This window comes from Manis javanica, chromosome X (assembly GCF_040802235.1).
Source record: "Manis javanica isolate MJ-LG chromosome X, MJ_LKY, whole genome shotgun sequence".
NCBI classification, from domain to species: Eukaryota; Metazoa; Chordata; class Mammalia; order Pholidota; family Manidae; genus Manis; species Manis javanica.
In genome coordinates, this window is record NC_133174.1 from 42,359,670 (window position 1) to 42,431,758 (window position 72,089).

Here is a 72,089-nt window from a genome sequence, read left to right on the forward strand (position 1 = left end):
TGCAGATTACTAGGGCCTGTTATTTAGCAGTTCTGCACTTCCACTCCCTCCCCACTCTGACTCCTTTCCTCCCACCAGTGAGCTGGGGTGGGGGGAGCACTCAGGTCCCGCTGGGCCATGGCTTGTATGTTGCCCCCTTCATGAGATGCCAATTTCTCGCAGATGTAGATGTAGCCCAGCTGTTGTACTGTATCCACTGGTATCTCTTTTAGGAATAGTTGTATTTGTTGTATTTTCAAAAATATATATGGTTTTGGGAGGAGATTTCCACTGCCCTACTCATGCCGCCATCTTGGCTCCTCTCGTTATTGGTATTTTGATGGGGATTGTGTTGAATCTGTAGTTTTTCCCACATCAAAATTAGTTGCATTGTGGCAGCTGTTTCTTTCTCCACACCTTATTACAAACACTGATGACTCTATTAGATTAGGAAAAAACAGAAGAAAAGAAATCCTTAAGGTTGATAAGACTTGCCCACTTGAAGCCCAGTTCAATCTTGAATCTTGGGTGCTTCTTGTGAGATTTCAGGTGCCCCTGCAAATTTTCCTATCTCATAAACAGTGCCTACAATTGAGGAGTTTTTAATAAATTAGATCTTTGTCCAGAATTCAGTGGGAGAGTATAGGTATATATTTCTTTCTGTATTCATCCCACAAGTCCAGTGTGGCCTTGGGAAGTAATAATGTGCTGGGAACCCACTACTCCTGCTTTATTAGTTTGAAATTTGTAAGGGTGGAATGGTCATACATTTTTGAATATTTTTGGTTCAGAACAAAAACAACTTCTCCCATTTCCCCCGGATGCAGTCTTATCTGTAAAGTACAATAACAGGCAGGCAAAATGTACTGCTCATCATAGTGCCTCGGGACACATCCTTTGTTTCTGAAGGGTAGAGACATTGGTCTCTTCCCAGAGATGATAGGTGAGTTCATGTGGGTTTTTTGGTTTTGGGTCCTACCTTTGATCTAATCAGGAACCAACCAGATTGGGCTATTTTATTCAATGTATCCTCTTTGGATAATCAGTTAAAATTTTTTCAAACTCAGCACTTTAAAAAAAATTATTTATTTATTTATTTTTATTTTTTATCTTTTATAAACTCAGCACTTTTTAAGGTGAGGTTTATTAAAATATAATTCATATACAGTAAGCTTCACCATTTTTAAGAGTACAGTTGCATGAATTTTGACAAATGTATACAGTTGTATAACCACCACCACAATCAAGATACAGCAAATTTCTATATCAAAAAATGTTCCCTTTTTACCCCTTGGTAGTCAAACCTTCCTCTTGCCCCCAACTGCTGGCAACCATCTGTTTTTATTCACATGGTTTGCCTTTTCCCAATTACAAATAGAATTATACAGTATGTAGCCTCCTTTTCTGGTTTCTTTTACTGAGCATAATGCATTTGAGATTCATCCATGTTATTGCATGTATCAATAGGTCATTCCCTTTTATTGCTGGCAATTATTGTCCTTTTATTATATGGACATACCAAAGTCTGTTTATCCATTCACCCTTGAAGGACATTTAGGTTATTTCCAGTTTGGAGCTTTTACAAACATTCATGTATGGGTTTTTGTGAACATAAATTTCCATTTCCTTTGGGTAAATACCTAGGAGTGGGATGGCAGGGTCATATGGTAAGTGTGTAATTGACTTTATAAGAAACTTAACAGCCTCTTATTCTCTGTAGGGTAGAGCCTTTTTCTTCTCACATGTCTGAATGCAGAATGGGAAAGCACCTTCCCCCATGCCTGAATGCAGCATCGGGAAGCACCAGCGTGAGAACAACTGGTGCAGTCCTTGGATGTTATCTTCCCACAAAAGCATATCTTGTCCTCGAAAACGAGCCAGGACGCTTCACGCTGAAAACAGGGAGACCTTGGAGGTGTGTGAAAACACCGCCCCTGCTAACTGGGCAGATTCTAAGAAAATCAACAAGATGTTCTAGCCTGTCCTCCCTGAGAAGGAAAAGATGAGTATAGCACTTGGCTGAGGTCCAAGAAAGGCAGTATAAAAATAAAGGAGCTGCACCACATCGGGGCTGCTGCAGCCATTGTCTGTCTGCCTTTGTTGTGTTGTCTGTTTTTTGTTCACTCCCATTTCACCGAAGAGAGCATATTGCAACATTCTTCCCCAGTCTCTCTGCCCATTCCTTTCTGAAAAGGCAATTACTGTTGGTTTGTTGCAGGGATTCACCATCCCCAAACCTTTAGTTCACCACAAAACACTTGTTTTCTTGATGGTTTCTAGAAAGTAACAGCATCAATCACTTTATTTTTACTTTCTAGTTCTTTTGGTTGTAGTAATTGGAAAGTCATGTAGTCTTTCATATCTCACATGATGGGGTCAAGTGCAGAATTTTTAAGTTTTTTTTTTTTTTTTTTGAGTGGCTGTTGCTGTTCCTGGGGTTGGGAAATTCAGGCATTCCATCCTAATTGAATGGGGTGGCTCTTCAGCTTCTAGCCCTTTGATGACCAGCAAAAAGTCTTCCTAGTGATTCCCATGAGGACCTCTCTCTCTTTCTCAATTTACCATTGCTTTCTAATTGATCCAATCCCCAAACGCTCCCTGTATGTTCTCTGACTTCATTCTACATATCCCTATATCAACTGTCTGAGCAAAGACCTCAACACTCCCTCTTGTCTCCAGTGTTATGTTGCCCTGTACTTTAATGCATCTCTATTACCCACTTGGAAAACCTTTCAGTCCTTAGAAAACCCTCCCTGGCCTTAAAAAAAAATCTTCTTGGGCTCATTGGACTTTGCAGTTTTCAATGATAAATGTCTGCTCCACTTCAGGGTGAGTGGATGGCTGAGCAGATAGAATGTTTGGGGTTGCCTCATACTATTCTGATCTTCCTCACCCTTGTAAATCATCTTCCTTGTTTGATAGACCTTGACAGCCTCATGTGCAAACTTGCTCTCTTAGTGAAGTCCAATTGGTGGTGGGTGTACCATAATGAAAAGGGTTTGTCTCTTGCCTTGGCACTCCTCAAATACTTCAACACTTTGAGGCAGATTCTTTCCATTTACTTGTTAGGGTGGAGTCCTAGTGAATCGCTGAGATTATCTTTCCAGTTCCCCACAATTTTCTCTCCATTTGTTAGAGCTGTGGTCCTTTGACCTTTAGAAATGGGAACTGACTGGCCTGCTAGTTTCATCGCTCCCCTCAAAATAGGTCAATATTCTACCACACTTTATTCGGTTTGTTCATGCTTCTTCTTCCTATCTTATGGAAAGGGAAAGCTGTCACAAATTCTGGCAATGTAATCCCTTTCTTTTATTTTTAACCTTCTGGTTTCCTGCTGCTCCATTAAGGATAATATAGTCTTCACCCAAGAGAATGTAGTCCCAGAATCTTCTGTCCATCCCTCCCAAGTCTTTGTTAATCTGACTCTTAAGTAAAATGAGCTTTTCCTAGGAATAAATCTTAAGAAGCCCCATCCTAGTTGATCACTCCACTCTTAGTAAACTGCTTTTCAAAATTCTCCCAGGATGGTGGATTCTCTTCCATGTCATATTTCTTGGCAGCAAACTTTGCTGGCATGCTTATGGTTTCCTAGACATGTACTGCCAATGTGAAGATGTTAGAGGTCTTTCCAATTCTGTGGGAGGTCATCCTGATCTATTTACCAAGTTGAAGCTTGCTTCTTATGATCTTATGTTGCTGTCATTCCATTGAATAATAATACTTTTTTAAAGGATGATTTATAACTGGGTAAATGAAATTCTTTAAAAAAAATCAAAGTCACAGAGGCCTATGTGATGATAGACAGAGAAGTGCCTGAATCTATTTATTTCAACTCCAGGTCCTCAGATATTGGTTAAGTACCTTGCCTAAGTTCATCTATAGTGTGACCTAAAGAAACCAATTCCCCACTTGATCACACCCAGCAGAATGGCTTGTGGTGACTGAGCAGGATATGGGTCAAGCAGGATCATTATCCCAGTTGGTCAACACATGGTGGCCAAGAAATAGAAGAGTGCAAGCTAGGATAGCAGACATGGGGGTTATATTAAACTTGTATAAATCACCTTGTGTGAATGGAAGAGCATATTCATATGACAAGATCACTAGTCACTGGTTAGGCTGGGGTGGAAGGTATTTAACTCTGATCTGGTCTTAAAACACAAGAGAGCCAACTCAGTCTCCTATGTTTCCTTATTGTTGAGACATGTTTAATGAGAGCCCACAGGGTCCTGGGGGCTCTCCCTTCTGCTGTAGTTCTTGATGAAGACCTGGACTTCCTGTATTCCACCAGTGTTGCCCATATGAACAGCAAAGGACATGTTGTCATATAGACCCTTATGAGGTCAGTCTTATTACAGCATCTGGAGACATTTGGGGACCTCTGATTTCAGGAAAATATAATAACTCTGACATTCTAGTTGAAAACAATATGGTAGGAAATTATTGCTGAATACTCAGTTTCCTCCTGTTTTTATCTAAAATTCCTTTTTAAGAGGTTATATCAGTTTTCCTTTGTGTAACTTTCACCCAGTTCCCAATACTTATATCTTGTTTAATAGAAAATTGCCATTGCAAAAATGTGTGTGCATAGTTCTATGTCATTTCATCACATGTAGATTTGTGTAACCACCACACAATCAAGATACAGAACTGTTCCATCTCTGTGAAGATCTTCCTGCTACCCCTTATAGTCACATCTAATTCCCTCCTACTCATCATCCCTAACCTCTGGCAACCACAAATCTGTTCTCCACTTCTTAATTTTGTCACTTCAAGAATGTAATATAAATGGAGCCATTCAGTTTGTGAATTTTTGAGACTGGCTTTTTTTTTTCACTTACCATAATGCACTCAAGATGCATCCAAATTACTGTGTGTATCATTTGTCCTTTTTATTGCTGAACAGTGTTCCATGGTATGCATATGCCACAGTTTGCTTAACCATTCACCTATTAAATGACATTTTGGTTGTTTCCAAATTTAGCTATTACAAATAAAGCTGTTATGAACATTCAAGTACACATTTTTTTTGTGGAAATAAGTTCGCATTTCGCTGGGATAAATACCTAGGTGTCAGATTACTGGGTCATATGGTAGTTTAGTTGCATAAGAAATTACCAAATTATTTTTCAGAACAACTATACATTCCCACTAGCAACGTATGAGTGATCTAGTATCTCTGCATCTTTACCTTAAAATCAGGCAGTGTGACTCCTTGAACTTTATTCCTTTATTTCACTTGTTGTTTTAGTTATTCTAATACCTTTGCTTTTAAAAAAATTTCATTTTTTCCATTTTAAAATTGAAGTATAGCTTACATATTATATTGGTATCAGGTATACAACATAATGATATAACAACTATATGCATTATTAAGTGCTTACCAGAATAAGTATAGTTACCTTCTATTATGATACAAAGATTTTGTGATATAATTGACTGTATTCACTTTGCTGTACTTTTCATCCTCTGCGTTTTTTTGGTATCGTTAATGTACAATTACATAAGGAACATTATGTTTACTAGACTCCCCTTTTCACCAAGTCCCCACCCACATACCTCATTAGTCACTGTCCATCAGCATAGTAAGATGCTGTAAAATCATTACTTGTATTCTCTGTGTTGCACAGCCCTCCCAGTGCCCCCCCAATATTATACATGCTAATCATAAGGCCCCCTTTCTTCTTCCCCCCCTTCTCCCTCCTTTCCCACCCATCCTCCCCAGTCCCTTGCCCTTTGGTAACTGTTAGTCCAATTTTGGGTTCTGTGATTCTGCTGCTATTTCACTCCTTCAGTTTTCCCTTGTTCTTATACTGCACATATGAGTGAAATCATTTTGTACTTGTCTTTCTACACCTGGCTTATTTTACTGAGCATAATACGCTCTAGCCCCATTCATGTTGTTGCAAATGGTAGGATTTGTTTTCTTCTTATGGCTGAATAATATTCCATTGTGTATATGTACCACATCTTCTTTATCCATTCATCTACTGATGGACACTTAGGTTGCTTCCACTTCTTGGCTATTGTAAATAGTGCTGTGATAAACATAGAGGTGAATCTGCCTTTTTCAAACTGGGCTGCTGCATTCTTAGGGTAACTTCCTAGAAGTGGGATTCCTGGGTCAAATGGTATTTCTATCTTGAGCTTTTTGAGGAACCTCCATGCTGCTTTCCACAATGGTTGAACAAATTTACATTCCCACCAGCAGTGTAGGAGGGTTCCCCTTTCTCTACAACCTCACCAACATTTGTTGTTGTTTGTCTTTTGGATGGTGGCAATCCTTCCTGGTGTGAGGTGATATCTCATTGTGGTTTTAATTTGCATTTCTCTGATCACTAGCGATGTGGGGCATTTTTTCATGCGTCTGTTGGCCATCTGAATTTCTTCTTTGGAGAAGTAAGTGTCTATTCAGTTCCTTTGCCCTGCCCATTTTTAATTGGATTATTTGCTTTTTGTTTGTTGAAGTGTGTGAGCTCTTTATATATTTTGGATGTCAACCCTTTATTGGATGTGCCATTTATGAATATACTCTCCCATACTGTAGGATACCTTTTGTTCTATTGGTGGTGTCCTTTGCTGTACAGAAGCTTTTCAGCTTGATATAGTCCCACTTGTTCATTTTTGCTTTCGTTTCCCTTGCATGGGAGGATTGGTTCATGAGGAAGTTGCTCGTGTTTATGTCTAAGACATTTTTGCCTATGTTTTTCTCTAAGAGTTTTATGGTTTCATGACTTACATTCAGGTCTTTGATCCATTTCGAATTTACTTTTGTGTATGGGGTTAGACAGTGATCCAGTTTCATTCTCTTACATGTAGCTCTCCAGTTTTGCCAGCACCATCTGTTGAAGAGACTGTCATTTCCCCATTGTATGTCCATGGACCCTTTATCGAATATTAATTGACCATATATGTTTGGGTTAATGTCTGGAGTCTCTACTCTGGTCCACTGGTCGGTGGCTCTGTTCCTGTGCCAATACCAAACTGTGTTGATTACTGTGGCTTTGTAGAAGAGCTTGAAGTTGGGGAGTGAGATCCCCCAATTTATTCTTCCTTCTCAGGATTGCTGTGGCTAATTAGGGTCTTTGGTGATTCCATATGAATTTTTGAAATATTTGTTCCAGTTCATTGAAGAATGCTCTTGGTAATTTGATAGGGATTGCCTCAAATCTGTATATTGCTTTGGGCAGGATGGCGATTTTGATGATATTAATTATTCCTAGCCAGGACCATGGGATGAGTTTCCATTTGTTAGTGTCCCTTTTAATTTCTCTTAAGAGTGTCTCATAGTTTTCAGGGTATAGGTCTTTCATTTCCTTGGCTAGGTTTTTCCTAAGTATTTTATTCTTTTTGATGCAATTGTGAATGGAATTGTTTTGCTGATTTCTCTTTCTATTAGTTCATTGTTAGTTTATAGGAAAGCCACAGATTTCTGTGTGTTAATTTTGTATCCTGCAACTTTGCTGTATTCTGATATCAGTTCTAGTAGTTTTGGAGTGGAGTCTTTAGTGTTTTTTATGTTCAATATCACATCATCTGCAAATAGTGGCAGTTTAACTTCTTCTTTACCAATTTGGATTCCTTGTATTTCTTTGTTTTGTGTAATTGCCATGGCTGGGACCCCCAGTACTATGTTGAATAACAGTGGGGAGAGTGGGCATCCCTGTTTTTATCCCGATCTCAGAGGAAAAGCTTTCAGCTTCTCATTGTCCTGTATGATATTGGCTGTGTGTTTATCAAATATGGCCTTTATTATGTTGAGGTACTTGCCCTCCATACACATTTTGTTGAGAGTTTTTTTTATCATGAATGGATGTTGAATTTTGTCAAATGCTTTTTCAGCATCTATTGAGATGATCATGTGGTTTTTGTCCTTCTTTATGTTTATGTGGTGGATGATGTTGATGGATTTTCGAATGTTGTACCATCCTTGCATCCCTGGGATGAATCTCACTTGGTCATGGTGTACGATCTTTTTGATGTATTTTTGAATTCAGTTTGCTAATATTTTGATGAGTTTTTTGCATCTACGTTCATCAGGGATATTGGTCTGTAATTTTCTTTTTTGGTGGGATCTTGGCCTGGTTTTTGTCTTAGGGTGATGTTGGCTTCATAGAATAAGTTTGGAGTATTCCCACCTCTTCTATTTTTTTTGAAAACTTTAAGGAGAATGGGTAATATATCTTCTCTGTATGTCTGATAATATTTCGAGGTAAATCCATCTGGCCCAGGAGTTTGATCTTGGGTAGGTTTTTGATTACTGGTTCAATTTCTTTGCTGGTAATTGGTTTGTTAAGATATTGTGTTTATTACTTCATCAGTCTTGGAAGGTTGTATTTTTCTAGGAAGGTGTTCATTTCTTCTAGGTTTTCCAGCTTGTTAGCATATAGGTTTTCATAGTAGTTGCTAATGTTTCTTTGTATTTCTGTGGGGTCCATCATGATGTTTCCTTTCTTGTTTCTGATTCTGTTGATGTGTGTTGATTCTCTTTTCCTCTTAATAAGTCTGGCTAGAGGCTTATCTATTTGCTTTATTTTCTCAAAGAACCAGCTCTTGGTTTCATTGATTTTTTCAATTGTTTTATTCTTCTCAATTTTATTTATTTCTTCTCTGATCTTTATTATGTCCCTCTTTCTGCTGACTTTAGGCCTCATTTGTTTTTCTTTTTCCAAATTCGATAATTGTGATGTTAGACTATTCATTTGGGTTTGTTCTTCCACCTTTAAATATGCCTGGATTACTATATACTATTCTATTAAGACTGCTTTCCTGCGTCCCACAGAAGTTGGGACTTTGTGTGGTTGTAGTCATTTGTTTCCATATATTGCTTGATCTCTATTTTGATTTGGTTGTTGATCCATTGACTGTTTAGGAGCTTGTTGTTAAGCTTCCATGTGTTTTTGGGCCTTTTTGCTTTCTTTGTACAATTTAGTTCTTGTTTTATACCTTTGTGGTCTGAAAAGGTGGTTGGTAGAATTTCAATCTTTTTTAATTTACTAAGCTTTTTTTGTGGCCTAGTATGTGGTCTACTTTGGTGAATGATCCATGTGCACTTGAGAAGAATGTGTATACTGATGCTTTTGGATGTAGAGTTCTATAGATGTCTATTAGGTTCATGTGTTCTAGTGTGTTGATCAGTGCCTCTGTGTCCTTACTTATCTTCTGTCTGGTGGGTCTGTCCTTTGGAGTGAATGTTTTGTTGAAGTCTCCTAAAATGAATGTATTGCATTCTATTTCCTCCTTTAGTTCTGTTAGTATTTGTTTCACATATGCTGGTGCTCCTGTTTTGGGTGCATATATATTTATAATGGTTATATTCTCTTGTTGGACTGATCCCTTTATCATTATATAATGTCCTTCTTTATCTCTTGATACTTTCTTTGTTTTTAAGTCTATTTTGTGTGATACAATTTCTGTAACACCTACTTTTTTCTCCGTATTGTTTGCATGAAATATCTTTTTCGATCCCTTGACTTTTAGTCTGTGCATGTCTTTGGGTTTGAGGTGAGTCTCTTGTAAGCAGCATATAGATGGGTCTCGCTTTTTTTTTTTTTTGAGAGGGCATGTCTCATATTTATTGATCAAATGGTTGTTAACAACAATAAAATTCTGTATAGGGGAGTCAATGCTCAATGCACAATCATTAATCCATCTCAAGCCTAGTTCTCGTTAGTCTCCAATCTTCTGGAGCATAACGAACAAGTTCTTACATAGTGAACGAATTCTTACATAGTGAATAAGTTCTTACATGGTGAACAGTACAAGGGCATTCATCACAGAAACTTTCGGTTCTGATCACGCATGAAGAACTATAAACAATCAGGTCAAATATGAATATTCGTTTGATTTTTATACTTGATTTATATGTGGATCCTACATTTCTCCCTTTATTATTATTATTGTTATTTTTATTTTTAATAAACTGCTGAAGTGGTAGGTAGATGCAAGATAAAGGTAGAAAACATAGTTTAGTGTTGAAAGAGAGCAATTGTAGATGATCAGATGTGTGCCTGTAGACTATGTGCTGATCCGAGCTAGACAAGGGCAATAAAACATCCACGGATGCAGAAGCTTTCTCTCAACACGGGGGTGGGGGGGCGGTGAGGTTCTGAGCTTCACCACTGTTGTTCCCCAATTTCTCACCTGATGGCCCCCCTGCGACTGTGCCTGTCTTAGGTTGTTCCTCCCTTGAGGAATCTTACCCGTCTCTGGCTAACCAGTCATCTTCCGGGGCCATACAGGGAAATGTAAAGTTGGTGAGTGAGAGAGAAGCCATATTGTTTGAAAAGGTTAGCTTTTTACTTCTTTGCAGATTTATGCCCTGTGGCTTCTATGCCCAGCACTTGTCTCGAGGTATCTTTACCACCTGGAGGAATTATGATACTCGGTAAATTCGATATGAGGCACGAATTCTATTTAAGGGTTGTAATTAGGAAGGAAGAAGAAAAGCTATAGAGGTACCATATGGAAGAAAACATGGGAGGATTGATTATTTCTTTGACATATCTTCTTGTAAAGTACCTTAAGTATGTATAGGTATTAAACTACTAACTTGCGCACACATATTAACATAATAGGAATATGGTGACATAAACAAAGCAAATCTATAATTACCAGCCATCTCCAGTGAAGCCAAGAAAACCATTTAGGCACCCTAGGCATTTGTGAAAATTAGCCTATGATATGATGGATATTGTCCAACTGTACTTGAACAGTCTGAGAGAGATCAGACAAATTAAGGCAACCCATTTCTGGGATCTGTTCACATCCCATATGTTCTTTTAACCATAGATCGTCTATAGTCGTAAGATTTTGGAGCGCTACAACTTGCACCCCTCCCAACTCCTGGTTGAGTTCGAAGAGTACAGATCCGGTCAAATTCGTTGTCTCACTGTATGCACATGCCAGCCTAGACATCTCCCTCCTCATTCCAATGGCAAGTCCAGGAAATGGTGGGGTGGACGCAGCCACAATCGCAGCATCTCCCGGATCCCTGTGAAGGCTTTTTGATGATCATCCCCTGGCACGAGTCCTGCAGATAGTGCTGATGCCGGAAGCTCCTCCTCATATCATATCTTAGTTAATTTTCTGGGTAGCCAAGCTAGGCCTTGATCTTCTGCATAGAAACAAACAGACCCTTTGCCTACACTTTGACATGCCCTCTATACCACTGTGTAGAAGTCATTGGAGGTCAGCACACAGGAACTGATTTTTTAAAAAATTTTTCTTAAGAGAAAGGAATAATTTCAGAAAAGAGTACCTCCCTAGCTGATCATCTGACAACCTTTAAGTGATCAACATTAAGGATATTTAAAGCATGCGCTAATCTTTGATTTACCAATTGTTTTATCCTATCAAGTAGTAATCCCTCTTTTCTTTCTTTCTTTTCCTTTTTTTTTAATCTTTAATTTACACTTACATGAAGAATACTATGTTTACTATACTCTCCCCTATATCAGGTCCACCCTAAAAACCACCTAACGGTCACTGTCCATCAGCATACCAAAATGTAGAATCACTACTTGTCCTCTCTCTGTTGTAGAGCCCTCCCTCCCCTTTCTCCCTCCCCCCTATGCATGCTAATCTTAATACTCCCATTCTTATTCCCCCCCTTACCCCCCCTGCCTCCCCATCCTCCCCCGTTCCTTTCCTTTTGGTACCTGTTAGTCCTTTTTTGGGTTCTGTAATTCCGCTGCTGTTTTGTTCCTTCAGTTTTTCCTTTGTTCTTATAATCCTCAGATGAGTGAAATCATTTGGTATTTCTCTTTCTCCACTTGGCTTATTTCACTGAGCATAATACTCTCCAGCTCCATCCATGTTGCTGCAAATGGTAGGATTTTCCCTCTTCTTATAGCTGAGTAGTATTCCATTGTGTATATGTACCACATCTTCTTTATCCATTCATCTACTGATGGACATTTAGGTTGCTTCCAATTTTTGGCTGTTGTAAATAGTGCTGTGATAAACATAGGGGTGCATCTGTCTTTCTCAAACTTGATTGCTGTGTTCTTAGGGTAAATTCCTAGGAGTGGAATTCCTGGGTCTAATGGTAAGTCTGTTTTGAGCATTTTGATGAACCCCCATACTGCTTTCCACAATGGTTGAACTAATTTACATTCCCACCAGCAATGTAGGAGGGTTCCCCTTTCTCCACAGCCTCGCCAACATTTGTTGTTGTTTGTCTTTTGGATGGCAGCTATCCTTACTGGTGTGAGGTGATACCTCATTGTAGTTTTAATTTGCATTTCTCTGATAATTAGTGATGTGTAGCATCTTTTCATGTGTCTGTTGGCCATCTGTATTTCTTTTTTAGAGAACTGTTCAGTTCCTCTGCCCATTTTTTAATTGGGTTATTTGCTTTTTGTTTGTTGAGGCATGTGAGCTCTTTATATATTCTGGACGTCAAGCCTTTATCGGATCTGTCATTTTCAAATATATTCTCCTATACTGTAGGGTTCCTTTTTGTTTTATTGACGGTGCCTTTCGCTGTACAGAAGCTTTTCAGCTTTATGTAGTCCCACTTGCTCATTTTTGCTGTTGTTTTCCTTGCCTGGGGAGATATGTTCAGAAGAGGTCACTCATGTTTATGTCTAAGAGAATTTTGCCTATGCTTTTTCTAAGAGTTTTATGGTTTCATGACTTACATACAGGTCTTTGATCCATTTCAAATTTACTTTTGTGTATGGGGTTAGACAGAGGTCCAGTTTCACTCTCTTACATGTAGGTGTCCAGTTTTACCAGCACCATCTATTGAAGAGACTGTCGTTTCCCCATTGTATGTCCATGGCTCCTTTATCAAATATTAATTGACCATATATGTTTGGGTTAATGTCTGGAGTCTCTAATCTATTCCACTGGTCTGTGGCTCTGTTCTTGTGCCAGTACCAAATTGTCTTGATTACTATGGCTTTGTAGTAGAGCTTGAAGTTGGGGAGTGAGATCCCCCCTACTTTATTCTTCTTTCTCAGGATTGCTTTGGCTTTTCGGGGTCTTTGGTTTTTCCATATGAATTTTTGAATTATTTGTTCCAATTCATTGAAGAATGTTGCTGGTAATTTGATAGGGATTGCATCAAATCTGTATATTGCTTTAGGCAGGATGGCCATTTTGATATTAATTCTTCCTAGCCATGAGCAGGGGATGAGTTTCCATTTGTTAGTGTCCCCTTTAATTTCTCTTAAGAGTGACTTGTAGTTTTCAGAGTATAAGTCTTTCACTTCTTTGGTTAGGTTTATTCCTAGGTATTTTATTATTTTTGATGCAATTGTGAATGGAATTGTTTTCCTGATTTCTCTTTCTATTGGTTCATTGTTAATGTATAGGAAAGCTACAGATTTCTGTGTGTTAATTTTGTATCCTGCAACTTTGCTGTATTCCGAAATCAGTTCTAGTAGTTTTGGAGTGGAGTCTTTAGGGTTTTTTATGTACAGTATCATATCATCTGCAAATAGTGACAGTTTACCTTTTTCTTTACCAATCTGCATTCCTTGTATTTCTTTGTTTTGTCTGATTGCCATGGCTAGGACCTCCAGTACTATGTTAAATAACAGTGGGGAGAGTGGGCATCCCTGTCTTGTTCCGATCTCAGAGGAAATGCTTTCAGCTTCTCACTGTTCAGTATAATGCTGGCTGTGGGTTTATCATATATGGCCTTTATTATGTTGAGGTACTTGCCCTCTATTCCCATTTTGCTGAGAGTTTGTATCATGAATGGATGTTGAATTTTGTCAAATGCTTTTTCAGCATCTATGGAGATGATCATGTGGTTTTTGTCTTTCTTTTTGTTGATGTGGTGGATGATGTTGATGGATTTTCGAATGTTGTACTATCCTTGCATCCCTGGGATGAATCCCACTTGATCATGGTGTATGATCCTTTTGATATACTGTTGAATTCTGTTTGCTAATATTTTATTGAGTGTTTTTGCATCTACATTCATTAGGGATATTGGTCTGTAATTTTCTTTTTTGGTGGGGTCTTTGCCTGGTTTTGGTATTAGGGTGATGTTGGCTTCATAGAATGAGTTTGAGAGTATTCCCTCCTCTTCTATTTTTTGAAACACTTTAAGGAGAATGGGTATTATGTCTTCTCTGTGTGTCTGATAAAATTCCGAGGCAAATCCGTCCAGCCCCGGGGTTTTGTTCTTGGGTAGGTTTTTGAATACCGTTTCAATTTCTTTGCTCGTAATTGGTTTGTTTAACTTTTGTGTTTCTTTCTTGGTCAGTCTTGGGAGGTTGTATTTTTCTAGGAAGTTGTCCATTTCTGCTAGTTTTTCCAGCTTGTTGGCATATAGGTTTTCATAGTAGTCTTTAATAATTCTTTGTATTTCTGTGGGGTCTGTCGTGATTTTTCCATTCTCATTTCTGATTATGTTGATTAGTGTTGATTCTCTTTTTCTCTTAAGAAGTTTGGCTAGAGGTTTATCTATTTTGTTTATTTTCTCAAAGAAACAGCTCTTGGTTTCATTGATTTTTGCTATTGTTTTATTCTTCTCAATTTTGTTTATTTCTTCTCTGATCTTTATTATGTCCCTCCTTCTGCTGACTTTAGGCTTTATATGTTCTTCTTTTTCCAGTTTCAATAGTTGTGATGTTAGACTATTCATTTGGGGTTGTTCTTCCTTCTTCAGGTGTTCCTGGATCGCTATATACTTTCCTCTTAAGACTGCTTTCGCTGCATCCCACAGAAGTTGGGGCTTTGTGTTGTTGTTGTCATTTGTTTCTATATATTCCTTGATCTCTATTTTGCTTTGTTCATTGATCCATTGATTATTTAGAAGCATGTTGTTAAGCCTCCATGTGTTTGTGAGTCTTTTTGTTTTCTTTGTAGAATTTATTTCTACTTTCATACCTTTGTGGTCTGAAAAATTGGTTGGTAGAATTTCAATATTTTGGAGTTTACTGAGGCTCTTTTTGTGAGCTAGTATGTGGTCTATTCTGGAGAATGTTCCATGTGCACTTGAGAAGAATGTATATCCTGTTGCTTTTGGATGTAGAGTTCTATAGATGTCTGTTAGGTCCATCTGTTCTAGTGTGTTGTTCAATGCCTGTGTGTCCTTACTTATTTTCTGCCCAGTGGATCTATCCTTTGGGGTGAGTGGTGTGTTGAAGTCTCCTAAGATGAATGCATTGCAGTCTATTTCCCTCTTTAGTTCTGTTAGTGTTTGTTTCACAAATGCTGGTGCTCCTGTGTTGGGTGCATATATATTTATAATGGTTATATCCTCTTGTTGGACTGAGCCCTTTATCATTATGTAGTGTCCTTCTTTATCTCTTGTTACTTTCTTTGTTTTGAAGTCTATTTTGTCTGATATTAGTACTGCAACCCCTGCTTTCTTCTCACTGTTGTTTGCCTGAAATATGTTTTTCCATCCTTTGACTTTTAGTCTGTGCTTGTCTTTGGGTTTGAGGTGAGTTTCTTGTAAGCAGCATATAGATGGGTCTTGCTTTTTTAACCATTCTATTGCTGTGTGTCTTTTGATTGCTTCATTCAGTCCATTTACATTTAGGGTGATTATTGAGAGACATGTACTTATTGCCATTCCAGGCTTTAGATTTGTGGTTACCAAAGGTTCAAGATTAATTTCCTTACTATCAAAGAGTCTAAGTTAACTCACTTAGTGTGCTCTTATAAACATAATCTAAAGGTTTTTTTCTGTTTCTCCTCCTTTTCTTCCTCTTCCATTCTTTATATATTAGGTATCATATTCTGTACTTTTTGTCTATCTCTTGATTGAATTTGGGGATAGTTAATTTAATTTTGCATTTGGTTAGTAATTAGCTGTTCTACTTTGTTTACTGTGGTTTTATTACCTCTGGTGACAGCTATTCAACCTTAGGAACACTTCCATCTATAGCAGTCCCTCCAAAATAGACTGTAGAGATGGTTTGTGGGAGGTAAATTCTCTCAGCTTTTGCTTATCTGGAATTATTTAATCCCTTCTTCAAATTTAAATGATAATCTTGCCAGATAAAGTAATCTTGGTTCCAGGCCCTTCTGCTTCATGGCATCAAATACATCATGCAACTCTCTTCTGTCCTGTAAGGTTTCTGCTGAGAAGTCTGATGTTAGCCTGATGGGCTTTCCTTTGTATGTGACCTTATTTCTGTCTGTGGCTGCTTTTCACAGTCTGTCCTTATCCTTGATCTTTTCCATTTTAATTACTGTGTGTCTTGCTGTTGTCTTCCTTGGGTCCCTTGTGTTGGGAGATCTGTGGATCTCCATGGCCTGAGAAACTATCTCCTTCCCCTGATTGAGGAAGTTTTCAGCAACTAGCTTCTCAAAGACACTTTCTATCCCTTTCTCTCTCTTCTTCTTCTGCTGGTATCCCTATAATGCAAATATTGTTACATTTGGATTGGTCACACAGTTCTCTCAATATTCTTACATTCTTAGCAATCCTTTTTTCTTTCTGTGTGTCAGCTTCTTGTATTCCTCTTCTCTAGTTTCTATTTCATTTATCATCTCATTCACCTTATCCAACCTGCTTTTAATACCCTCCATCTTGCTCTTCAATGACTGGATCTCTGACCTGAATTCATTCCTGAGTTCATGAATGTCTTTCCATACTTCCATTAGCATGTTGATGATTTTTATTTTGAACTCCCTTTCAGGAAGAGTCATGAGGTCCATATCATTTAAATCTTTCTTGGGAGGTGTATTAATAATTTTACTCTGGACAAGGTTCTTTTCGTGTTTCATGTTTGTATATGGTGCCCTCTAGTATCCAGAAGCTCTATTCTGGAGCTGCTCAGCCCCTGAAGCAATCTCGGGGGTCATAGGGGAGTGATATTGGTGCCTGGGGGGAGGAAAGAGCTGTTCCCTGGTTCCTGGCTCCTGTGCCTGTCTCCACTGCTTGAACAAGTGGGCTGAACATACATATATAAGCTTTAGACCCAGACCAGCTGCATATGGATACCTGCTTTTCACAAGCGGCTGGAATCCCAGGAACTCCGTCTGTCCCAACTTTACAACCCCTAATCAGAAGAGTATGATGAAAGCACAATGAAATGTAGGTTTGTGCTCCCAGCGCCAATCTCCGGAGCTAGGTATCCAGCAGTCCCAAGCCTTCCACTCCCTGCCTTCTCAGTTTTGCTTCCTCCCGCCAGTGAGCTGGGATGGGGGAAGGGCTCGGGTCCTGCCAAGCCACAGCTCTGGTACGTTACCCTGTTCGGTTAGGTCTGCTCTTTTCTCCAGGTGTATGCAGTCTGGCACCATCCTCTTTCCTGTTGCTCTCTCAGGATTAGTTGCACCAACTATATTTTCTAATTGTATCTAGTTTTAGGAGAAAGCTTCTGTCTCCCCTCTCATGCCACCATGTTTAATCCTCTCATCATTGATTTTTTTCTATTGCTTTGTTCTTCTCAATTTTATTTGTTTCTTCTCTCATCTTTAGTATGTCCCTCCTTCTGCTGACTTTAGGCCTCATTTGTTCTTCTTTTTCCAACTTCGATAATTTTCACTTTAGACTACTCATTTGGGATTGTTCTTCCTTCTTTAAATATGCCTGGATTGCTATATACTTTCCTCTTTCAACTGCTTTCACTGTATCCCACAGAAGTTGGGGGTTTGTGTTGTTGTCAATTGTTTCCATATATTGCTTGATCTCTTTTTAATTTGGTCATTGATCCATTGATTATTTAGGAGCATCTTGTTAAGCCTCCATGTGTTTGTGAGTCTTTTTGTTTTTGTTGTACAATTTATTTCTAGTTTTACTCCTTTGTGGTCTGAGAAGTTGGTTGGTAGAATTTCAATCTTTTTGAATTTACTGAGGCTCTTTTTGTGGCCTAGCAGGTCCTCTATTCTGGAGATGGTTCCATGTGCACTTGAGAAGAATGTGTATCCCGTTGCTTTTGGATGTAGAGTTCTGTAGATGTTTATTAGGTCCATCTGTTCTAGTGTGTTGTTCAGCGCCTCTGTGTCCTTACTAATTTTCTGTCTGATGAATCAATTCTTTGGAGTGAGTGGTGTGTTGAATTCTCCTAAAATGAATGCATTGCATTCTATTTCCTCCTTTAATTCTGTTAGCATTTGTTTCACATTTGTTAGTGCTCCTGTATTGTGTGCATATATACTCATAATGGTTATAGCCTCTTGTTGGATTGACCCCTTCATCATTATATAATATCGTTCTTTATCTCTTGTGACTTTCTTTGTTTTGAAGCCTATTTTGTCTGTTACTAGCACTGCAACACCTGATTTTTTCTCCCTGTTGTTCCCATGAAATATCTTTTTCCATCCCTTGACTTTTAATCTGTGCATGTCCTTGGGTTTGAGGTGCATATCTTGTAAGCAGCATATAGATGGGTATTGTTTTTTTATCCATTCTAATACTCTGTGTCTTTTGATGAGTGGATTCAGTCGGTTTACATTTAGCATGATTGTATGCCCAATTTTTAATTGGATTATTTGCTTTTTGTTTGTTCAGGTGTGTGAGCTCTTTATATATTTTGGATGTCAACCGTTTATCGGATCTGTCATTTATGAGGATATTCTCCCATACTGTAGGATACATTTTTGTTCTATTGATGGTGTCCTTTGCTGTACAGAAGCTTCTCAGCTTGATATAGTCCCACTTGTTCATTTTTGCTTTTGTTTCCCTTGCCCAGGGAGATACATTCATGAAGAAGTCACTCATGTTTATGTCCAAGAGGTTCTTGCCTATGTTTTTTTCTAAGAGCTTTATGGTTTCATGACTTACATTCAGATCTTTGATCCATTTCAAATTTACTTTTGTGTATGGGGTTAGTCAATGATCCAGTTTCATTCTGTTATATGTAGCTTTCCAGTTTTGCCAGCACCAACTGTTGATGAGTCTGTCATTTCCCCATTGTGTGTCCATGGCTCCTTTATCATATATTAATTGACCATATATGTTTGGGTTAATGTCTGGAGACTCTATTCTGTTCCACTGGTCTGTGACTCTGTTCTTGTGCCAGTACCAAATTGTCTTGATTACTGTGGGTTTGTAGTAGAGCTTGAAGTTGTGGAGCAAGATCCCCGCCACTTTATTCTTCCTTCTCAGGATTGTTTTCACTATTTGGGGTCTTTAGTAGTTCCATATGAATATTAGAACTATTTGCTCCTGTTCATTGAAGAAGGCTGGTGGTAATTTGATAGGTATTGCATTGTATCTGTAGATTGCTTTGGGCAAGATGGCCATTTTGACAATATTAATTCTTCCTAGCCAAGAGCATGGGATGAGTTTCCATTTGTTAGTGTCCTCTTTAATTTCTCTTAAGAGTCTCTTTTAGTTTGCAGGGTATAGGTCTTTCACTTCCTCGGTTAGGTTTTCTCCTAGGTATTTTATTCTTTTTGATGCAATTGTGAATGGAATTGTTTTCCTGATTTCTCTTTCTATTAGTTCATTAATAGTGTATAGGAAAGCTTCATATTTCTGTGTATTAATTTTGTACCCTGCAACTTTGCTGAATTCTGATATTAGTTCTAGGAGTTTTGGAGTGGGGTCTGTAGGGCTTTGGATGTACAATGCTGTGTCATCTGCAAATAGTGACTGTTTGACTTCTTCTATACTGATTTGCATTCCTTGTATTTCTTTGTTTTGTGTAATTGCTGTGGCTAGGAACTTCAGTTCTATGTTGAATAACAGTTGGGAGAGTGGGCATCCCTGTCTTGTTCCTTATCTTAGAGGAAGAGCTTTCAGCTTCTTGCTGTTCAGTATGATGTTGGCTGTGGGCTTTTCATATATGGCCTTTATTATGTTGAGGTCCTTGCCCTCTATGTCCATTTTGTTGAGAGTTTTTATCATGAATGCATGTTGAGTTTTGTGAAATGCTTCTTCAACGCCTATGGAGATGATCACGTGATTTTTGTCCTTCTTATTGTTTATGTGGGGTATGATGTTGATAGATTTTCGAATGTTGTACCAACCTTGCATCCCTGAGATAAATCCCACTTGGTCATGGTGTATGATCCTTGTGATGAATTTTTTGAATTCGCTTTGCTAATATTTTGTTGAATCTTTTTGCATCTATGTTCATCAGGGATATTGGTCTGTAATTTTCTTTTTTTGGTGGAGACTGTGCCTGGTTTTGGTATTAGGGTGATGCTGGCTTTATAGAATGAGTCTGCCAGTATTCCCAGCTCTTTTATTTTTTGTAAAAGTTTAAGGAGAATGGGTGTTGTGTCTTCTCTGTATGTTTGATAAAACTCCACAGTAAATCCATCTTGCCTGGGGGTTTTGCTCTTGGGTATATTTTTATTGCTGCTTCCATTTCGTTGCTGGTAATTGGTCTGTTTAGATTTTCTGTTTCTTCCTTGGTCAGTCTTGGAAGGTTGTATTTTTCTAGGAAGTTGTCCATTTCTTCTAGGTTTTCTAGCATGTTAGCATATAGTTTTTTGTAGTATTGTCTAATAATTCTTTGTATTTCTGTGGGATTCGTCGTGATTTTTCCTTTCTCATTTCTGATTCTGTTGATGTGTGTAGATTCTGATTTTCTCTTAATAAGTTTGGCTAGGGGCTTATCTATTTTGTTCATTTTTTCTAAGAACCAGCTCTTGGTTTCGTTGATTTTTTCAATTGTTTTATTCTTTTCAATTTTATTTATTTCTTCTCTGATTTTTATTATGTCACTCCTTCTGCTGACTTTGGGCCTCATTTGTTCTTCTTTTTCCAAATTCAATAATTTTGAATTTAGACAATTCATTTGTGATTGTTCTTCCTTCTTTAAATGTGTCTGGATTGCTATATACTTTACTCTTAAAACTGCTTTTGCTGGGTCCCACAGTAGTTGGCACTTTGTGTTGTTGTTGTCATTTGTTTCCATATATTACTTGATCTCTATTTTGATTTGGTCATTGAGCCATTGATTAATTAGCAGCATGTTGTTAAGCCTCCATTTGTTTGTGAGCCTTTTTGTTTTCTTTGTACAATTTATTTCTAGTTTTATTCCTTTGTGGTCTGAGAAGGTGGTTGGTAGAATCTCAATCTTTTTTAATTTACTGAGGCTCTTGTTGTGGCCTAGTATGTGGTCTACTTTGGAGAATGTTCTATGTGCACTTCAGAAGAATGTGTATCCTTTTGCTTTTGGGTGTAGAGTTCTATAGATGTGTATTAGGTCCATCTGTTCTAGTGTGTTGTTCAGTGCCTCTGTGTCCTTACTTATTTTCTGTCTGGTGGATCTGTCTGTTGGAGTGAGTGGTGTGTTGAAGTTTCCTAATAAAAATGCATTGCATTCTATTTCTTCTTTAATTCTATTAGTATTTATTTCACATATATTGGTGCTCCTGTATTGTGTGCATATATATTTGTAATGGTTAGATACTCTTGCTGGACTGACCCCTTTATCATTATGTAATGTCCTTCTTTATCTCTTCTTACTTTCTTTGTTTTGAAGTCTATTTTGTCTGATAGTAGTACTGCAACACCTCCTTTATCTCTGTGTTGTTTGTATGAAATATCTTTTTCTATCCCTTGAGTTTTAGTCTGTGCATGTCTTTGTGTTTGTGGTGAGTCTCTTGTCAGCATCTTATAGATGGTCTTGTTTTTTTATCCATTCTATTACTTTGTGTCTTTTGATTGGTGTATTCAGTCCATTTGCCTTTATGGTGATTATTGAAAGGTATGTGCTTATTGCCCTTGCAGGCTTTAGGTTAGTGGTTACCAAAGGATCAAGGTTAGCTTCTTTACTATCTTACTGTCTAACTTAACTCACTTATTGAGCTTTTATAAACACAGTCTCATGATTCTTTAATTCTCTCCATTCTTATTCCTCCTCCTCCATTCTTTATATGTTAGGTGTTTTATTTTGTGCTCATTTGTGTTTCCTTTGACTGCTTTTCCGGGTAGGTCATTTTATTTTTTGGCTTTAGTTAGTATTTCATTGTTCTGCATTCTTTGCTGTGATTTTAATTTTTCTGGTGACATCTATTTGGGTTTGGGAGTGCTTCCATCTAGAGCAGTCCTTCTAAGATACCCTGTAGAGGTGATTTGTGTGAGGCAAATTCCCTCAACTTTTGGTTCTCTGGGAATTGTTTAATCCCTCCTTCATATTTAAATGATAATCATACTGGGTGAAGTATTCTTAGTTCAAGGCTGGTCTGTTTCATTGCACTAAATATACCATGCCATTCTCTTCTGGCCTGTAAGGTTGCTGTTGAGAAGTCTGATGATAGCCTTATGGATTTTCCTTTGTAGGTGACCTTTTTCTCCTCTCTGGCTGCCTTTAATACTCTCTCCTTGTCCTTGATCTTTGCCTATTATGTGTCTTGATTTTGTGCTCCTTGGGTTCCTTGTGTTAGGAGTTCTGTGTGCTTCCATGGGTTGAGCAACTATTTCCTCCCCCAGTTTGGGGAAATTTTTAGCAATTCTTTCTTAAAAGACACTTTCTATCCATTTTTCTCTCTCTTCTTCTTCTGGTACCCCTATAATGTGAATATTGTTCCGTTTGGATTTGTCACACAGTTGTCTTAATATTCTTTCATTCCTGGAGTTCCTTTTATCTCTCTCTGCATCAGCTTCTCTGTATTCCTGTTCTCTGATTTCTATTCCATTAATGGCCTCTTGCACCTCATACATTATGCTTTTAAGTCCTTCCAGAGATTGTTTTATTTCTGTATTCTCACTCCTTTGTTCTTGCATATTTCTCTGTAATTCCATCAGCTTCATTGTGACCTTTATTTTGAGTTCTTTTTCAGGACGATTGGTTAAGTCTATCTCCCCAAGTTCTCTCTCAGGGGAGGATGTCTGTGTGATTCTGTTCTGTATCATATTCTTCTGTTTTTTCAATGCGATAGAGGTAGTTGTGGGAAGTTGGCATGTGTCTCAGCTGGGAGAACAGAGTCCCTTCCCTCTTGCTCCTCACCTTCCTCTCCTGGGAGAATGGTGACTCCTCGCATCTTGTGCTGGGCAGCTGTGCACAGAAGGGGTCTCTGATTCTTGCCCAGGCCCCAGTGGCGGAAGGTCTGCATGGCTGTTTTGCACGTGGCTGGTCTCAGGTTACTGCTCTGTTATGGCGGGGCCCCGCCGGAGGGGGAATGGGTGGGAGGCTGTTTATTGCCATGAGGGGTCTCAGAGTTGCACTGCTGCCCAGGACATTAGGTCACCCCAATTTCCCCGGGATTCCCAGCTGCTGGGCTGAGTGTGCCAGGATGCTTCCATACAGCTGTATGTCTTCTGTCTCTTTAATACTTTCAAAAGCACTCACTTTCTTTTGTCCCAGGGGTGCCAGCTGTGGGAAACTGCTCACAGATTTTACTGTTCTGTTTCCCTAGTATCCAGCACATCATGCACTATTTGTCTATGCTCCCAGTGCAGATGACTAGGGCTGGGTATTTAGCAGTCCTGGGCTCTACCCCCTCCCTGCTCTGACTCCTCTCCTCTCACCAGGGAGCTGGGGTGAGGGGTGTGCTTCATTCCCACCGGGTCATGGCTTGTATCTTACCCCATTCATGAGGCGCTGGGTTCTTGCAGGTGTAGATGTAGTTTGGCTGTTGTCCTGAATCTTTTTGTCTTTTAAGAATATTTGTATTTGTTGTATTTTCAAAAATATATATGGTTTTGGGAGGAGATTTCCGCTGCCCCACTCACGCCGCCATCTTGGCTCTGCCCCTCCTCTGCCTTTTTATGTAAGTTTTAGAATAACAAAAGTTTGGATAAAATAACATTGACTGTAAAAAATCTTGCTGGGATTTTTATAGAATTGCATTAAAATTGTACATACATGTTGGGGGAAATTGACATATTTATATGTTGAGTCTTCCAACTCATGAACACAGTATGTTTTTCCATTTTTTGTATCTTATTTGATTTGTTTTGCTAGATATATGCCTTGGCTCTTCATTTTTAAAAGCAATTATAAATGGTACTGTGTTTAAATTTTGGTTTACATATGTTTGTTGGTAATAGAAACATGATTGACATTTTTGTATTGATCTTGTATCCTTCAAATTTACTGAATTCAGTCAAATAATATGTGATACGTAAGCCATGTATATACAATGGGGAAAAGAAAGTCTTCAATAACTAATGTTGGGAAAACTAGACAGCTACATACAAGAGAATGAAACTGGATTACTGTCTACCTCTATATATAAAAGTAAACTTGAAATGGATTAAAGACCTAAATGTAAGACATGAAACCATAAAATTCTTAGAAGAAAACATAGTCAAAAATCTCTTGAATATAAGCATGAGCAATTTTTTTTCTGGACACATCTCCTCAGGCCAGGGAAACAAAATAAAAGATGAAGAAGTGGGACTACATTAATCTAAAAAAGCTTCTGTTCAGTAAAGGACACCATTAACAGAACAAAAAGGCAACCTACAGAATGGGAGAATATATTCATAAATAATTTATCTGATAAGGGGTTAACATCTAAAATCTATTAAAAAACTCATATGACTCAACACCAAAAAAAAAATAACCTAATTAACAAATGGGTGGAGAATCTAAACAGACATTTCTCCAAAGAAGAAATACAGATGGCCAACAGACACATGGAAATATGCTCCACATTGCTAATGATCAGGGATAGGCAAATCCAAGTTACAATGAAAAATCGTGTCACACCAGTTCGAATGGCCACTATCGAAAAGACATGCAATAACAAATGTTGGTGAGGATGTAGAGAAACAGGAACACTCCTACACTGTTGGTAGGAATGTAAATTGGTGCATCCATTATGAAAAGAGGTATGGAGGTTCCTCAAAATATTAGAAATACCATTTGACTTAGTAATTCCACTTGTAGGAATTTATCTGAAGAAAACAAAATCCCTGATTTGAAAAGATATATGCATCCCTACGTTTATTGCCACATTATTTACAATAAGCAAGATATGGAAGCAAGCAGTGCCCATCAATAAATGAATACATAAAGAATAAGTGGTTCATATACATAATAGAGTATTATTCAGCTATAAAAAAGAAAGAAATCCATTTGTGACAACATAGATGAACCTAGAGGGCCTTATGCTAAGTGAAATAAGCCAGGCAGAGAAAGACAAATACTGTATGATTTCACTTATTTGTGGAATATAAGAGCAAAACAAAACCTAATGAATAAAATAGCAGTAGACCCATAGACACTGAAAAGAATGGTGGTTACTGTGGGGGAGGGGTTAGGTTGGGTGGATCGGGAGTGTGAGGAGGATAAAAGGGCACAGAATTCTCAATCATAATATAAGTTGTTCATGGGGGTAGTAGGAGAGCATGGAGAATATAGCTAATGATTCTGTAACATCTTTCTGTGTTGACAGATAGTAACTGCAGTAGTTGAGGTGAGAATTTAATAATATGTGTGACTGCTGAACCTCTGTGTTGTATACTCGAAAATAACATAAGATTGTATATCAACTATATACTTCATTTAAAAAAAAGAACCGTGGTTTTCAGGTGTTTGAGGGTAGGTAGAGGGAGAGAAGAAGAATAAGCAGAGTATAGTGGATTTTTAGGACAGTGAAACTACTATGTATGATATAAATGTCTACCTGTCAAAACTCATGGAATGTACAATATTATATATTAGTCAAAACCTGTAGGCTGTACAACATGAAATGTGAACCCTAATGTAAACTGTGGACTTTATTTAATAATAACATATCAATGTTGGCTCATCAGTTGTAACAAATGTAGCACATTAATGCAAGATTATTGCAAGATGTTAATTATAGGAGAAACCATACGTGGGGAAGTGGGGGATATATGGGAACTCTGTATATTCTGCTCAATTCTTCTATAAACCTAAAACTGCTCTAAAAAGTTGTCTATTATTTTTATAGAAAAAATAAAAATAATGTGAACATTTAAAAAACTTGCTGAACTCACTTATTAGTTCTAGGAACTTGTTTTAATAGACTCCTTGGGATTTTCTATATAGATAATCATGTCATCTGAAAATAGAGACAGTTTTATTTATTCTTTCTGATTTCTATTCATTTTATTTTGTTTCTTACTTTATTGCTAGAACTTCTAGTACTATGTTGAATGGCAGTGATGAGAAAGAACATCCCTGCCTTGTTCCCAATCTTAGGGGGAAAACATTCAGTCTTTCACCATTAATTATGTTACCTATAGGTTTTTTTGTAGATGTTCTTAACAAAGTTTAGGAAGTTTTGTGTTCCTCATTTTCTAAGAATTTTTTTTATGAATGGGTGTTGAATTTTGTCAAATACTTTTCCTTGTCAATTTATATGACATGTGATTTTTATTCTTGTGTTTGTTGATGTGGTAGTTTTTACATTGTTTGATTTTCAAATTTTGAAGCAGCCTTGCATTCCTGAATTACACTCTACTTTTCATTTTATATATTGCTGAATTTTGTTTGCTAATATGTTGTTAAGGAGTTTTGTGTCTCTATTCATGAAGTATATTGGCTTATCATTTTCTTTTTGGACTGTCTTTGGTTGGTTTTGATAACAGAGTAACAGTCCTCATAGGTTTGTCAATTTTATTGATCTTTTCAAATAACCAGCTTTTTGTTTCATTGATTTCTTTATCCTATTGTTTTCCCATTTTCAATTTTATTGATCTCTGCTCTTTATTATTTTCTTCCTTTGCTTGCTAGTCTTTAGTTTCTTGGTAAAGGAGCTTAGATTATTGATTTGAGATTTTTTTTTCTACTGTAAGCATTTAGTGCTATAAATTTCTTTCTCAACGGGACTTTATCCATGTCCTACAAATTTTGATATTTTTTTTATTTAGTTAAATGTATTTGTAAAAAATTCTTCTTGAACTTCCTGTTTGACCCTTGGGTTACTTAGAAGTGTGTTCTTAAGTTTCCAAGTGTTTGGAAATTTTCCTACTCTCTTTCTGTTACTTATTTCAGTTTGATTTCATTGTGATTAAAGAACACAGTTTGTAAGATTTTAGTTATTTTAAATTTTTTGAGGTTTTTTTTAATGGCTCAGTATATGGTCTATCTTGGTAACTGTTCTGTGGATGCTTGCAAAGAATGTATATTCTGCTGTTGTTGCTTGGAGTGTTGTATAAATGTCAATTAGATTATGTTGTTTGATAGTGTTTTAGAGTTCTTCCTATATCCCTTTGTTGATTTTTCTGTGTAGTTGTTCTATCAGTTGTTGAGAGTGGTACACTGAAGTCCTCAATTCTAATTATGGGTTTGTCTATTCTTTCAGTTCTCTTAATTTTTGCTTCATGAACTTTGCAGCTCTGCTGTTTGGTTTATATACATGATTGCTGTGTTTTTTTCTAGTACATTCACACTTTCATTACTATGTAATATCCCTGCTATAATTTTTATTAATAGATTTAATTTTTTGGAACAGTTGTAGATTTACAAAAAATTGAGCAGATAATGTAGAGAATTCCCACATATCCCTGCATACAGTTTCCCATTATTAACATATTACATTAATATGGTACATTTGTTATAATTAATGTACCCTATTGATACACTGTTATTAACTAAAGCCCATACATTATTCAATTTCTTTAGCTTTTACCTAATGTCCTTTTCCTGTCCCAGGATTTGATCCAGGATAATATTTTTGGTCATTGTGTCTCCCTAAGCTCCTCTTGGTTGTGACAGATTCTCAAACTTTCCTTGTTTTTGGTAATTTTGACAGTTTTGCGAGTACCAGACAGGTCTATTTTAGGATGTTCCTCTATTGGAATTTGGCTGATGTTTTTCTCATGGTTAGACTGAGATTATGGGCTTTAGGGAGGAAGACCACAGAAGTCAAGTGTCATTCTCACCACATCACATCAAGATTACAACTATTAACTCATGATGCTGACTTTGATCTCCTGGCTGAAATAGTGTTTGTTAGGTTTCACCACTGTTCTATAGTTTTATTCTTTCCATACTATACTTTCAAAGGAAGTTACTATGTGTAACCCACAGTTGACAGGAGATAGCTCAACCTCTTTGAGAGCAGCTTACCTACATAAATTATTTGTAATTCTTTTGCAATGGAGATTTGTTTCTTTCCCCACTTACTAATTCATTCAAGCATTTACTTATATCAGTATGAATTCATGGATATTTGGTCCTGGTAATTTTCTTTGCTATGAAGTCTATTTAGTCTGATATTTTAGTATAGCCACTCCTGTTTTATTTTTATTAATATTGTGTGGCATGTTATGACATCCTTTTACTTTCAAACTACTTATGTTGCTATATTTGAAGTGAGTTTCTTGTAGACAGCATATAGTAGGGTCATGTTTTTATCCACTCTACCATTCTATTAATTAATGATATTTGAACCTTTTTGATCATTACATTATACTTTAATGTAGCAATTGATGTTAGGGCTTAAGCCTAACATTTATTTTTTGTTTTGTTTGATCTGTTTCTTGTTTTTCTGTATTATTTTTTCCTGCTTTCCTGTGGGTTACTTGAATGTTTTTTAAGAACTGAATTTTTATTTACCTAGAGTGTTTTGAAGTGTACCTCTTTTAAAATTTTGTATTACATTTTATGTATATGGCCAATGACTATATATATATATACATATATATATATATGTATATGTATATATATATATATATATATATATATATATATATATATATAGAGAGAGAGAGAGAGGATGAATGAGAGAGATTTTCACCCAGGGTATTACAGTATATACACATACATACCAAATGATTTCACTCATCTGTGGAGTATAAGAACAAAGGAAAAACTGAAGGAACAAAACAGCAGCGGAATTACAGAACCCAAAATGGACTAACAGGTACCAAAGGGAAAGGGACTGGGAAGGATGGGTGGGTAGGGAGGGATAAGGGGGGAGAAGAAAGGGGGTATTAAGATTAGCATGCATGGGGGGGAGGGAGAAAGGGGAGGGAGGGCTGTACAACACAGGGAGGACAAGTAGTGATTCTACAACATTTTGCTATGCTGATGGACAGTGACTGTAAAGGGGTTTATAGGGGGGACCTGGTATAGGGGAGAGCCTAGTAAACATAATATTCTTCATGTAAGTGTAGATTAAAGATAAAAAAAAGAAAGAAGGAAAAGGGGGATTACTCCCTGATAGGATAAAACTAACTGTAAATCAACGATTAATGCATGCTTTAAATATCCTTAATTTTGATCACTTAAAGGGTGTCAGATGATCGGCTATGGAGGTACACTTTTCTGATAATATTCCTTTCTCTTAAAAAAAAAAGCAGTTCCTGTGTGGTGACCTCCAATGAGTTCTACACAGTGGTATAAAGGGCATATCAAAGTGTGGGCAAAGGGTCTGTTTGTGTTTATACAGAGGATCAAAGCCTAATTTGGCTACCCAGAAAATGAACTAAGATACGATATGAAGAAGAACTTCCAACATCAGCACTCTCTGGAAGAGTCATACCAGAAGATGATCATCAAAAAACCTCAACAAAGATCCAGGCAATGCTGCAGTTGTAGTTGCATTCATACCACTGGTTCCTGGACTTGCCATTGGAATGAAGAAGGAGATATCTAAGCTGGCCTGTGCATACAGTAAAACAACAAATTTGACTGGATCTATACTGTTGGAAATCAACCAAGAATTAGGAGAAGTGCAAGTTGTAGTGCTCCAAAATCTTACAACTACAGACTATCTACTGTTAAAAGAACATATGGGATGTGAACAGTTCCCAGGAATGGGTTGTTTTAATTTGTATGATTTCTCTCAGTCTGTTCAAGTACAGCTGGACAATATCCATCATATCACAGACAAATTTTCACAAATGCCTAGGGTGCCTAACTGGTTTTCCTGGCATCACTGGAGATGGCGGGTAATTATAGAGCTGCTTTGGTTATGTAACTGTATTCCTATTATGTTAATGTGTACGCACAATTTAATTAGGAGTTTAAAACCTATACATGCTTCAGTTACTCTACAAGAAGATATGTCAAAGGATTAATCAATCCTCCCAGGTTTTCTTCCGTCTGCTACCTCTATAGCTTTTTTTCTTCCTTTCTAATTACAACCCTTAAATAGTATTCGTGCCTCATATCGAATTCACTGAGTATCATAACTTCTCCAAGTGGTAAAGATACCTCAAGACAAATGCTGGGCATAGAAGTCACAGGGCATAAATCTGCAAAGAACTAAAAAGCTAAGCTTTTCAAACAATATGGCTTCTCTCTCACTTACCAACTTTACATCTCCCTGTATGGCCCCGGAAGATGACTGGTTAGCCAGAGACAGGTAAGATTCCTCAAGGGAGGAACAACCTAAGACAGGCACAGTCGCAGGGGGGCCATCAGGTGAGAAATTGGGGATCAACAGTGGTGAGGCTTAGAACCTCACCCCCCGTTTTGAGAGAAATCTTCTGCATCTGTGGATGTTTTAATGCCCTTGTCTAGCTTGAATTAACACATAGTCTACAGGCACACACCTGATCATCTACATTTGCTCTCTTACAACACTAAACTACATTTTCTACCTTTATCTTGCATCTACCTACCACTTCAGCATTTTATTAAAACTAAAAATAATAATAATAATATATAAAGGGAGAAATGTGGGATCCACACATAAATCAAGTATAAAAATCAAATGAATATTCATATTTGACCTGATTGTTTATAGTTCATAATGCATGATCCAAACCGAAAGTTTCTGTGATGACTGCCCTTGTACTGTTCACCATGTAAGAACTTATTCACTATGTAAGAGTTTGTTCACCATGTAAGAACTTGTTCGTTAGGCTTCAGAAGATTGGAGACTGACGAGAATTAGGCTGGGGGTGGATTAATGATTGTGCATTGAGCATTGAGTCCCCTATACAGAATTTTATTGTTGTTAACAACCATTTGAACAATAAATATGAGAGATGCCCTCTCAAAAAAAAATGGGCAGAGAAGCAGAATAGACAGTTCTCTAAAGAAGAAATCCAGATGAGCAACAGGCACATGAAAAAGATGCTCCACATCGCAAATCATCAGAGAAATGCAAGTTAAAACCACAATGAGATATCACCTCACACCAGTAAGGATCGCCATCATCCAAAAGACAAACAACAACAAATGTTGGCGAGGTTGTGGAGAAAGGGGAGCCCTCCTACACTGCTGGTGGGAATGTAAACTAGTTCAACCATTGTGGAAAGCAGCATGGAGGTTCCTCAGAATGCTCAAAATAGAAATACCATTTGACCCAGGAATTTCACTTCTAGGAATTAACCCTAAGAATGCAGCACTCCAGTTTGAAAAAGACAGATGCACCCCTATGTTTTTCGCTGCACTATTTACAATAGCCAAGATATGGAAGCAAACTAAATGTCCATCAGTAGATGAATGGATAAAGAAGAAGTGGTACATATACACAATGGAATATTACACAGCCATAAGAAAAAAACAGATCCTACCATTCGCAACAACATGGATGGAGCTAGAGGGTATTATGCTCAGTGAAATAAGCCAAGCGGAGAAGGACAAGTACCAAATGATTTCACTCATATGTGGAGTATAAGAACAAAAGGGAACTGAAGGAACAAAACAGCATCAGAATCACAGAACCCAAGAATGGACTAATAGTTACCAAAGGGAAAGGGACTGGGGATGATGGGTGGGAAGGGAGGGGTAAGGGCAGAGAAAAAGAAAGAGAGCATTATGATTAGCATGTATAGTGCATGGGGGGCACGGGGAGGCCTGCGCAACACAGAGAAGACAAGTAGTGATTTTACAGCATCTTACTATGCAGATGGACAGTGACTGTGAAGGGGTATGTGGGGGACTTGGTGAAGGGGGTGACCTAGTAAACATAATGTTCTTTCTGTAATTTCAGATTAATGATACAAAAAGAAAGTGTATAGCAGTTTTTGTATGTCAATCACACATCATTGTAGTGGCTTTAAAAAATGTGCATCAAAATATGCAATCAAGGGAAAAAGGCAACCCATGAAATGAAAGAAAATATTTGTAAAACTGTATTTGATACAGTGTTAACATCCAGAATAATGAATAACTCCTACAACTCAACAACACTATAACAACAACCTAACTAAAAAATAAGCAAGGAGTTGAATAGCTATTTTTTCAAAGAAGATATTCAAATAGTCTATCAGCTCATGAAAACATGCTCAGTATCACTAATCATTAGGGAAATGCAAATCAAAATTACAGTGAGATACCACTTCACATTCATTAGGTTGCCTACTATTAAAAAAGAAAAGAAAAATGGTGAGGTTGTGGAGAAATTGCAGCTGTTGTCTGCCACAGGTGGGAATGTAAAGTGCTACAACTGGTAATGGAAAACAGCTTGATATTTCCTTAAAAATTAAAAAATAGTATTACCATAAAAAAAAATCAAGGGAAACTGGTTCAAACCAAAATCCCAAAAACACCAGAAAAAGGGCCAAGTGAAACTGAACTCATCAATCTTCCTGAAAGAGATTTCAAAATAAAAATCAGGAACATGCTCATGGAGGTACAGAAAAATATTCAAGACCTCAGGGATGAATTCTGGATGGAGATTCCATGAGAAAGGAATGCAATATCTGAAGTGAAAAATAAAATGGAGGGATTTAAAAGCAGATTAGATAACGTAGAAGAGATGGTAAATGAAATAGAAATTAGAGAATAGGATTACAAAGAACCTGAGGTACAGAGAAAAAAAAGGATCTCGAGGAATGAAAGACTACTGAGGGAACTGTGCGACCAATCCAAACAGAACAATATTCACATTATAGGGGTATGAGAAAAAGAAGAGAGAGAAAAAGGGACAGAAAGTGTATTTGAGGAGTTAATTGCTGAAAACTTTTCCAAGCTGGGGAAGGAGATAGTCTCTCAGGCCATGGAGGTGCATAGATCTCCCAATGCAAGGGACCCAAGGAAGACAACATCAGGACATAATAATTAAAATGTCAAAGATCAAGGATAAAGAAAGACTTTTAAAATCAGCTCGAGAGGGGGAGAGAGAGAGATCACATACAAAGGAAAACCCATCAGCCTATCATCAGATTTCTCAACAGAAAACTTACAGGCCAGAAGGGAGTGGCATGATATATTTAATGCAATGAAGCAGAAGGGCCTAGAAACAAGAATACTCTACCCAGCAAGATTATTATTTAAATTTGAAGAAGGGATAAAACAATTTCCAGATAAGCAAAATCTGAGAGAATTTACCTCCCACAAACCACCTCAGCAGTGTATTGTGGAGAGACTGTATAGATGGAAGTATTTCTAAGGCTAAATAGCTGTCACCAGAGGAAATAAAAGCACAGCAAAGAACATAGAACAACTAATTACTAAGCAGATGCAAAATAAAATCAACTACCCACAAAGTCAATCAAGGGAGAGACAAAGAGTATACAATATGATACTAATATATAAAGACTGGAGGAGGAAGAAAAAGGAGGGGAAAAAAAGAACCTTTAGATTGTGTTTGTAGTAGTATACTAAGGGAGTTAAGTTAGACCCTTAGTACAGAAGTTACCCTTGAACCTTGGGTAACCACGAATCTAAAGCCTGCAATGGCAATAAGTAAATACCTATCAATAATTACCCTAAATGTAAATGGTAGGAATGCATCAATGAAAAGACACAGTGTCACTGAATGGATTAAAAAACAAGACCCATCTATATGCTGCCTTCCAGAGACTTACTTCAAACCAAAAGACATACACACACTAAAAGTGAATGGATAGAAAGAGATGTTCCATGCAACTACTAGGGAGAAAAAAGCAGGAGTTTCAGTACTTGTATCATACAAAATAGACTTTAAAACAAAGAAAGTCACAAGAGACAAAGAAGGACATTATATAATGATTAAGGGGTCAGTCTAACAAGAGGATATAACCATTATAAATATCTATGCACTCAACATAGGAGCACCTACATATGTGAACCAAATACTAACAGAATTGAAGCAGGAAATAGAATGCAATGCATTCATTTAAGGAGCCTTCAACACACCACTCATTCCAAAGGACAGATCAACCAGACAGAAAATAAGTAAGGAGACAGAGGCAATGAACAACACATTAGAAGAGATGGACCTAACCTACATCTACAGAACACTCCACCCAAAAGCAGCAGGATACACATTCTTCTTAAGTGCACATGGAACATTTTCAAGAGTAGATCATTTACTAGGTCACAAAAAGAGCCTTAGTAAATTAATAAAGATAGAAATTGTACCAACAAGCTTCTAAGACCACAAAGATAGGAAACTAGTATAAATTATGCACAGAAAATGAAAAAGCCCACAAACACAAGGAGGCTTAACTACATGCTCCTAAATAATCAACAGATCAATGACCAAATTAAAGCAGAGATCAAGCAATATATGGAAATGAACGAAAACAATAATTCAACAACACAAAATCTGTGGTATGCACTGGAGGCCATACTAAGAGGGAAGTATGTTGCAATACAGGCTTGCCTCAGGAAAGAAGAACAGTCCCATATGAACAGCCTAAACTCACAATTAATGAAAGTAGAAAAAGAAGAAAAAATGAGGCCCAATGTCAATAGAATGAGGGACATAATAAAGATTAGAGCATAAATAAATAACATCGAGAAGAATAAAACAATAGAAAGAATCAATGAAAGCAGGAGTTGGTTCTTCAAGAAAACAAACAAAATAGATAAACCCCTCACCAGACTTATGAAGAAGAAAGTCTACACAAACAGAATCAGAAATGAGAAAGGAAAAATCACTACAGACAGCACAGAAATACAAAGAATTAATAGAGAATAGTATGAAAACTTATATGTTAAAAAACTGGATAACATGGAAGAAATGGACAACTTTCTAGAAAAATACAACCTTCCAAGTCTGACCCAGGAAGAAACAGAAAATTGGAACAGACCAACTACCAGAAACAAAATTGAATTGGTATTTAAAAAACTGCCTAAGAACAAAACCCCTGGACCAGTTGGCTTCACTGCTGAATTTTATCAAACATTTAGTGAAGACCGAATACCTATCCTCCTTAAAGTTTTCCAAAAAGTAGAAGAGGAGGTAGTACTTCCAAACTCATTCAATGAGGCCAACAACACTCGAGTACCAAAACCAGGCAAGGGTGCCAACAAAAAGAAAATTACCAACCAACATTCCTGGTGAATATAGATGCAAAAATCCCCAACAAAATCTTAGCAAACTGAATTCAAAGATACATAAAAAAGATCATCCATCATGATCTAGCAGGATTTATTCCAGGGATGCAAGGATGGTACAACACTCAAAAATCCCTCAACGTCATTCACCACATCAACAAAACGAAGGACAAAAACCACATGATTATCTCCATAGATGCTGAAAAAGCATTAGACAAAATTCAACATTCATTCATGATAAAAACACTCAACAAAATGGGTACAGATGGCAAGTACCTCAACACAATAAAGGCTATATATGACAAACCCACAGCCAACCTTATACTTAACAGTGAGAAGCTGAAAGCTTTTCCTTTAAGATTGGGAACAAGACAAGCATGCCTACTGTCCCTACTTTTATTCAGCAGAGTTCTGGGAGGTCCTTGCCACGGCAATCAGACAACACAAAGAAATAAAACACATATAGATTGGTAAAGAAGAAGTTAAACCATCACTGCAGATGACATGATATTGTACCTGAAATACCCTAAAGAATCCACTCCAAAACTACTAGATCTAATATCTGAATTCATCAAAGTTGCAGGATACAAAATTAATACACAGGAATCTGTTGCATTCCTATTCACTAATGACGAACTAGCAGAAAGAGAAATCAGGAAAACAATTCCATTCACAACTGCATCAAAAAGAATACAATACCTAGGACTAAACCTAACCAAGGAAGTAAAAGACCTATACCCTAGAAACTACAAGACACACTTGAGAGAAAGTAAAGAAGATACCAATAAATGGAAATACATCCCATGCTCATGGATAGGAAGAATTAATATTGTCAAAATGGCCATCCTGCCTAAAGCAATCTACAGATTCAATGCAATCTCTATCAAAATACCAACAGCATTCCTCAATGAACTGGAGGAATAGTTCTGAAATTCATATGGAACCACAAAAGACCCCAAATAGCCAACATAATCCTGAGAAGGAAGAATAAAGCTGGGAGATTATGCTCCCCAACTTCAACATCTACTACAAAGCCACAATAATCAAGACAATTTGATACTGTCACAAGAACAGACCCATAGACCAATGGAATAGACTAGAGAGCCTAGATATAAACCCAAGCATATATGGTCAATTAATATATGATAAAGGAGCCATGGACGTACAATGGGGAAATGACAGCCTTTTCAATGATTTGTGTTGGCAAAACTGGCAGCTACATGCAAGAGAATGAAACTGGATTATTGTGTAACCCTATATACAAAAGTAAACTTGAAATGGATCAAAGACTTGAATGTAAGTCATGAAACCATAAAATTCTTAGAAGATAACATAGGCAAAAATCTGCTTAATATAAACATGAGCAACTTTGTCCGTAATGCCTCCCCTCTGGCAAGGGAAACAAAAGCAAAAATGAACAAATGGGACTACATGAAACTAAAAAGCTTCTGTAAGGCAAAGGACACAATCAAGAGAACAAAAAGTCATCCTACAGTATGGGAGAATATATTTGTAAAGGACATATCTGACAAGGGGCTAACAGCCAAAATATGTAAAGAATTCACACACCTCAACCCCTCAAAAGCAAACAACCCAATTAAAAAATGGGTGGAGGATATGAAAAGACAATTCTCTAAAGAAGAAGTTCTGATGGCCAACAGGCACATAAGAAGATGCTCCACATCACTAATTATCAGGGAAATCCAAACAAAAAAATCAATGAGATATCACCTTATACCAGCTGGGATGGCCAGTATTGAAAAGACTAAGAACAACAAGGGATGGTGAGGATGTGGAGAAAGGGGAACCCTCCTACACTGCTGGTGGGAATGTAATCTAGTTCAACCATAGTGGAAAACCATATGGAGTTTCCATAAAAAACTAAAAATAGAAATACCATTTCACCCAGGAATTCCACTCCTAGGAATTTAGACAAACAATATTATTTCTCAGATTCAAAAAGACATATGCACCCCTAGTTTATTGCAGCACTATTTACAATAGCCAAGTTATGGAAGCAACCTAAGTGTCCATCAGAAGATGAGTGCATAAAGAAGATGTGGTACATATACACAATGGAATACCATTCAGCCATAAGAAAGAAACAAATCCTACTATTTGCAACAACATGGATAGAGCTGGAGGATATTATATTAAGTGAAATAAGCCAGGCAGAGAAAAACAAGTACTGAATGGTTTCTCTCAGTTGTAGAGTATAACAATGAAGCAAAAGTGAAGGAACAAAACAACAGCAGACTTACAAACTCCAAGAAGGGACTAGAGGTTACCAAAGGAGAGGGGTGGGATATGGTGGGTGTGGAGGGAGGGTGAAGGGATTGAGAGGTATTATGATTGGCACACATGGTGTTGGTGGGATTATGGGGAAGACAGTGTAGCACAGAGAAGGCAAATAGTGACTCTGTGGCATCTTATTATACTGATGGGCAGTGACTGCAATGGGATATGTGGGGGATACAATAATATGGGTGAGTGTAGTAACCACATTGTTTTTTCATGTGAAACCTTCATAAGAGTGTATATCAATAATACCTTAATAAAAGAAATACACAGAAATCTGTCACATTCCTATATACTAACAATGAACTAGCAGAAAGAGAAACCAGGAAAACAACTGTTTACAATTGCATCAAAAGAGTAAAATAACTAGAAATACACCTAACCAAGTAGGTAAAAACCCTTTACTCTGAAAACTACAAGACACTCATGAGAGAAATTAAAGAAGATACCAATAAATGGAAATCTGATCCATGTTCATGGATAGGAAGAATTAGTATTGTGAAAATGGCCATCCTGCCCAAAGCAATTTGCAGATTCAGTGCAATCCCTATCAAAATACCAACAGCATTCTTCAGTGAACTAGAAGAAGTAGTTCTAAAATTCATGTGCAACCACAAAAGACCCCAAATAGCCAATGCAATCCCGAGAAAGCAGAACAAAGCTGGGGAGATTATGTTCCCTGACTTCAAGCTCTACTACAAAGCCACAGTAATCAAAACAATTTGGTACTGGCACAAGAACAGACCCATAGATCAATGGAACACAACAGAGAGTCCAGATATAAACCCATGCATATATCGTCAATTAATATACAATAAAGGACCCGTGAATATAAGCAGGAGAAAAGACAGCCTCTTCAACAACTGGTGTTAGCAAAACTGGATAGCTACATGTAAGAGAATGAAACTGGATTATTGTCTAACTCCAAAACCAAAAGTAAACTCAAAATGGATCAAAGAACTGAATGCAAGTTATGAAGCCATAAAACTCATAGAAGAAAAAATAGGCAAAAGTCTTTTGAAATAAACATGAGCAACTTTTTCCTGAACACATCTGCTCGGGCAATGGAAATGAAATTAAAAAATGAGCAAATGGGAGTACATCAAACAAAAAAGCTTCTGTAGAGCAAAGGACACCTTCACCAGAAAAAAAGGCACCCTACAGTATGGGAGAATATATTCATAAATACCTTATCTGATAAGGGGTTAACACCCAAAATATATAAAGAACTCATATGCCTCAACACCTAAAAAGGAATAACCCGATTGCAAAATGGACAGAGGACCTGAACAGACATTTCTCCAAAACAGAAATACAAATGGCCAATAGGCATATGAAGAGATGATCAGTATTACTAATCATCAAGGAAACGCAAATTAAAACCACAGTAAGATATCACCTCACACTGGTTAGAATGGCCACCATCCAAAAGACAAGAAACAACAAATGCTGGTAAGGAGCAGAGAAACAGAAACCGTCCTACAGTGTTGGTGGGAATGCAAATTGGTGCAACTGCTCTGGAAAGCAGTATGGAGGTTCCTCAAGAAACTAAAAATAGAAATACCATTTGACCCAGTAATTCCACTCCTAAGAATTTACCCAAATATAACAGAATCCATGATTTGAAAAGATACGTGCATCCCTATGTTTATTCCTGCAGTATTTGCAATAGCCAAGATATGGAAGCAACGTAAGTGTCCATCAATAGATGAATGGTTAAAGAAGTGGTGCATATACACAGTGGAGTATTATTCTTCCATAAAGATAGATCCTGCCATTTGCAACAACATGGATAGATCTAGAGGGTATTACGCTCAGTGAAATAAGTCAGGTAGAGAAAGACAAATACCATATGATTTCACTTATTTATGGAATATAAAAACAACAAAACAGAAGGAACAAAACAACAGTAGACTTACAGACACTGAGAATTGACTAGTGGTTATTAAGTGAGAGGGGTTGGGGTGGGTGCAGGGGGGGAGGGGGGTGAAAGAGCCCAATAAATAGTAATCAGAATATAAATTGATTACAGGAACTGTTGAAGCACTGTGATGTACATTTGAAACCAGCTGAATATAGTATATTAATGATACTTCAAGAAAAAATTTAAAAACTACTAGTACTTACTTCCTCAGGAAGTTATGAGGTTTACATAACTTAGTAAAATATTTATAAAATAGTGCCTGGTGTATCATCATCACTCAATAAATGTTAGTTACTGTTGTCATTATTTGATTATACTTATTGTATATAAGCCACAAATCAAAGGTTGTTATTCCCTTGCTAAACCCCAATGATTTCCATTGCGTGTGAGATACTATTAAAATCCAATGGAATGGTCTACAAGGCTCCAGGCGATCTGGTTCCTGCCTGCATCTCCATCCTCCTCCTCATATTTTATCACTCGCTGCCTCCTTGGTCACCAAACTGAAGCCATTCTGATCTTATTTTCATTTCTTAAAATTATCAAGCTGTCTTAGGACCTTTGCACATGCTCTATGCTTTATAATTAGAAAAAATATATATAAAAAAGTGAAATCCAGAACCTATAAAGAACATTTTGAGAATCTTGACTATATAATAATCTTAAACATCATATGGTAAGAAAATGAAAAAACATACAACAGTCAAATGATAATTGGAAAAGTATATATATACTAGAGTATGACAAAGGGCTAGTAACTTAACAATTAAGAGTCCAAACTCCAGATTCTCATTGTTGGGTTTGAATCTCAGGTCCATCATTTACAAGCTGTGTGACCTTGGGTATTACTCAATCTCTCTGTGCCTCAGTTTCCTCACCTCTAAAATGGGGACGATAACAACACCTACTTCTTAAAATTGTAGTGAGGATTATGCCTACTTAATAGAAAAACTTTTGGTATGTTTTAAGTGCCATGTAAGTTATAAATAAACAACTAAAGTTTATAGTAAAATTTATAAAGTTAATAAATAACATTGTTAATAAGTCAAAAGAAAAAGCAAAGGATGTGGACAGGCAGTTCACAAAAAAAGGTAATACAAATGGCCAATAAACGTGAAAATATGGTCAACTTCACTTATAATGAAAAGCATGTATTCATTTATTTCACATGTTTGACTATGTATTAAGTGCTAAAGAGGCATCAGGAATAGAATAGTGAACATATTACTGTCATGGAATTTGCATTACTGTATGTGTGTGTAATATTTAATATATCATGTGATAGTGTTTTGCAGAAAAATAAAGCAGGAATGGGGTGTTATTTTATATAGAGGTCAAGGAAGGACTCTGAGATAAGGTGACATTGAAGCAGCAATATGAAGTGAGGGAGAAAGCCACGGGGATTGCTAGGGGGAGAGCTTTCTAAGCAGAGGAAACAGTAGGGGCACAGACTTGGATGCAGGAGCCAGCTTAGCTTATTCAAGGAAAAAATCTAGTTTGTTTGAGGCAAGGCTGAGTTGATGGGAAGTGAGGTCTAAGGGACCAAGGCCAGATGTGGTAGGCTTTAAAGGCCAGGATAAAGACTTGGAACTTCTCTAAGAATGAAATAGAAAGACTGCTACCACTTAGAAATTGTCAGCTACACATGAGGGATCCAAATAACAAAGGCTCAAATAGGATGATGCTTCACGTGTGACATTGATTCCAAGACACTCTCAACAGTAAGACATACCATTATTTTATGTGCTACCAAGACAGAAAGAAAATGCTGCCAAATATAATCATAACTGTCATTCAAAAATTTCAGAGATGTTGAAACATGAAGAGATGTACCTCTTAGAGTCAGTAAAATACAGTATCTTTTTTTCTCATGTAAGAATAGGTCCAGAGGTAATCAGATTTTTGGTTGCAAAATGGTTACTCAGCAATAGTCATTAAATCCTTGTTTCCAGGAGGAAGAAGGAGTAATGAGAAAGGGGAAAATTTCTTTTTTTCTTTACTAATTTTGTAAATGTTTTCCCAAAAAAACTCACTGGAATTTTTATTGGGTTTGGGTTTTATTGGATGTGTAGACCAACTTGAAGACAACTGCTTGATGTCCACTAAATATAAACCAGTAACCTTAAAAGTGGAGTATGCATTGCCTTAGGGGTACAAGAAGACTTTCCATGGGGTAAATAAGCACTTAGAGTTTTAAGGGGATTAATTTCTACATCCTCAAATTTCATATTTCCTAAAATTGATCTGCCAGAGAACACACTTGTGGTGGAGGAATCAAGCTGGTTTTCACTTTCCTTCTCCCATTTCTCAATGGTCCTTTTTGCACTTTACAAAGAAAAGCAAACCTTTTAGCCATCCTGAATCTTACCCAGGTGTACTGCATACCTTTTACCCATCCTGAATCTTACCCAGGTGTTAAATCTTCAGGGTACCAGAGAAACAGGTCCAAACACTGCTGTAGTGGTGAAGAAACAAATTGCTCTGACAAATGAATAGGACTCATATCCTTTCTCAAGTCAGATGACTTCCAAAAAAATCAAGGGAGAATACAATGGAGTTGTTAGCTGATAAATAATGAAAAATAATTTTGAAGATAAATCATTGTGTAATTCACCTCCATGTATCTCCAAAGGGATTCAAAGACTTGAGTGACATTGCTAAAACAAAACGTCCACTCCCATTTGCTTATTTATATAAATGCAGTTTCTGTGTGCTAACATTTATCCAAACAAAATGTAAGATGTTGAAACCTGTCTCATTCTAGCAACAAGTAACATTTTATATTTATCCATGGAGACACCACTTGAAAAAAAAAAGACTTATCTACATCTAATACATTTTTGTTATGTTTAATAATCACCTATCAAAACTTGTACTATATGTACAAGTTTTGATCCATTGTATTCTAATAGTAATTCTCATAACTCAAGCAAGAGTATATATATATATATATATATATATATATAGGTATCATTAATGTACAATTACGTGAGCAACATTATGGTTACTAGACTCCCCCTATTATCAAGTCCCCACCACATACCCCATTGCAGTCACTGTCTATCAGTGTAGTAAGATGCTATGGAATCACTACTTGTCTTCCCTGTGTTATATTGCCTTCCCCGTGTACCCCCCAACCTTATGTGATCTAATCATAATGCCCCTTTTTCCCCCTTGTCCCTCCCTTCCCACCAATCCTCCCCAGTCCCTTTCCCTTTGGTAACTGTTAGTCCATTCTTGGGTTCTGTGAGTCTGCCGCTGTTTTGTTCCTTCAGTTTTTGCTTTGTTCTTATACTCCACAGATGAGTGAAATGATTTGATACTTGTCTTTCTCCACCTGGCTTATTTCACTGAGCATCTCTAGCTCCATCTATGTTGTTGCAAATGGTAGGGTTTGTTTTCTTCTTATGGCTTAATAATATTAAATTGTATATGTACCACATCTTCTTTATCCATTCATCTACTGATGGACACTTAGGTTGTTTCCATTTCTTGGCTATTGTAAATAGTGCTGTGATAAACATAGGGGTGCATCTGTCTTTTTGAAACTGAGCTCCTGCATTCTTAGGGTAAATTCCTAGGAGTGGAATTCCTGGGTCAAATGGTATTTCTATTTATAGTTTTTTGAGGAACCTCCATACTGCTTTCCATAATGGTTGAACTCATTTACATTCCCACCAGCAGTGTAGGAGGGCTCCCCTTTCTCCACATCCTGGCCAATATTTATTGTTTGTCTTTCAGATGGTGGCCATCCTTACTGGTGTGAGGTGATATCTCACTGTGGTTCTAATTTGCTTCCCTGATGATTAGCAATGTGGAGCATCATTTCATATGCCTGTTGGCCATCTGAATTTCTTCTTTGGAGAACTGTCTGTTCAGCTCCTCTGCCTATTTTTAAATTGGATTATTTGCTTTTTGTTTGTTGAGGTGTGTGAGCTCTTGATAAACTTTGGATGTCAACCCCTTATCGGATATGTCATTTATGAATATATTCTCCCATACTGCAGGATGTCTTTTTGTTCTACTGCTGGTGTCCTTTGCTATACAGATGCTTTTTAGTTCGATATAGTCCCACTTGTTCATTTTTGCTTTTGTTTCCCTTGCCCAAGGGTAAATATTTTTAAACAATGCTTAGAGCTTTAGGATCACAGGAACATTTAAAAGGCATTTAAATAACAAAATACTGCAGGGAAATGCAACAGTATAACTATTTCAAGTGCAAATGTATGTATTATTGGAATAAAATTCTATTAGAAGAATAGAATGGAATTAAGAACTCTGAGAAAAGGGGAAATGTACAACTTCCAACTGTTAAAGGAGAGCTCAGATACGAATTCTGAAAACAGATGATAGTGGCTCTCAAATCACTAAGGTTTTTTGGTTTCACTGGTTTCATGCAAATCATGACATAATTGTTTGTAAATGTTAATATTTGTCAGAAATCTTATTATTTGAAGCTGACATGCTTGATGCAAAAGTTTAGATTTCAACCTAAAAACACATGAAGGAGCACAACGTTAAAAATATTTATACAGCATTATTTTGATGTAAACCAATTGTTTTATATAAACTTACAAAACAATATCCTGGGAAGTGTCAAATACTCCTTTGCCACCTTGTGGTAGGAGTTGTTGCAGTCTCTGACTGCAGTGAGGAGGGGTCTCCTAGGTCAGACCTTTCTGCTAGCCTTTAGCTAGCAGACATTTGCCCAGGACTGATCCAGACCCATACAAGCATGAAGCATCAAAAGAATTATGCTGATCCCCCTACCCCTACCTCCTGCACTATTGAGAGTAAAAACAAAAACAAAAACATGCAATCAAGAAAGGAATGTAAGGAAGTACAACCAAATTCTGACTTTTCCCAAGAGAATTACTTTAAAAAATCAAATGTCAAAGTGTTTCCAATATTTTCTTCTTGATTCTTTTGTATTTGGTGCCTCTTCTCTGCTAGTGACCTAGACACTTCCTTAGTCTGCCTTTTGGGGAACCCAGCCCTGATCTTGGCCAGTGTTACCCATAGCTCTTAGTACAACATTCAGCTTAGAGTTGGAGTTGAATAGTCTCATTTGTTGAGTGAATGATGGCAGGCCCACCCACTTCCACCTTCCAGAACATGCTGAACCTGTGGGCTTCTGCAGGGACTCATCAGTAAGCAGTCAGGTTGCCATGGTTAGTCTTCAGTGGTAGACAGTCTCAGATACACAGAAATCTTCCAGTATCTTTGATGTCTGTCTGTTGCTCTGTGGAGGTGGGATGAGAGTACCTCCTGCCCACCCCTCACACTGTTCTTTGACCTCAGTCATTTTCAGCAGCAGGAGCAGGATTCCTTCAGTGGGTGTACTAGTTGCAGTTCCTCTGGTTGTAGGCCACAAAGGGCAGGCATTTATTGGAAGGGTGCCGCGGTGCTTCATGGAATTGAAACAAGGGTTGGCATAGGAAGGGGGGCACCAGAGTAGCTCTGGGACCTCAGTGGTAGTGTTCTGCCCCTCTTGCCATCGTCCTTGGAGTGTGGAACAAAACCCCACAGTGTGGAGGAAACTGCCCTCTATTTCACCTGAGGGGCATTAACCCTCCCTGCACCCTGGGAGAACCAGCACAGAGGCAACCCGATGGGAATCAGGCATCCTGCCCTTAAGGCTCCTGGTTCCTGACAACCAACTCCTACTGCTAACCCCAGGAGGCCCAAGCACGCACCCCCTCCCTAGAGGAAGGGGCCGGGTGGAGGGGTGGTATCCGGTGCTAACTGAGGAGAGTTCTGCTAGGGCATAATCATGCAGCACAGCCCCGCCAGCCGGGCAGTGTGAACTGGCCACGGCCAGCCATCACCAGGACTCGGGGACAGACTCTTCCTGCAGCACTCTCTCTGGTCCTGGAGCAGTGGTTATCTACTTTTTCTGAGACGGTCCTGACTCCCTGGGACCGGCACCTGCGGCGGCTTCCCATTGCCAGCAGCTCTGAGCGCTGGAGCTCCAGAGCCCCTCAGACTCAGGCCCGCGACTCTCCCCGCAGGCAGCTCCCAGACCCAAGCTGCTTCCCCCCCACTCCCACCTGCTGCCTGTCCCGGGACCCTGCTAGGGCGTGAGGGTCTCCAGACGGTGTCCTGTAGTTCAGGCCCCTCTCTCAGCTGTAGGGGGGAGGGGCCAGCAGCAGGCATGACCTAGCTGTGCCTTGTCCCTCCTGCTGTCCCCGGGGCTGCTCCGTGTCTGCTGGGCCAGTGGGCCAGCGGCTAAACCCTCAACCCACCCGCAGCCTCGGGAGCCCGAGGAGAAAGTGAGGAGCAGACACAGATTCTGCAGAGCATCGGTAAGATGGGCAGAGGGACGTGCCCCTTCAGGCCCAGAGGCCTTGGGCGCTCAGCCCCTCAGGACCTGGGGTCCAGGCCTGCCCCAGAATGGAACTGGGTCTTCATCCTTATGGGGCAGGGCAGCCTCTGAGTTGGGATGGGAGCCTAGGACCGGGCAGGGGGCAGGCTCGGTCGCAGGGATGATGGCCTATCCCAGCCTCTGACTGGGCTCCTCAGGAGCTGGCCTCTGAGGGATATTTCACAGCCCTAGAGACATTTCTGGACTCAGCTACACCCCCTCGCCTGGCCCCGCAGTGCCTGGGGAAGCTGCACGGACGAAGGGAAGGACGGGGAGAGGGGAGGAGACCATGAAAGGGGTCAGAGCAGCGATTGGAGCCCAGAACTGGAAGAGCGTTAAAGAGACTGCGCGGTCCCCGCCCCCCTTCCCGCCAGCCTCAATGAATTAGAGCTGTGTTTCCCAAACTTGCCTGATCATAAGAATCCTCCAGGGCCGTAGTTAAAGATTCAGGTTCCGGAGCACCTCCCTTTGCGATTCTGATTCAGTAGGTCTGCGGGTGGAGCCGAGGAATCTTTAATGTTAACACGTTCCCCACGTGATTCTCGTGGAACAAGCAAGTTTGGGAAATATTGAATTAAGGGAAACGGGGCCTGGCTGCCGAGCCGGCCTCCGCTAGGGGGCTACGGCGGGAGGATTCCCGGGGGCGTCGCCTGCTTCCGCCGCCGCCTCCTTCAGTGAAAGTCCCTTTGGGTCCAGCTGTCACAGCCACCGTGCTCCCTCAGGCCGGGCGGGGGACACCCCAGGTCTGCGTGGCCCCCGCGCCGCCACGCCCAGTGGCCGCCTGAGCCCTGCCAACAGGGGGAGGAGTCGCCGCCAGTGGAGGCGGAGGAGGTAGAGGAGGCGGAGACCGGGGATACAGCGGAGAAGGCGGAGAGGAAGGTGGACACCGCCGGGAAGGTGGAGATCGCGGAGGGTCCGGGCCGCCGGGTTGAACTCAAGCTGGAGCCCGAACCCGAGCCTTTACGGGAGGCGGAGCAGGAGCAGAAGAGGGAGCCGAGACAGGAGCTGGAGGATGAGAACCCAGCGCGGAGCGTCGGTGGCGGCAGCAGCGACGAGGTTCCTCCCCCTACCCTTCCCTCCGATCCCCCGCGGCCCCCCGATCCTTCTCCGCGGCGCAGTCGTGCCCCGCGCCGCCGACCCCGGCCGCGGCCGCAGACCCGGCTTCGTACCCCACCGCAGCCTAGGCCACGGCCCCCGCCACGGCCCCGGCCCCGGCGCGGCCCTGGGGTCGGATGCCTGGATGTGGATTTCGCTGTGGGTCCACCAGGCTGTTCCCACGTGAACAGCTTTAAGGTGGGAGAGAACTGGAGGCAGGAACTGCGGGTGATCTACCAGTGCTTCGTGTGGTGTGGAACCCCAGAAACCAGGAAAAGCAAGGCAAAGTCGTGCATCTGCCATGTGTGTGGCACCCATTTGAACAGACTCCACTCTTGCCTTTCCTGTGTCTTCTTTGGCTGCTTCACAGAGAAACACATTCATGAGCACGCCGAGACAAAACAACACAACTTAGCTGTAGACCTTTATTATGGAGGTATATACTGCTTTATGTGTAAGGACTATGTGTATGACAAAGACATTGAGCAAATTGCCAAAGAAGAGCAAGGAGAAGCTTTGAAATTACAAGCCTCCACCTCAACCGAGATTTCTCACCAGCAGTATTCAATACCAGGACTCGGTGAGAAATATCCAACCTGGGAGACCACCAAACCTGAGCTGGAACTGCTGGGACACAACCCAAGGAGAAGACGAATCGCCTCCAGCTTTACCATTGGTTTAAGAGGACTTATCAATCTTGGCAACACGTGCTTCATGAACTGCATCGTCCAGGCCCTTACTCACACTCCCATACTGAGAGATTTCTTTCTCTCTGACCGGCACAGATGTGAAATGCCAAGTCCTGAGTTGTGTCTGGTCTGTGAGATGTCTTCGCTTTTTCGCGAATTGTATTCTGGAAACCCATCTCCTCACGTTCCCTACAAATTACTGCACCTGGTATGGATACACGCACGGCATTTAGCAGGGTACAGGCAGCAGGATGCCCACGAGTTCCTCATTGCAGCGCTGGATGTCCTGCACAGGCACTGCAAAGGTGATGATGCTGGGAAGGCCGCCAACAATCCCAACCACTGTAACTGCATCATAGACCAGATCTTCACTGGTGGCCTGCAGTCTGATGTCACCTGTCAAGCCTGCCATGGCGTCTCCACCACGATAGACCCTTGCTGGGACATCAGTTTGGACTTGCCTGGCTCTTGTACCTCCTTCTGGCCAATGAGCCCCGGGAGGGAGAGCAGTGTGAATGGGGAAAGCCACATACCGGGAATCACCACCCTCACGGACTGCTTGCGAAGGTTTACAAGGCCAGAGCACTTAGGAAGCAGTGCCAAAATCAAATGTGGTAGTTGCCAAAGCTACCAGGAATCTACCAAACAGCTCACAATGAATAAATTACCTGTCGTTGCCTGTTTTCATTTCAAACGGTTTGAACACTCGGCCAAACAGAGGCGCAAGATCACTACATACATATCCTTTCCTCTGGAGCTGGATATGACACCGTTTATGGCCTCAAGTAAAGAGAGCAGGATGAACGGACAATTGCAGCTGCCAACCAATAGTGGAAACGACGAGAATAAGTATTCCTTGTTTGCTGTGGTTAATCACCAAGGAACCTTGGAGAGTGGCCACTACACCAGCTTCATCCGGCACCACAAGGACCAGTGGTTCAAGTGTGATGACGCCGTCATCACCAAGGCCAGTATAAAGGACGTTCTGGACAGTGAAGGGTATTTACTGTTCTATCACAAACAGGTCCTGGAACATGAGTCAGAAAAAGTGAAAGAAATGAATACACAAGCCTATTGAAGTGACACACAGACCTACCTGTAACAGAAGGTGACAACACCCATATGGCAACTGGCATTGCGATTTAAAGGACCTACTTGCATGGCCCATGGGCCTACCAGAGTAAGAATTGAACAGTACCCAGTGTCTAAAAGGTCCTGATTGGAAGAGAAATAGATGGGGTGGGAGAAGAGGCTCTAGTCTAAGCAATCACTCAAAGGAAAATTAATGACAGCAGTGCTCTGGGTGAGGAAGGCAGGAGTAGGGAAATCCTGACACTGGTACATATCCTATATTCCTCCAAAAGATTGTGTGGGAAAGTGTGGGGTGGGAGGGGGGTGGGGGGGGTGTGCCCTTGTAACCGTAAAACATCTTTCTCCATGGGTGTTTTCAGCTTCAACTGACCAATCACATAACATATGTTTGGTGGGAAAAAGAAAAGTTTATACAAATGTAGCCTATTACAAATATGGGCATGAAAGCAGAAAAGTGGAGGAGGCAGGGATATCTCATTGACACCTTTGCCAGTTTCTGTGTATTCGTGATTTTTTTGTGCTATTAAATGCAGTATTAACACACAAAAAAAGCCCACATGGGCTAGTGAAAAGAGAAGAAAAAAGGGGGCTTGTAGAAGGGGAGCAATTGCTCTGGAAGTAGAGAAGACAAATACTGTAAGATAAGCAACCAACACAGACAGGCCTCAGCTAAGAGTATAGTGTGTGAGTCTTTTTTAAAAAAGCTGTATGATATACTTGAGCAAATCAATGATCCTCTTTGCGATTGTTTTCTCATCTGTACAATGCAGATAATTCCTACCTTAAAGGGTTATTGTTAAAGATTAAATGATATATAATGTGTCGAAGTATAAAGTAAAAGGCTTGGAACTTTGTAGGGGCTCAGTAAAAGTTTGTTGGATCTGAAACTTCTTTGGATCAGGACCAGAATGCATCAGAAGTGAGGTTCAGTCCTATCTGAGACCCGTGGACAGAATGGACACACATCATGTCACATGCAGTCACACACATTATCTCTTATAACTCCCTCCCCAACACTGTGTGGAGCCCCAAGGCAGTGGACTCCACTATTGTCCCTGTGTACAGGGCATCACAGTCTGTGCCACACCCAGGATTGGAGGGAGAACCACAGCTGTCCCCCAAAGTCATTCTGTCCCTTTATAAGACTGTCATGTTGTTTTCATGACTTGGCACCCCTGTGATGGGACTCTCAGGGCCAGTAGTCTGTCAGGAGGGTGTTTGGTGGAACACAAGCATTTGCCTTCCACAAGCATTATGGGTGTGACTGTTATACTCACCTGCAGGCACAGATGAGTAGAAAAACTTTTCCAAAGCTCGCTTGTCCACTAGTGCAGGCATATCGATGAAATGGCATGTTGGCCTCCTCCCTGACTCTCACAGAGGGCAGATCAGTCTGCAGAGAGCTAAGCCAAAACAGATGGGACATACCCAGGATGGGGCAAGCACTGGGGTTCCTTCTCTTCTCAGCATCAGGTACAAAAGTGCTTATAACCTAGAAAATCCTGGGAGAAAATTGAATGTTTATCAAACCCATAGTCTCATGGACCCACTGGCTCTGGCAAAAAGCTGGGCTCCCCCAGGGCTCCCCGAGTCTACTTTGTGGTCAACTCATTTTGAAATACACATTTATTTATGTGGTTATGGGTGCATCCCCACTAGCTCATGGGCCTTTTTAGGACAGGGGTTGTGTCTCCTCCTGGGCTGCATCCTCAGCCCCTAGCACAGCTCCTGGCACATAGTAGTAGATACCTAAAACATTTACTGGATGGATGAATGAGCCAATACACCTTCCTTTCATAACTACATTTTTGCTAATACCCAGGGCCCATAAACCTCAGGAGAAAACGTACAAAGTGTTATTTTTCTGTATCTTGTAGGATGGTGGAGATCAAGAAATGAGCAGCATTGGACGCTACTGGGCAACTTTATGCAGGGTATCTGACTAAATTTTGAGTGTGTCTGGTAGTCCTGCTGGGGAAGACAGCTAATGTTCTCCTCATTTCTCATCTGTGCCACAGGAAGAGTTCAGTCAGGCATGTGCCACCAGATTCTGACTGCTTGCACAGAAGCTGTCTAACATTTTTATAACATTTTTATTTGGAAATAATTTTAAATTTATAGAAAAGTTGCAAAAATAAAAGTAATATAAAGAACATTTGTATACCCTTTACCAGATTGATCTATTGCTAACATTTTACCCCAATTGCTTTATTGTTTGCATATGTGCACTCATAAATGTGTGTGTGTAGACCATATGAAGGTAAATTACATACATCATGGCCCTTCATGACTAAGTACTTTAGCATGCATTTCCTAAGAATAGACATTTCTCTACATCACAGTATAGTTAACAGCTTCAGTAAATTTCATATCGATATAATACTATTAGCTAATCTACTATTTGTACTTCAGTATTGTCTGTTGACCCAATAATGGGTATTTTATAGCATTTTCTCTATCATAGGGTCTGGTCTAGGGTGAAGTATTGCTTTTATGTCATGTCTCTTTAGCCTCCTTTAATCTGGAACATTTCCACAAGCTTACTTCATCTTGTTTGGCATTAGCATATTTAATAGGACGTTCCTCATTTTGGGTTTGTCTGATGCAGAAACTGTCTTTTAAATACCCTGCACTCAGGAATAGTTCTAAGATATGAATGGCGTGAGACTGCTGAAGCTGACCTCCCTGTCTCCACTGGTGGAAGGCACAGACCACCAGAGGGAGCAGTTGTGCCTGGCACTTCCTGATCGAAGCAAGCACCTCTGGAAAACACCATTGTCCCTCAGCAACAGGGGAGCCATTCAAGCCCAGCCCTATGCCCTTAGCCGTCACCAACCCCCAAATTGAGCCATGGAATGTTAACAGCAGCCAGGGCCTGCTTTCAGATCACACCAACGTGGGACCCAGGGCATCGTGTATTCAGCAGGTATGTGTTACCTTGAGCTCAAATGGAGATTCAGACTTGTCTGGAACATGGGTGGGCACCTCCATGATTGAAGCCTTTAGGGGGTCAGGAGCTAACACCCTTGCCACCTTTATCAACATTCCTATGGTGGGCAAAGCAGCAATGGGTTGTGGGGGGCGGGGAAGGGGTAAGTACTTCTTAGTCTTCCTGGCGGGCAGAGTACCCAAAGATGGGGCCCCAAATAAGTAAGGAAGAACTGAGAGGTGGCAAAAACAGATGGGTTTGTGACCTACCGGGGACTTTGGACACAATTGGGCTATTTTACATGAGGCTGGAATTCCTGTGTGAGCAAATGTGGGCAAGAGCTGGTGAAATTTAAGCTAATTCTTAACTGAGACTCCATCTACTTCCATAAGCTAGTAAAGCCAGGGAAACTCAGTTTATTTGTAGATTTATAATCTGGGCTCAGAAGGGCACAGGCAAAAGGTGAGTGCTCACAACTGGGGCCTTATCCACCCAGAGAGCTCAGAATAATAGGTGAAACAATGGGTTCTTCCCCTTCACCCGTTATACAAACTTCCCATGGTTTCTCAGCCTAACCTGGTTGAAAATCCAGACCCCTCCCACTTCCCATTTCCTGGAGCAGCCAGATGTTGAAATTTACTCTGGCCCACAGTTCACATAGGTAACTGCCTCACTTCTTCCCCATCCACAGGGAATCCTGATCAGGGATACTATCAACCAAGAGGTCTTTTCCAATCAAGAAACAGAGTGGCCCCCATACAGCTCATATTATCTTAATGCAGTAGACCTGGTTCCAGGAACCTGTGTTTGCACCAAATGTATATTTACACCCAGAAGTGAAGGCCCAGCACCCACAGCAGTGTGTCATTACACACTGACCTTCCCCTGCTGGTGACCCAGTACCAATTTTAAAGTCTTCTATTGAAGTTTATTAAGTATACAGGAAAATGCACATATAAAAGTACAACTTGGTGAATTTCTGGAAAATGAACACATCCCTGTAAACAACATCCAGATCAAGAAACAGAACATTAATTAACCTTAAGCGCAGACCCCCCTCCTGCTTCCTTCCAGTCAATAACCCTAAAGGGAATCCCTACCCTGACTTCTTTCACTGTAGATCAGTGTTGCCTTTTTTATACCTTCTATAAATGGAATTTTCAGTATGTGTACTTTTGTGTCTGACTTCTTCTGCTCAACATTATTTTATAAGCTTCAGATCTTTTCATCAAGAAAAATTATGAGTGTCATTTCTGTCTAATGAACTAAAAGTATGAATTCCTACTCTTCACAGTGATTTCTGACATATTGAACCAATTCAAAGGCACCTAGGCCATTGCAAAGTTGGAACTCAAGAATGTCTGTAATCTCACTCAGGTACAAGAAAATGGTGGATGAAAAACAGCACTCCAGATAAGCTTGAGATAATTTAAGTATCCAAAAATGTTCATCTTGGGCCTGGTTCTGTCCAATAACCTTGGACCCCAGACCTGGTCCAGTAACTCCTGACTGGGATACTCTATTCTACTAAATTCTCAAACTTCAATTTGCATATATTAGAGTCACATGGAGGACTTGTTAACACACAGATTGCTGGGTTCCCCACCTCCCCAGCACAGAATTTCTGATGTCAATAGATCAAGGATTGAGTCCTGAGAATTTGCATTTATAACACATCCTCAGGTGATGCTCATGCTTCTGGTTCTGGGACCACAATTTGAGAAACACTGATCTATCCAATTTGTTTTCAAACCATGTACTTGGATCCCAAGGAGTCTATGAGGAGGCCCCTGGGAATACCTTGGAGAACACCTTGGGGAGAAGGTGGGAGAGGAAATTGGTGAAGATCAGGAACTCAACCCCACTTCAACCAGAGCAGCTCTTTTCTTATCTATTTTATATTTGGGGGTTCCAAGTAATGCTTGAAGAAAGGGTTCTGCTGCTAAATTTTTTAAAAGTTAAAAATCACTGTGCTAAGGAATTTTAGATCCCAGGGAAATGATGTATTTAAACTACATGGGTGCTGTGTCTGGAAAATAATCCAAATGTTACAAGGCCTGGCCCCACATTTGTCTTTAATCTAGATAATCCTGAGAGGGACTTAATTTCCTTGGAATTTAAAGAAGTTCATATTTATGAGGATGACAGTGTTAAGGGAAAATGCTTAATTATAAATAAGGTACAAAATCATAGGGTTTTTTGCAATATAGCACACAAAGATGGTATGAATAGCACCTCCCTGACTATAAACACATATTAATACTGGACAAACTATAACAATTTTTAATTTATAGCTGTTTTAAAAAAGTCAAATATCTAGAGAAACAAAAAGAAAAATTAAAGTTAGCCTAGCAATTGTAAATGGACACTGCATTAACCATTGTAGTATTGGTTCTAGATATCAGACCCTAGGGACAAGAAGGGACTAGGAGTTTGGAATCTGATGCCCATGCATGTACTGGCAACATGCACTCAAGCCCACCAGAGGCAGAAAAGCTGCAACTGAAATCTCTGGATGCACATGGGTTAAACTCTCTAGTTAAGTGCCAAATTGGATTGTTAAAAATCCAGCTATGTGCTCTTTAAAAGAGACATATCTGGAACAGGTCATCACTGGTTGGAAGTTAAGGAATGAAAAAAGATATTCAGGAAAATTCTAACAGAAAGAAAGCTAGTGTAGCTCTATTTATAACATATACAATAGATTATAAGGCCAAAGTCATTCTTTGTAATGGAGAATATCACAGTGTATTGATAAAAGGTAAAGTTCAGTAGGAAGATGTAAAATTTCTAAATTTTATATACTCAGTAACATAGCTTCAAAATATGTAAGGCAAAAATGGATAGAATTATGAGTAGAAACTGACAAATCTATAATCATAGTGGGGTCTTGAACACACCTTCCCTAGGGACTATTAGATTAATTAGACAAAAAAGTCAGTAAGAGAATAGATTTGAACAGCATAATTATCAAGTTCAATCTAATGGATGGATATATGTTTGTATGTTTATGTGTATGTATGCATATGTAGAGACACACACATACACACACATATATCTCCATGGACCTAAGAGTTATACATACATTTTCTTTCCAAGCACACTTGGGATACTGACCACAATATTCTAGGCTATAAAGCAAGTTGTAATAAACACTACATAAATAAATGTTTGAAAACTGCCAGTAAATTAAACCTAATTAAAATAGAAGAAAAGGCATAATATATAACATCATAAAATAAGGAAATAGAAAGCAAAGATGCACCACAGAAGATCAATAAAACCAAAAACTTGTTCTTTGAAGAAACAAACCTCTGGCAAGATTGAACAAGAAAACAAAAGAGAAGGCACAAGTGAATAATGTTAAGAATGAATAGAGGTACAAAACTACATATACGATGGAGATTTAAAAGTAATTTAAAAATACTACAAAACAACTTTCTGTTAATAAGAAATTGTAGATGAAATGAATAATTTTCTAGAAAAATGGAACTTTGCAAAACTTAGGAAACAGCCTAAAAGATTACAAATATTTTTAAAAACTCAATCAATAGCTAAAAATATCTTCCCAGACTCAATTACCAAAGGTTTTCTAAATTGAAATCTGCCAAACCTACCTAGTACAAATTGTTCCAGAAAATATGAAAGGAGGTAATGCCTCCATATCATTGCAGCTAATATATAATCTTTATGGATAATAACCAACCTCACTTAAAAATCTAGATACAAAAATCCTAAGAATGCTAGCAAACTGTATTAGCAATGTATTTGAAAAAGATATATCATGACCAAATTTTATTTTTCTGAAGAATGCAAGGATGGCTTAATATTAGAAAATCCATTGAGACTTTTGGTTAAAGATGGAAGGTTGCTTCCCCCTTAGCTTTTCCTCCCCCCAAAACCCCACTAAATTGATAGTAAAGGAATTTTAAAAAGCAACAATTCCTCAAAGACAAGGAGAATGAAAGAGTCTGTAAGAGCAATAAAGTTGGGGGATCTAGAAAGCAGCTCTGGTTTCAGCTCCAACATATAAAAAGCTTGGAAGTTACCATCACCATCCTTACAACAAGAAAGCTGGGCCAACTGAAAACAGTAATTTTCTTAGACCCATCAGAGAACTGAAGATGCAGGGAAAACCTAGAGACACAGGCAGATCCAAGGAGATCCAGCACTTGAGATGTGCCTACCTGGACTAGAAGCCAGTGGAAGTCATAGTGGTAAGACCACTGTTCACTTCCTGTGAATAGACTAAAATACACTGAATTGTATACTTTAGAAGAGTATTATAGTATGTGAATTGTATCTCAGTTAAAAAATGTAGATTATAATAATAGATTCTTTCTCAAAGAGTTGTTGTGAAGTTTAAAAGAGATAATGTACATATAGACTTTAGGACAATTCCTGGCACTATCATAAGTGCTCAATTGAAATTAAAGGGGCAATTCCTTAAGAAAAAAAAGGAAGCAGCAGTTAGATCCCATAACCTGCCCCCATCCCCATTTTCAGCCATACAATTTCCTCTCTCCTACCTCAGCAGAAGACTCAAGATTTATTTTTTGGAGTGGGCAAAAAAAGGATCTTTAGATTAGGGGACACAAAACACAGTTGAAGGTGGGCGTGGTATCCTGAAAACAGGGTTAAATGAAATTTTACAAAACAAATAACTCACCTAATTGCAAGGGAAGGTGCAAAAATGCTGTGTGCTCAGATAGATTTGGGTGAACAAAACTAAGTCTCTGCCACAAGGTCAAAACTGACAGACTCTCTCCTTGACCAAACTTTAGTCAGGCTCCTCTGAGACCTCTTTTTGACTAGGCCTCATCTTTAGGCCCTGTCTTTGGCCTACCTAGTCCAGTTTTGGAAAGAATCCTGCTAAGTCAGTTCAGAGAGAATCTTGCACCCTTGATATCTGATCATTTTGGCTTGCCTTTAGCAAGAATCCTGTTAGGTCAGTTTACCAAGAATCCCCCTACACCTGATGTCTCCTCAGTAATCTTTCATCCACTGACCCCTCATTCTGCTCATTGGATAGAAAGTCCCACTTCTCCTTTTTATATTTGGAGTTGAGCCCAATCTCCTTTCCTTATTGCATAGTCTTGACACCTATCTCAATAGTCCTGAATAGTTTTTGTTACCATACTAATAAGTGTTAGAATAATTTTTCTTTAACAATATCAAAATAAAATGAGTTGAAAGTGGTTTCCTCTGCAGAATGGGAAATGGGTGTAAACTAGAGGGGAATGTAGTTTTTTGTAAGTCTTGTAGAATTATTTGTCTCTAACTCAATGCTTGTATAATTTTGATAAGACATAAAGCTAAATTTTAAAAAATTATTTAAAGGAAATCTATAGTCATCACATTAAGATATTAAAGACAGATAATATTAATACATTAAAATATTTAATAAAATAAAATGTCATTCATAATTTTTTTAAATTTCAAACCAAGAGTAGAGGAATCTTCCTTATCCTGATAGAGTACCAAAAATCTACAGCAGACATACTTGAAAACAAAACGTTAGAAGCATCCCCTTTATTTATGTGTTTATGTATGTATATATGTATGTATGTATGTATGTATGTATTTATTTATCTATTAAGGTATTATTGATATACACTCTTATGAAGGTTTCACGTGAAAAAACAATGTGGTTACTACATTCACCCCTGTTATTGTGTTCCCCCCCATATCCCATTGCCCATCAGTGCCCATACACTGCCCATCAGTGTAGTAAGATGCCAGAGTCACTATTTGTCTTCTCTGTGCTACACTGTCTTCTGATCCCTCCCATACCATGTCTACTAATCATTATACCCCTGAATTACCTTCTCACTCCCTCCCCACCTGCCCACCCCCACCCCTCCCCTTTGGTAACCACTAGTCCCTTCTTGGAGTCTGTGAGTCTGCTGCTGTTTTGTTCCCTCGGTTTTGCTTCATTGTTACACTCCACAAATGAGGGAAATCACTTGGCACTTGTCTTTCTCTGCCTGGCTTATTTCAAGAAGCATAATATCTTCCAGCTCCATCCATGTTGTTGCAAATGGTAGGATTTGTTTCTTTCTTATGGATGAATAGTATTCCATTGTGTATATGTACCACATCTTTTTTATCCATTCATCTACTGACGGACACTTAGGTTGCTTCCATATCTTGGCTATTGTAAATAGTGCTGCAATAAACATAGGGGTGTATATGTCTTTTTGAATCTGAGAAGTTGTATTCTTAGGATAAATTCCTATGAGTGGACTCCTGGGTCAAATGGTATTTCTATTTTTCGTTTTTTGAGGAACCTCCATATTGCTTTCCACAATGGTTGAACTAATTCACATTCCCACCAGCAGCATAGGAGGTTTCCCCTTTCTCCATATCCTCACCAGCATTTGTTGTTTTTAGTCTTTTTAATACTGGAAATTCTAACTGGTGTGAGGTGATATCTCATTTTGGTTTTTATTTGCATTTCCATGATTAGTGATGTGGAGCATCTTTTCATGTGCCTCTTGGCGATCTGAATTTCTTCTTTGGATAATTGTCTGCTCATATCCTCAGCCCATTTTTTAATTGGGTTATTTGCTTTTTGGGTGTTGAGGCGTGTCAGTTCTTTATATATTTTGGATGTTAACCCCTTGTTGGATATGTCATTTACAAATATATTCTCCCATACTGTAGGATGCTTTTTTGTTCTGCTGATGGTGTCCTTTGCAGTACAGAAGCTTTAAAGTTTGATTAGTCCCATGTGTTCATTTTTGCTTTTGTTTCCCAAGCTCAAGGAGATAGAAGCATTCCTTTTAATGTCACAAATGAGACTAGGATGACTTCATCATTCCATCTTACATTCTATTTTACATTTACTTTGTACTGGGAGGGTACTAACCAATGTGATAAGACCAGGAGGAAAATGTATAAGGGTTGGAAAAAAGGAAACAAAACTCATTATTTATAGATGATAAAACTAACTAACCAACCAGTTATCTTAGTTAAGCTTCCCCTAAAAGCAGACCCTTAGAGTAGGATTTGGGTCAGGAAGTTTGAGATGTGATCCAGAGAAGCACAAGTGAGGGAGAAAGTTACATGGGAAAAGGAGAAATTCTAGTACAAGATGTACTAATGTGCTGGTTAGCACTGTCCATATCTGGGAATCAACTTCACTAGGATCCTCTGAGAAACCATGAGACACACGTGTCAGAGCCATCCCACTGAAGGCAGGGACACTGCGGCATTTATCCACTGACTCCCCAAACTTGTTGGTTGAATATTACCCCCAGAGGTGCTATCTCCTCAATAATCTTTCCAGTGGTGCCTGAAGCTCTTGTAATGTTAGATAAAGCTATCAAGCAAATAAGCAGAGAGACTCATGTCCTTCACATGGGAAGCAGTCAGTTTGACAAAAACTTTCTACCATAGTTATAGATGAACTCAGATATGGGCCAAGTGGTATGTGATAGGGCATCAAGGGCACCCCATTCAGGAGAGTTTACAACAAATTATTAAAACTAATAGAAGAGAGTTCAGCCATGTTGCTGGAGACAAGATCAGAGTACAAAAATTAAGCATTCTTTCTTATAACCAGCAACAACCTATTAGAAAATGTTTTAAAAAAATCTTTAATAATAGCAACAAAATGTAGAAGGTTTCTAGGAATATCTAACCAAGGATGCAAAATTTATATGGAATATGTTAAAAATTTCATTGTAACACATAAACATGACCTTAGTAAATGGAGAAATATAGCAGGTTCATGAATTTTTACAAAATCTCACTGATGTAAAATTCAATGCAAATTCAATAAAAATCCCAAAAGGTTTTTTCATGTAACTGGAAAAACAAATTTTAGAATTGATATGGGAAAAACAGAAAGCCAAGGACAGCCCCGATAATTCTGAAGTAGAAGAAGGTAGAGCAAATTACACAAATAGATCAATGAAGCAGAATAGACGATCCAGAAACCACCCCTCCCACATATATATGGAAACTTGGTGTTCGATAGAGGTAGCACTACGAATTAGTGGGTAAAAATAGATCATTTAATAAATCTGCTGTGGTGATTGGCTACCTCCATGGAAAAATTAAAATAAATTCAGCCAGTGTTTGATACCATAATCAAAAAAAGTTTACAAAGGTTGAGGACCTATATGTGAAACACAGAACTTAAAAATTTTCAGAAGGAAATACAGGAAAATATTATAACCTCAGGATTTCTTAAACAGAATCATAACAAGGAAAACACATAAAGAAAAAGATTCTAGATACAACTTGAAGGCAAACATAATCTTGTTTTATATATTGAAATTCTGTCAGTTCCTTGAAGAATAAAGTTATTTATCATTGCAAGAGCAAATTCTGTTAATTTTGTGACAGCTGTTAATTTTGAGTCAAAAGGCAATTAAGAAATTTTAACAAGTTTTGGTGAGGATACGGAAAAAAGGGAACCCTTGTATACTGCTCATAGGATTGCAAATTGGTGCAGTCATTATGGAGATTTCTCAAAAGGGTGAAAATAGCAATACTACATGACCTAGCAATTCCACTTCTGGTAGTTACTCAAGGAAAAGAAAGTCAGTAATCTGAAAACATACATGCACTCCTACATTTATCACAGCATTATTTACAATAGCCAAGACATGGAAACAACTTAAATGTCCACTGACAGATAAATGGATAAAGAGGAAGTGGTACATATGTACAATGGAATATTACTCAGCCATAAAAAAGAATTAAATCTTGCCATTTGTGACACCATGAATGGACCTAGAGGGTATTATGTTAAGTGAAATAAGTCAGACAAAGACAAATACCATATTATTTCACTTCTTTGTGGAATCTAAAAAACAAAGCAAATGAACAAACAAAACAGAAATAGACTCAGAAACATAGAGAGCAGTGTGGTTGTTGCCATAGTGGAGGAGAGTGGGAGGAGAGGTGAAATGGGTGAATGGGAAAAAAAATTTACTGAAAGTTTGATATCCTAATGTGGGCGATGGTTATATAAGTGTGTACACATGTCAAAATTCATCAAGCTGCACACTAAGACACTAAGATTTGTGCATTTTATTGTATGTATCTCAATATAAAACATTTAAAAAAGAACAAGCAATTAAGAAATTTCAAATAGTTAAATAGGGACACAGTTCAACCTTTAGCGCCAATATTAAGAGAAAACTTATTAGCTAGACAATTTAGGAATGGCATGATAGGCTTTTTGAACTGACAGATGTGTATGCCATTTTACATAATAGTGCAAGGCAGAAAAGCAGATATTTGACTATATAATAATTTTATTCTTTGTAAGAGTTGTTTGCATATAGAGCATTCTTAACATTAAACAAAATAAATTTCCAGAATTGTATTTGATTTTTAGTTGCTTAATTCCATTTAGCCTATAAATCTTTTGAGAAAACTCATTATTTGAAAATTCCTCATATCTGGTGAAGATGGAATAAAAGCAAAATGTTATCTTTTCTATGTTAAAATCTCGTGTGGTAGAAAAATTCCAGAATCATGTATAAGAACATTCATTAAATATCATCTTTAGTTCAGACTTAATAAAGATTATAAAGAGCTCAAAGCAAAGAAAAAGGTTTAGAGAAAAATAAGTCCCTCAAAAATCTTTTTCTTCATTGATCTTAATCAAAAGTGAGTATTTAGTACTGAAAATGTACACCTAGTGAGCACAGAAGGAGCCTAGCTGTTGAGAGTATTGAAAAATTTGTTCTCCTGCATTATAATGTCAAACAGTTAAAAAAGTCCATTAATAAAATTATAATTGTACAAACCTTTACTGATAAAACTTAAGAATTATTCTTGTATTCCAGGAGATTATTCTACGATAATGATATTTAGCTTTGGCCTTGGCTTTGACTGAACATCAATGTCATTCATGTGTGCCCTGTGTACCTCTATTATCCAGAATATGGAGCTCACTCTTATAGAGCAATAAATAAGAAGAATGCACAAGCCAATGGAAAAAATGGGCAACAGATGAACAAGCAATTCACAGAGGAGGAAACCCAGATGGATGATATCAACTTCACTAGCAATTAGGAAATTCAAATGAAGTAATATTTATATACCATTTCATTATTTATTATTTTTATTGAAATATAGTTGAGATTCGATATTCATACTGATCAGATGGGAAGTCTGAAAATACCAAGTTGCATTGGTAAGGATGTCATATGGTGTCACTTTAGAGAGCAGTTTGGAGAGGTCATTTTTTTTTTCTCACAGGTTTTGAGAGGGACATGGTACCAGCTAGCTACTGTGCTTGTAGGTATAAAACCTAGAGAACTCTTGTACACAGAGTATTGCTTTTTATGGAAAACTTCCACCAATAAGGGAAGGGATGAATAAATGTTGATATGCTTTATAGAAATGAAAATCAATTAACTTGATCTATATGTAGCCACTTGGATAAACCCTACAAACATAATACCAAGTTAACAAAACAAGTTGTAGAGTGATACATACTGTTTGATATTATTTATGTAGATTTAAAAATACATGAAACAGCACTAAGTACTGCTTTTTTGGATACACACTTTCAGTGAAAGTATAGAAATACTGAGAGGAAAAATGCAGACTAATTTCAGAATAGTGGTTACCTTGGGGGAGGGAGAGAGGGGAAGGGCTTTGGAAGGAGTTCAAAGATGAATTCATCTGTATCTGCAACATTTTATTTCTTTAAAAAGAAAACTAATTTATGTAAACATGCCCAAATGTATATAGGTATTTGTTATATTATTTTATGCACTTTTCCATGTTTGAAATATTTCATAATAAAAGTGTGATTTATTGCTCTAACTCACCATAAGCAGCTTAAAAAAGACTGATAACAAACTGAAAAATAGTTATTCATATCACACAGGGCTTATTTTTCTAAAATACAAAGAACTCTTATAAATTCATATGAAAAAGACTATGATAAAAATGTGGGCAAAGAATATTAACAGTTCACAGAAAAAGAAAAAGAAGTCACTCTTACACATAAATGATTCTCAACCTCAGTCATAATGATAGAAATGCAAAGTAAGATTGAGACACTGTATTTTATATATAAGATTGGCAAGGATAAAAAAAAGTCTGGTAATTCACCACCATGGTAAGGATAGTGAATGATGTAGAGGGACAGATATCGTTGGTAGCTATTAAACTGATAACAGCCTCCATGTAGAGCAATTAGTCAAGACTTATCAAAATTTCAAGTGCTCATACTTACCACTAAGCAACTCCATTTGTAGGAATTTATTTTACAGATATACTTGCACACATGCAAAATGATATATAAGGTTATTTATTGCAACATTGGAGACAACCTAAATATCTATCTATAGAGGACTGGTTAAATAAATTATGGTACCTCTATACAGTGGATTAAAATGCAGCTGTTAAAAAACTCTTTAGTACTCATATGGAATAATTGGTAAGATACATTAAATGAAAAAAAGCGAAGTGAAGAAGAGTAAGCATGAAATGCTACCATCGTGTGTGAATGTATTATATATTTCAAAGATAAGCTTTCAATTATGTAAGCTATATATGTGTACCTAGAATAAATGTCCAAAAACTACTTGTGTGAAATAAATATAACTTTTTCAATAATTCAACCTAATTTCTGTCCCTGAGCTCCCATTTCATGAGTAATGCTATTTTAGATTCATCTCTGTCTACCACCAAGATGTTGCTATAATCCTGATATTTCAGATAGTGCCAGGATATTGGCAGCCAGTTCTTAATCATTTGTCCACTTAGTTTGCCACTGAATAAATCTTGGGCCTTACAGCACATGAAGTCTGGTGGCTATCTGATGAATCCATGCCGCTTTTGGGACAGGTAACATTTTCATGCTGCTACCCATGGTGCCATCTCCTGAGATGTATCACACAGTAGTACAGATGAAAGTATGATCATAATTGATTAGACAGAAGATGGTGGATGGATGGATGGATGGATTAATAGATAGATAGATAGATAGAAATAGGTAATAACTTACTACGTGCTACTGGAGACTCGGGATATTGCAGTGAACAAAAACAGATGAAAATCCAGACGTCATGGAGCCTATATTCTAGAGGAAGAGAAGAAGACTAACTCCAGAGTACTTTTATGAGGAAGCTGGAATGAAGGATGAAGCCCATCTTGTCAGTGGAGTCCTAGACAGGATATGGGGGATGGTAGGAATAAGTGGAACTGAAAACGGGAATGGATTATAGGTCTGTCAATGGAACAGTTGAGTCTGTTGTCCCCATCCCCATCCCCATCCCATATACACATAAGCAGCCCAGCAAAAACTGGAAGATTCTTTTATAAAGATAGTGTATTGTAAAGGGCATGAATCACATGGATCTGATGAATCAGTGGCATGGGCAGGGAGAGGGTGGGGGGAAGGCAATGGGAGCATTCCCTGTGGGGAAGAGTATTTTATCACTGATGTTATTTAGAATGGCTGGTACTTGGCAATAATAAAAAGCAGGCTGACTTTTAGTTATTATTTTTTAATTATCTAAAGACAATCCACCCCTTTATTGCTTTGCCACCTAGTACAGAAAGCTGTTCCCATACCATTTGCACTTGGTAGGGAATGACAAAGATAGAGGAGAGATGTTCTAGAACAAATGATTGATATAATTTGAGACAGGGTTTTTGATAATAAGCCTATTTCAAGGATGTGGACTGCTTTACAGTATTTTTCAACAGGTAGCCAGCCCATCAAATATGAGTGGTAATCAAAAAGGAACCAGTTTAAGACCTATACATAGAGACTTGGGGGAAAGAGAAAGGAACATAAGCAAAAGGCAAAAGAAAAGCATACACAATGAGAATGTTTACCAGAGAAACACTGAAAGTATTATAGCTATTATGATGGTACACACACACTGTAGGTATTGTGATGGTATACAATTATAGGTATTATGATGGTTCTTTAAAAAGAGCACAATCAAGAAATACGAGGGTTCATAGAAGGTAAGGGAATAAGAGATTAAGAAATCAAGATTATAAATCTTAAAACAAAATAGGAAAAAAATAAATTACAAAGCCATATTAGAAGTAAACAAACAAAAAAACAAACTCCACAGCTGAAAAGATAGAAACATTGTGAAAAGACTCAAGGAAATCACACCAAACAAAATGTAAAAGATCAATAGCACCATGATTATAGAAAGAACTATTATAGAAAGAGCTGATAAGGTAGATGAAGCTGATGTGAGAAATCCTTTATCACACCTCAGATAAATAAATGCTGATTAAATGTAACAGAAAAAAGTATATGGACCCATGTTCAAAATAAAGAAGAGGAAATCTTCAACTACCAGAGACAAAGAGGGAAGTTAGGTAAGTTAGATCAATGACTCCAAGCTGAAGATGAAAATGACCTAAAAGGATATCAGATTTTGGCATACACTTTCAGTGATAATGAAAGCGAGGTCTGGGTATCCCTGGAGATCATGAAGATCCTTTTGGGAGGCCACAAGGTCAAAATTATTTTCCTAATAATACTGAGATTTTATATGAATTTATCACTTTCTCTACCAAATATATAGCAAAGATTTCCCAAAGCTACAGGACCTATGATATTACAATAGATTAAATGCAGAACAGATATGAGAATCCAACTCTCTTCTCTTTAGAGAGACATTAAAGAGATTTGCAAAAAAATGTAAAACAATGAGATTACATTTTTTGCATATTTTGGAATATGTATTTTTCATTATAAGTATGTTATTTATGTAACATGTTTTCAGTATTGTTATTCAAAATGAATGGGAAAATTAATATTTAAGTTTTTTTTTTGGAGAGGGCATCTCTCATATTTATTGATCAAATGGTTGTTAACAACAATAAAATTCTGCATAGGGGACTCAATGCTCAATGCACAATCATTAATCCACCCCAGCCTAATTCTCATCAGTTTCCAATCTTCTGAAGCATAATGAACAAGTTCTTACATGGTGAACAAACTCTTACATAGTGAATAAGTTCTTACATGGTGAACAGTACAAGGGCAGTCATCACAAAAACTTTCGGTTTTGATCACTCATTATGAACTATAAACAATCAGGTCAAATATGAATATTTGTTTGATTTTTATACTTGATTTATATGTGAATCCCACATTACTCCCATTATTATTATTATTATTAATATTATTATATTTTTTAATAAAATGTTGAAGTGGTAGGTAGATGCAAGATAAAGATAGAAAACAGTTTAGTGTTGTAAGAGAGCAAATGTAGATGATCAGGTGTGTGCCTATGGACTAAGTATTAATCCAAGCTAGACAAGGGCAATAAAACATCCACGGATGCAGAAGATTTCTCTCAGAACAGGCGGGGTGAGGTTCTAAGCCTCACCACTGTTGATCCCCAATTTCTCACCTGATGGCCCCCCTGCGACTGTGCCTGTCTTAGGCTGTTTCTCCCTTGAGGAATCTTACCCGTCTCTGGCTAACCAGTCATCTTCCGGGGCCATACAGGGAAATGTAAAGTTGGTAAGTGAGAGAGAAGCCATATTGTTTGAAAAGCTTAGCTTTTTACTTCTTTGCAGATTTATGCCCTGTGGCTTCTATGCCCAGCATTTGTCTTGAGGTATCTTTACCACTTGGAGGAGTTATGATACTCGGTGAATTCGATATGAGGCACAAATTCTATTTAAGGGTTGTGATTAGGAAGGAAGAAGAAAAGCTATAGAGGTAGCAGATGGAAGAAAACATGGGAAGATTGATTATTTCTTTGACAAATCTTCTTGTAGAGTAACTTAAGCATGTATAGGTTTTAAACTCCTAATTAAATTGTGCACACACATTAACATAATAGGAATACAGTTACATAACCAAAGCAGATCTATAATTACCAGCTATCTCCAGTGAAGCCAAGAAAACAACTTAGGCACCCTAGGCATTTGTGAAAATTTGTCTATGATACAATGGATATTGTCCAACTGTACTTGAACAGTCTGAGAGAAATCAGACAAATTAAAACAACCTATTCCTGGGAACTGTTCACATCCCATATGTTCTTTTAACAGTAGATAGTCTGTAGTTGTAAGATTTTGGAGCGCTACAACCTGCACCTCTCCTAATTCTTGGTTGAGTTCCAACAGTATAGATCCAGTCAAATTTGTTGTTTTGCTGTATGCACAGGCCAGCTTAGATACCTCCTTCTTCATTCCCACGGCAAGTCCAGGAACCGGTGGGATGGATGCAGCTACAACTGCAGCATCGCATGTATCTTTGTTGAGGTGTTTTGATGATCATCTTCTGGTATGTCTCTTCCAGAGAGTGCTGAAGTTGGAAGTTCTTCTTCATATCATATCTTAGTTCATTTTCTGGGTAGCCAAATTAGGCTCTGATCCTCTGTATAAACACAAACAGACCCTTTGCCCACACTTAGATATGCCCTTTATACCACTGTGTAGAGAAAGGAATATTATCAGAAAAGTGTACCTCCATAGCCGATCATGTGACACCCTTTAAGTGATCAAAATTAAGGATATTTAAAGCATGCATTAATCGTTGATTTACAGTTAGTTTTATCCTATCAGGGAGTAATCCCCCTTTCCTTTCTTTCCTTTTTTTTTGTTATCTTTAATCTACATTTACATGAAGAATATTATGATTACTAGGCACTCCCCTATACCAGGTCCCTACTATAAACCCCTTTACAGACACTGTCCATCAGCATAACAAAATGTTGTAGAATCACCACTTGTTTTCTCTGTGTTGTACAGCCCTCCCCTTTCTCCCTCCTCCCTATGCATGCTAATCTTAATACCCCCTTTCTTCTCCCCCCCACTTATCCCTCCCTACCCACCCATCCTCCCAGTCCCTTTCCCTTTGGTACCTGTTAGTCCATTCTTGGGTTCTGTGATTCCACTGCTGTTTTGTTCCTTCAGTTTTTCCTTTGTTCTTATACTCCACAGATGACTGAAATCATTTGGTATTTCTCTTTCTCCACTTGGCTTATTTCACATAGTATAATACCCTCCAGCTCCATCCATGTTGCTGCAAATGGTAGGATTTGCCCTCTTCTTATGGCTGAGTAGTATTCCATTGTGTATATGTACCACATCTTCTTTATCCATTCATCTACCAATGCACATTTAGGTTGCTTCCAATTCTTGGCTATTGTAAATAGTGCTGTGATAAAAATAGGGGTGCATCTGTCTTTTTCAAACTTGAGTGCTGCATTCTTAGGGTAAATTCCTAGGAGTGGAATTCCTGGGTCAAATGGTTAGTCTGTTTTGAGCATTTTGATGAACCTCCATACTGCTTTCCACAAAGGTTGAACTAATTTACATTCCCACCAGCAGTGTAGGAGGGTTCCCCTTTCTCCACAGCCTCGCCAACATTTGTTGTTGTTTGTCTTTTGGATGGCAGCCATCCTTACTGGTTTGAGGTGATACCTCATTGTAGTTTTAATTTGCATTTCTCTGATAATTAGTGATGTGGAGCATCTTTTCATGTGTCTATTGGCCATCTGTATTTCTTTTTTAGAGAACTGTCTGTTCAGTTCCTCTGCCCATTTTTTAATTGGATTATTTGGTTTTTGTTTGTTGAGGTCTGTGAGCTCTTTATATATTTTGGACGTCAAACCTTTCTCGGATCTGTCATTTACAAATATATTCTCCCATTCTGTATGGTTCCTTTTTGTTCTATTGATGGTGTCTTTTGCTGTACAGAAGCTTTTCCGCTTAATATAGTCCCACTTGTTCATTTTTGCTGTTGTTTTCCTTGCCCGGGGAGATATGTTCAAGAAGAGGTCACTCATGTTTATGACTAAGAGGTTTTTGCCTATTTTTTTGTTCAACGAGTTTAATGGTTTCATGACTTACATTCAGGTCTTTGATCCATTTTGAATTTACTTTTGTATTTGGGGTTAGACAATGGTCTAGTTTCATTCTCCTACATGTAGCTGTCCAGTTTTGCCAGCACCATCTGTTGAAGAGACTGTCATTTCCCCATTGTATGTCCATGGCTCCTTTATCAAATATTAATTGACCATACATGTTTGGGTTAATGTCTGGAGTTTCTAGTCTGTTCCACTGGTCTGTGGCTCTGTTCTTGTGCCAGTACCAAATTGTCTTGATTACTATGGCTTTATAGTAGAGGTTGAAGTTGGGGAGTGAGATACCCCTACTTTATTCTTCTTTCTCAGGACTGCTTTGGCTATTCGAGGTCTTTTGTGTTTCCATATGAATTTTTGAAGTATTTGTTCCAGTTCATTGAAGAATCTTGCTGTTAATTTGATAGGGATTGCATCAAATCTGTATATTGCTTTGGGCAGGATGGCCATTTTGATGATATTAGTTCTTCATATCCACGAGCATGGGATGAGTTTCCATTTGTTAGTGTCCCCTTTAATTTCTCTTAAGAGTGTCTTGTAGTTTTCAGGGTACAAGTCTTTCAGTTCCTTGATTAGGAGTATTCCTAGGTATTCTATTCTTTTTGATGCAATTGTAAATGGAATTGTTTTCCTTATTTCTCTTTCTATTGGTTCATTGTTAGTGTATAGGAAAGCTACAGATTTCTGTGTATTAATTTTGTATCCTGCAACTTTGCTGTTTTCCGATATCAGTTCTAGTAGTTTTGGGGTGGAGTCTTTAGGGTTTTTTATGTACAATATCATGTTGTCTGTAAATAGTGACAGTTTAACTTCTTCTTTACCAATCTGGATTCCTTGCATTCCTTTTTTTGTCTGATTGCTGTGGCTAGGACATCCAGTACTATGTTAAATAGCAGTGGGGAGAGTGGGCATCCCTGTCTAGTTTCTGATCTCAGAGGAAAAGCTTTCAGCTTCTCGCTGTTCAGTATAATGTTGGCTGTGGGTTGATGATATATGGCTTTTATGATGTTGAGGTAGTTGCCCTCTTTCCCATTTTGCTGAGAATTTTTATCATGAATGGATGTTGAATTTTATCAACTGCTTTTTCAGCATCTATGGGGATGATCATGTGGTTTTTGTGTTTTTTTTGTTGATGTGGTGGATGATGGTGATGGATTTTCGAATGTTGTACCATCCTTGCATCCCCGTGATGAATCCCACTTGGTTATGGTGTATGATCCTTTTGATATAGTTTTGAATTCGGTTTGCTAATATTTTATTAAGTATTTTTGCATCTACATTCATCAGGGATATTGGTCAGTAAATTTCTTTCTTGGTGGCGTCTTTGCCTGGTTTTGGTATTAGAGTGATGTTGGCTTCATAGAATGAATTTGGGAGTATTCCCTCCTCTTCTATTTTTTGGAAAACTTTAAGGAGAATGGGTATTATGTCTTCTCTGTGTGTCTGATAAAATTCCGAGGCAAATCCGTCCGGCCCGGGGGTTTTGTTCTTGGGTAGTTTTTTGATTACCATTTCAATTTCTTTGCTCATAATTAGTTTGTTGAACTTTTGTGTTTCTTCCTTGGTCATTCTTGGAAGGTTGTATTTTTCTAGGAAGTTGTCAATTTCTTCTAGGTTTTTCTGCTTGTTGTCATATAGGTTTTCATAGTAGTCTTTAATAATTCTTTGTATTTCTGCGGAGTCTGTCGTGATTTTTCCATTCTCATTTCTGATTCTGTTGATCTGTATTGTTTCTCTTTCTCAGTTAATAAGTTTAGCTAGAGGCTTATCTATTTTGTTTATTTTCTCAAAGAACCAGCTCTTGGTTTCATTGATTTTTGGTATTGTTTTATTCTTCTCAAATTTGTTTATTTCTTCTGTGACCTTTATTATGTCCTTCCTTCTGCTGACTTTAGGCCTCATTTGTTCTTCTTTTTCCAGTTTTGATAATTGTTATGTTAGATTATTCATTTGGGATTGTTCTTCCTTCTTCAAGTGTGCCTGGATCACTACAAAGTTTGCTCTTAAGACTGCTTTTGCTGCGTCCCACAGAAGTTGGTGCTTTGTGTTATTGTTGTCATTTGTTTCTATATATTCCCTGATCTCTATTTTAATTTGTTCATTGATTCATTGATTATTAAGGATCGAGCATGTTGTTAAGCCTCCACGTGTTTGTGAGCCTTTTTGTTTTCCTTGTAGAATTTATTTCTAGTTTTATTTTCTAGTGTGGTCTGAAAAATTAGTTAGTAGAATTTCAATATTTTGGATTTTGCTGAGGCTCTTTTTGTGGGCTAGTATGTGGTCTGTTCTGGAGAATGTTCCATGTGCACTTGAGAAGAATGTATATCCTGTTGCTTTTGAATGTAGAGTTCTATAGATGTCTATTAGGTCCTTCTGTTCTAGTGTGTTGTTCAGTGCCTGTGTTTCCTTACTTATTTTCTGCCCAGTGGATATATCCTTTGGGGTGAGTGGTGTGTTGAAGTCTCCTAAAATGAATGCATTGCAGTCTATTTCCCCCTTTAGTTCTGTTAGTATTTGTTTCACATATGTTGGTGCTCCTGTGTTGGGTGCATATATATTTAGAATGGTTATATCCTCTTGTTGGACTGAGCCCTTTATCATTATGTAGTGTGCTTCTTTATCTCTTGTTACTTTCTTTGTTTTGAAGTCTATTTTGTCTGATATTAGTACTGCAATCCCTGCTTTCTTCTCGCTGTTGTTCGCCTGAAATATGTTTTTCCATCCCTTGACTTCTAGTCTGTTCATGTCTTTGGGTTTGAGGTGAGTTTCTTGTAAGCAGCATATAGATGGTTCTTGCTTTTTTATCTATTCTATTACTCTGTGTCTTTTGATTGGTGCATTCAGTCCATTTACATTTAGGGTGACTATTGAAAGATATGTACTTATTGACATTGCAGGTTTTAAATTCGTGGTTACCAAAGGTTCAAGGTTCGCCTCTTTAGTATCTTACTACCTAACTTAGCTCGCTTATTGAGCCATTATATACACTGTCTGGAGATTCTTTTCTTCTCTCCCTTCTTATTCTTCCTCCTCCATTCTTCATATGCTGGGTGTTTTGTTCTGTGCTCTTTATAGGAGTGCTCCCATCTAGAGCAGTCCCTGTAAGATGCCCTGTACAGGTGGTTTGTGGGAAGCAATTTCCCTCAGCTTTTGCTTGTCTGGGAATTGTTTAATCCCACCATCATATTTAAATGATAGTCGTGCTGGATAGAGTATCCTTAGTTCAAGGCCTTTCTGTTTCATTGCATTAAATATATCATGCCATTCTCTTCTGGCCTGTAGGGTTTCTGTCGAGAAGTCTGATGTTAGCCTGATGGGTTTTCCTTTATAGGTGACCTTTTTCTCTCTAGCTGCCTGTAAAACTCTTTCCTTGTCCTTGACTTTTGCCATTTTAATTATTATGTGTCTTGGTGTTGTCCTCCTTGGATCCTTTCTGTTGGGGGTTCTGTGTATTTCCGTGGTCTGTTCGATTATTTCCTCCCCCAGTTTGGGGAAGTTTTCAGCAATTATTTCTTCCAAGATACTTTCTGTCCCTTTTCCTCTCTCTTCTTCTTCTGGTACCACTATAATACGGATATTGTTCCTTTTGGATTGGTCACACAGTTCTCTTAATATTGTTTCGTTCCTGGAGATCCTTTTATCTCTCTCTATGTCAGCTTCTATGCGTTTCTGTTCTCTGGTTTCAATTCCATCAATATCCTCTTGCATCTTATCCATTCTGCGTATAAATCCTTCCAGAGTTTGTTTCATTTCCGTGATCTCCTTTCTGGCATCTGTGATCTCCCTCCGGACTTCATCCCATTTCTCTTGTGTATTTCTCTGTATCTCTGTCAGCATGTTTATGATTTTTATTTTGAATTCTTTTTCAGGAAGATTGGTTAGGTCTGTCTCCTTCTCTGGTGTCTCTGTGATCTTGGATTGCCTGT

At 38.4% G+C, this 72,089-nt stretch overlaps 1 protein-coding gene across 1 annotated transcript; it reads left to right on the forward strand.

Moving 5' to 3' along the window:
- Window positions 1-1,729: 1,729 nt before the first annotated feature.
- Window positions 1,730-49,252, forward strand: USP27X (ubiquitin specific peptidase 27 X-linked). Its single transcript, XM_036996347.2, has 2 exons — window positions 1,730-1,894; window positions 46,205-49,252. Exons 1-2 carry the CDS (start codon window positions 1,730-1,732, stop codon window positions 48,383-48,385), a joined length of 2,346 nt encoding a protein of 781 aa, XP_036852242.1. The 3' UTR covers window positions 48,386-49,252.
- Window positions 49,253-72,089: the final 22,837 nt, after the last annotated feature.

What these genes read in the sequence shown, in the direction of transcription:
- USP27X (XM_036996347.2), top strand. Translation starts at nt 1,730, where the DNA reads ATGCAGAATGGGAAAGCACCTTCCCCCATGCCTGAATGCAGCATCGGG. An exon ending in AAAACAGGGAGACCTTGGAG is followed by an intron (nt 1,895 to 46,204) that starts GTGTGTGAAAAC and finishes CTTCAGTGAAAG; the next exon opens with TCCCTTTGGGTCCAGCTGTC.